The sequence below is a fragment of the Alosa sapidissima genome, chromosome 2, assembly GCF_018492685.1.
Source record: "Alosa sapidissima isolate fAloSap1 chromosome 2, fAloSap1.pri, whole genome shotgun sequence".
Taxonomy (NCBI): domain Eukaryota; kingdom Metazoa; phylum Chordata; class Actinopteri; order Clupeiformes; family Clupeidae; genus Alosa; species Alosa sapidissima.
In genome coordinates, this window is record NC_055958.1 from 18,693,456 (window position 1) to 18,765,544 (window position 72,089).

Here is a 72,089-nt window from a genome sequence, read left to right on the forward strand (position 1 = left end):
TAATTGGTCTTTTCTGTACTGGGATCACAACAGTAGTACAATTAATAATCTCATTAAAACTAAACTGTAACTTGCAAAACTAACAACAAAAAAATGTGTATGCTGATTTTCCATACTCCATTACTTCCAGCTTCACTTTGACTACAGAGCACTCTCTGCATAAAAATAAGCACCAGTATGTGGGTGGATTTTATAACAAGCTTAACAAATCGGCAATGTCAGAAGATCATTTTAGTCTCATAGTGGAAAAAGTACATCTGTTAAGCTAAATACTTACCCCCATATGGCATCAAACAAACATTGTGCTTGCATGCCAACTCCACAATTTTCACTACATCGTTGTGGCAATCTGTGAGAGCAAATGGCAATGAATCAAACATTTTTTTTTTTCTCAAATAGCACGTATTATGAAAATGATGACAGATGCATTTAGAGTTTCTCTCATAATTTATGAGTAAATTATCATAAATTAGTCCAATCACAATAATTTGGGCATTTGAGTGGCAAAAAGTGAAGTTCTGTCGGAGGGGTCTGAGGAGGGTGCCGGCCGGCAGCCAAGCAGCCACTAGAGGACAGGGAGAGGGCAGTGGGCGCTACAGAGACTCCAGGACTCACCGACCCGCCAGTTTACACACAAACACAAAGCCCTGCCACTGCCCCCTCCCCGATCAGGAGGAGGAGGAAACACCACCCACCCCGAGAGAATGCACCAATGGGAGAGGACTCCACCCTCTCCATCCTAACACTGCATAGGTGGAAATGAGGGGGGTGGGAGGTGCAAATGAGATGTAAGATCAGACATATACATCTTCCAATGGAGCTTCTCTATCTGACCATGCAGCAAGTTACGTAAAGCCATTTGTATATTCATATTAATAGTATGCAACCCATTTATTAACAAAAAAGGCTAGAAAGCGAATGTCACCAACATATGACAGCCCATCTAATGTATTTGGGACATGGCCAGGCAGAGAGAGAGCAGGTGATATTTTACATTTTGCATGAGACCAAGGCACTGGAGAAGGTTAAAGGAGAGGAGTTTTTCCAATTTGGTGCTCTATAATGGAAGCGCAGTGATTTGCTGCCCATTTGGGAGCCTGCTAATCAACTCTGAGCCATCAGTCAACACTCATTTGCATGATAAAATAGTGCCGGCCGTAATGCACAGCAAACCAATCTCCTGCGCCGTAATTCACACAAGCAGGCATCCTCCACCTCTGCACCACCACTGCGGCTACGCAGGGCCACACTGCGCGCGACTGGATGGCAGGCCTCGCTCTCTCTGATGCTTATTATTAAGCCACTACTCATACATATTAATACCTCCTCAACTCACAGCTATCCAACCTATTTAGAGAGACAGACACACACACACAGACACGCGCACACACACACACACACACACACACACACACACACAGATGCTACTCTGCAGAGATTAAGCCTGGTTTCCTCACAGTGCATGGCATTACATAAATGTCAATTCCACACCACTGCATGGTGGATAAGCATCGCTCACAGAGGGTCTATGCAGAAGTGTTGAGTGAACCGGCTAATGGATGAAATCTCCACTTTCCGTTGAAGCGGCACCAACCCAGCCACACACACACACACACACACACACACACACTTACTTGGCCATACCACCATGTCAGGGCATCGTCCGAAGCGCCCCTCACGGAGAGCGAAGATTTCATGTAAGCAATGACCTGCACAGAGGAAAACAGAGAGTCTTCAATGATGTGCTATACGGCCATCACACAGACCTGAACCAAACTTGAGCTCATTATATTTAAAAGAAATCAAAACTGCAATGCTCATGTCTGACCGTGTAAACAATAAACCGTGTTAAAGCATAGAGGAGACAGTGGAGCATGTGTGCGTTGGGACTGGGCCTCACCATGGGCGCGGAACACCCGGTCCTCCGTGTCGTGAGAGAAGGGGATGCCCGTGGCCTTCAGCTCCTCCACAAAGCTCTCGCTCAGGTTGGGGGGATGGACAGCGCTGGCGTTGATGGCGGGCTGTGGAGAACCACAGAAACACAGTGAGTCGGGGGGGCCGCACGGACACGGCTGTTTGGACACTGACCGAGGGAGACGCTGAGGGAGAGACCTACCGTGGCAGGGCTTTTATGCTGCAGGTTGGCTCCGAAGGTGCCCTCAAACCAGTCCTTCAGGCTAGGCAGGATCAAGCCACTTAACCGATACCTGGACACAGATGAAATGACATATCAGTACCTCTCTATCTGGTAAGAATGATGCGAAACTTGTTGACATTAGCTGCTTTTAGACCTAGGTGTAAGTCCGTATGTTCTGCGGATGTCAAGCAGTTGGGCCGTATATCTGAACATCATTAGCGGACATTTGGAACTCCGAACTTAGCCGGCTCTTACACTACTCCCCTCCTAGTATTTCTGACAGACATCATGTAAATGAGCTTGTGTCTGAATGAAACGAAGAACATGCGGAGATTCTCTTCATGTGCGTGTTCAACCTGTTCAACCACACAGAGATTCTGTTCATGTGCGTCGGTGTCGTTCACACATAATGTCCGCATGTAAGCATCATATCTGAATCACCCGAAGGGTCAGACATCCGTTTGACAAAGAACCGCATATACTGCAGAGGACGTGTCTGAAAGCAGCTATTAATGAACAAGGCTTTGATAAAAGTTCTTGCAGTAATAGGGACAATATGTGCTACAACACTTGAAAAAGAGCTGGCAGTGGCAAACGCCCATGACCTCCGTATGGCCTGCGGTGTGTGGAGTTCACCGGGGGCCTGTAGTGGCTGAGACGGCTGTGCTGTCGCCCTCAGCCTCTGGATCCCTCTGCTTCAGGGACAGAGGGCACGGAGGAGGGGAAGGAGTGGGCAGGGGAGAGGGGCTGCAGAATGCCTTTGTCCAGCTGAGCATGAAGCACACGCTCCTCCATAATGCGGCCTCTGTCCCGGCCCGCCGAGAGGAGGGAAGAGGAGGAGAGATCGCTACACTCTCATTTATTCAGCTCCCTCTCCTGCTTGCGCTGTGTGTGAGTGTGTGTGTGTGTGTGCAGTTGAACCACTAACAATGAGTCACTGGGCATGACAGCAGATGGTATTTCACGCATGTGGTCCATAACAACACTTATGCTTGTGTATGTGTGTGTGTGTGTGTGTACTGAAGGGTCTGGAGGCGCTCTGCCTGTTACATGGATGCGGTGCCCGCCGACACAGGAGAGGTCCGCCGGCTTTAGCCTGGCGCAGTTTGGGCCATACATCACCATTATGCGCACAACAAGGCCCATCTCTGTCTCGCGGCACCTTCACCGTGCGCGACAGAGATAAAGGTGCGCGAGTGGAAGTGGAGGGGTGCCAAAAAAAAGAGCCATCAATTATGGTGCCAGCGCACATTCAGCCAGCGCTTTGTCACCACTGAGCCACAAACACTGGGCACCCATCTTACTCAGAGGAAGATTTAAGACAATGGGTGGCTCTCTTCTCCTTTGGACTTATCCATTGCTTTCTTTCTTTCCTTCTTTCTTTTTTAAAAGAAAAAGTTTAATTACACAGCCTGTAACACATATTTTAGTGTGGAGGCAAAAGGATTTTATATTGAATAAAACAATAAAAAAAAAAACATCTACTTGTTTTGTATGAGTGGACAAATACCTATGGCATTGATGCTTAACAAAAACGAGCTAAATGAATTGCTAGCTTCTCACATCCTTTCATATCAGCAATACACGTCTCCACCTACTAAGTTCGCTTCTCCCACTCCTCTCCTTGCCAGACCAACTACAAATGCCAACCACTAGATGGCAGTAGCGCCCCATGCAGCAGCAGTGAGCAGCAGGCCTGCGTGTGCTGGAGACTCGAGGTTGCCGAGGGTGGACGGGAGCTTGAAGGATTTCCCTCATAAACCATCTCGATGAGATGCTGAGAAGAGTCCAAAGGCATCGCGGTCTGCAACACCGCAATCACCATTTGTGTCACAGATGCTTGGCTTCTCTGCTTAATCTAAATGGGAGGTCAAGGGGTTAAATCTGGACTATGACAGTTTAGTAATAAAGTGAGAGGTATGGTTGAGTAATGTGGGATTTAGGGTTACTTTAGAAGATCTTCATATGGTGGCACAGATATTAAAGCTGCACTGACTAGAGAAACTGAAATGCAGATGTTTGGAGATCATCTCAATGCATATGGGAGCTATCTGGATGGTGACGATGGGTGGGTGATGGATGCTTACCTCTTGCCTGTGAATTCTGCTTGTCCTTTTTTGTTAAAGAGGAATCTGGAGTCGCTGTAGCCCCAACCATTCCATTTCATGATCTCCTGCCTGTGCATGGGATAGAACAAATGAAGAGTATTACATTATTAAACATAACTCTAAACACCCCAAACCCATCATTTATAGAGCACTAGGCCTATTTATGCTATAGTATGCATAAGGATCCCTGATACGAAACTCTGAGAGGGCATGAGTATCAGCAGATGACCGCTCATGTTTTCTTGTCTTATGTCAGAGGTATTCAGTGAGTGAGTGTGTTAGAACTGTGCTGGTCAGTAATCAGTTAGGTTAGGTTCCTCTTGGTCTAGAGGTCTGTAGATATTGTCAAAGAGGGAAGTGGTGTTTGCAGCGAGAGAGAGAGGGGGGGGGGGGGGGGTATTCCCCAGGTGTAGTTTCCACATACAACCACCCCGCCACGTTGTCAGGGCAACATGGACACAACAAACCCATTCTCCTTGCCAAACAACTTCAATTAAAACAAGCAAACTGGCAGTTCGTCATGTGCACACTGCTGTTTCGCTGCAATCAGGCTAGTCACAAGGGAGTTCACAAGGAATCATGTGGTCTACAGGCCAGGCCTCCCGCCGCTCAGTGACCTCCCCAGGACGGGACCAGGGGGTTGGCATCAGAAGAGGGAAATTGATTGGACCACTAAATTCAGAAGACAGCTTAAGATCGTTGGGAAGTGCTAATGCAGCCTGCCATTACATTTTATGAATCAAGCACTGAATGACAAGCCCCCATGTTAAATCATAGAGCAAGAGAGGGAGAATGCATGAGGAGTGTGAGTGAGAGATAGAGAGAGAGAACAGAGGATATCCGCATGTTTCTGAAAAAGTGAGATAAAGAATGGCATTGTGCCTATGGTATGTGTATTTGACAGAGGCTTGTGTATAGTGAATGCAACAGGAAATGTAAGGTGAGTTTAACACATGCACTTCACATGAGTAATTATGAATTCCACCCACAGACAGTAGCTGACAAACAATCCCTACAAAGCTCATAAATCACAAAACACGTTTCACTTCCAGGGCCATTATGATTACACTATATAGCATCTTATGGGCACTGCTGCAGAGCCACCATATCCAGCCAGAAGCCAGACGGAGGAAGCAGAGGAAAAGCTCTCCACACATTCCCTGTATTATCCTCTCTAATCCTCCGTCAGACACACTCTCCACCTAGCATCCAGTGACACACCCCGACTGCACAGCACATACGCCACCATGTGGGTGGAGCACGTCTGTCGGGCCGGTAATGAGGTTCTTGTGTAAATTATACCGCCAGCTCCAGAGTTCTGTCTCCAAAAGCATCTACTCTGGTGAGAGGGAGGGCCAACACCTCCTCACTGGGGAGTAATACAGCACAAGCACTAAACCACAAACTCACTTCTAGGAGGGGCATGCAAACTACACTGCCGGGCACAACTAGGCACAGGTGAATAGAAAAGGATGGGGATTTTGGGTAGAGGGGGGTCAGCTTGGGATGTTACCTTTAAAAGTGGTATTGAGGAGAGTCTTTCTCCTTTAGAATAGCATCTTAACAAAATTAGGCAACATCGTAATTAGTGTGCATTTCTTGCATTCACTAGCAAACCAATAAGCATCACCGGTCTTTCACATTGTATGCCAGCCTTGGTCAAGTCAAGTTTATTTCATCCATAGAGATGGAAATTGCAGTGCACATACCCGCCTTAATGCCCATAAAAACAGTTTAGCGTAAATATACATATAGCCTTTATAAGAGGGTACAAATAAATTATCATAATAAATACAGTACAAAAAAAGAGCATAAATACAGTACAAAAATGATAAAAATGTAGGTTTAAAGAGCTTGTTGTGTTGTCTGATAGCCTGAGGTATAAAAGAGAGAGCATACCGCTTAGTTTGTGTCACAGGAGGCTTTAGCCTACCACTACGTTCCATAACCCTACCAGTCAAATTACCATGGGTCCAGGGTCCTTTGTTATTTTCTGTGCCATTTTTGCCAGGTGGTCATCATATACTTTCTCCACTGCATTTAACTCTCCCACCATTTTTCAGCCCTTTTTAGTCCTTCTAGTCACTCTGTTAATCCTGGCTTTCTCAGTTGCCCCAGCATTTCCACCCCAACCCACCACACAGTAACTCCAAACATAAAAGACAGCAACTTCCTATATAATTTTACAATACAATTTTATATAACAATATAAACGTGGACTTAAGTTAACATGATCAGACCATGTTAGCCTGTCATTAAAAACAATACCCAAATACTTGTATGCGTTCACCTTTTCTACTACTGAACCTTTGATTTCCACTGCCTCAGTTGCCCTCTTATTTCTCCTGTAATCAATTACTAATTCTTTAGTTTTATTAATGAGTTCTAGGAAATGAGTGACGCAATGTTCAACAAAAGCTTATCTTTATCTCAAGCATATAAAGATGGGGGTAGCGTGGTCTGCCACAGGAGCAGCGACCGGAAAGGGCAACGATCAAAGTGGCAGAGATGCTTTTTAGATCACATTGAGAAGAATACTGTGGGCTTGTGTATGTTATTCCCTTCGCCGTTACATGGCCACAGCTGAATGAATCATGTCTTTATAGATTCATGGGGAGAACATGGCGTAGTTTCCAAGAGTGCATTTGTCTCAATGGATCTGCTGGAACAAGCATGGAAACGCAGTGCTTAGTTACATCACATTAGAAGACTGCAACCATTAGGCCCTATTACAAAATGTCTCAACTGATACACAGCATCTGCTTTGAGAGGCTACTGTTGGATAGGGCAAATAGTACAAGATCCTATATAAGTATAGATCAGTCACAGTATAGATCAGTCAATGAGACATGCCAGTGCATTACAGGAGAGAAAACACTCATCATTCTGGTAATCAACGAGTCTGTGCATCAGTCGTTCAAAAATGTCATGTACAACACAGAGCAGGAAGGACTCCAAAACCCCGTAGTCTCCCACATTCTAGAACAGGTTGCTCATTTCCTGGGTTTACAGAACAACATAAATATAGACTAGCTTTCCACACAGTTATGAAAACAACACTTCTAAAAGCATGATTACACTACAAAAACATCTTGCAAGTGGAAATGGAAGTAACCTACCAACTGAAATAAGATCAACACAGTTCTTCAATTCAACACCATGTTTGTTCCTTGTGGATTAGCCTCAACAAACATCCTCCTCCATCTCAATTGCTAAAGAGTAAATGGGTCAATTCCAGCTTTAATAGAAGAGATAACGGGGAAACAATTTGAAGACCCCAGACCAAAAGTAATATAATTAAGCTAACCAAATCATCAAGTACAGAATGGGAAGGCCACCGCCTGGGCGATCTTTCAAAAGAAAAAAATGTAACAATAACGACACTTGTGACTGGTATAATAACAATAATAATAATAATAATAATAATAATAATAATACATTTTATTTAGTCTTTCAAGACATCCAAGGTTGCTTCACAAAAGATTTACAAACACAAAATAGCCAAGATGCCAGATGGAGCGGCGTACTCGCACAGCGTCCCCGTAGGCCCAGACATCAAGACATAAGTAATATTGACCACTTTATCAGCGGTAATATTCCTAAATAATGAATCACTCTGTAAAAAAATGGTCAAAGCAGTAATACCAATAACAATAATACCAAATACAAAGAACTTCATCAACTAAGTGACTTTTTAATTTCCATGGGACATTTCAATGGAAAATAGAAAAGAGAGGACTTTAACTTGAACTGTTTGAGAACACGGTGGTTCATATCATGGCTGCTGTCAAAAAAAGGAGAAAGGAAGGCATCCGTCAAACTTCAAACCGGTCTCTCAAGACCAGGATCCCTCATCATCCTGCTCCTTCACCATACTGGACAGGCCACATACCTGGACATCTGGGCTCCATTTCTGGTTTCTTTGTCCCTTCAACAAATCTGCAAATCTATGCGAAGGCCTCACTCTCACCCCATATGCTCATTTTAAGTTATAAAGGCAAGCTCCCGATGAAGGAAACCACATTTCCTGAAGGTGAGAGGAGAGTTAACAGAATGCTTTATCTAGGTCTCTATGACCATACTAAGATAAAGGAGATATTCAGTACACATGCTTTCAATAGCTTACACAAACTCAACCACAGCACCACCCAAAACTCATATAGCCTACTGTATGAGCAGGATAGAGAACTTATCAGTGGTTGGTGACAGGTTTTCACTGTTGGCTTACATTACCAAGGCTACAGCGGAGTGCTCTAGAGTCTGTGGTGGATATAGCCTATGAAAGATACCTTATATTTCCAGAAAAATGTGATGCTTAAAGTGGCCAGAATAACAGGGTGAATAATATGGCAGATCCTGGTTTTTAATTGCAATGCTTTGAATGAAATATGTCTAACACTAGATGTCACTACTGCTTGATAAGAAGGGCAGGAAGCTGGCCTTGCCTCATAAGGAGTCCACAGTCAGGCCACCGTTGGTTTTGGCCAATCAGAGGACGCCTTTACGTCCGAAGTTTTACCTGAGAAACTCAAGTTATCTAGTGTGATTTCTCGTTCATAATCTCATACAACAAACAACTAGGCTATTTTTTCTAATCCAGAAGGTATAAAAAACAAAAGAACCGCGCACTATACTCAGATGAATGATCAAAGTTTACACCAACTTCTGGGCTACAATGGCCAAAAGTTTAACATCCTGAATGAAATCTATAGTTGTATCAGCGTTATAAGAATTCAACTAGTCAACCGAGAAATGGCAGGTGCGTAACCTCTCCAGCCCCGTGGCGAAACACTTATAATAGGCTACAGCTATTTTTGAATATTATAGACAGCGACTCACAGAGGAAATCTGCTTTTATTCATGACAATTTCAGGAATGGGGAACGACAACAGAACACCCCTGACTGTGAACACTGTAGCCTAGATTGATGACATACTGGTTACATTGATTGGTCAGATAACTTTCCCGCACGAACAGGTGGACAATAGCGTACACAATGCCCGACTTCTACAGTCTCCGATCATCTTGAAATCTTGCACGAACTACCGCACCCACTTCTTGGACTAAACACTTTGTTAGTGGACTACGGAATGACGCTTCGGTCTAGCTAACGTTAGTTTGGCAGATCATACCTTTTTATACCAGTATGAACGATCAGTTTGTATAGCAATTGTCAATATTCTTATGCCTGCAAGTAGGCTACAGAACAGCTGTTTGAAACAACAATGCCTTTAGATAGCCAAGTGGAAGGCGGCTAACTACAGTAGCTTTAGTGCAGAGCTCATTTCATTTGAGTATAACAATCATAGCCATATCTTTACCTCTTTCTAGGCATCGAGTTTGGCGTTGCGGCATTACTATTCGACTCAGCTTTGCATTCTTGAGCCGCGATGTCTCTGTGATCTAATTCTTCTTGTTTTCTTAAATGACCGGCGATGATTCTCAATCTTTGCTGTGCAATTCTTTGCCGCTCAGAGCTCTTGCCGTTTGACGCCATGCTGCTTCCGTGTTTGTGCAGGGAAAGGCTGAGCTGTCAGAGGTCAGCGCAGTGATAGTAGGATATGAGGTAGTTATATCCCGAGTCCCGTCATGCACTGCATTCGATCTATTTCCCCGCCCCGAAGGCTCTTATAAAATATTACAATGTTTCTTATGATTGCGATATGGATGTTGTAACAACCTTGTCATACTTACAGTAATACTCTGAGCGTTCCAAAGAATGAATCAACCACACTAAACAGGCTGTAGAGTAGTATAACTGCCCCATTTGAGTTGTGCAATGGATATTGTAAACATGCTTTTTACTGATGTAATAATAAAAAAAAAAACAAGTTAAATGCCCTAGTTGTTGTCAGTGAACTACCACTTGGGTGAACACCAAATGTTGCACAGAAAAACGTGTCATAGGCTACAATACAAATTAATCAGGCAAGGAATTATCTAAAGGTAGACGTTTAACACATTTCTAATTTGCATGCTTTGCAATCAAATGCAAGAACATAATGAATCATAAACGTCTTTTGAAATTAACACTTGACCTGAAACTCTCTACAGAACCCATCCATTCTCCAATATCGTGGACGATATCTTTAAAAGGCAGAGTAATGCTTTGACAGGAGCCCTGCAGTGTAGGCCTCAAGTCATGTGAAGGGAGCACACCTCTGCCACAATTATCACACAATTAGGCCAGAGGAAAGGTAATGACATAGCCCTCAGAGACATATAGAGGCATTCTTTGACATGTTCATATTTTGTAACGAACCAGATCCATTACATTTTAGCCTATGTGTCTCTCTGAGACTTTATTTCATGATCCTGACTGTATTGTCAGAAAAATTATATAGTGACAATATGGAGACACTGAAGAGCAAGCATTGCCAGCAACAGCTTTATTTTTGTGAGACCGGGGGGGAACAACAGTGAAGTCTGAGAGCCCTTGGTGGCTTGTTTGGCATCATTACCCCCTCCCTCCAGATGTAATGTTTGTTTCCTTCAGGCCAGAACATCAACTCTCAAAACAAAGTTCTGTAATGCACTGACTGCAAGTGATTAGAGTCTAAGTGTATCACAGAACTCTACTTGGAAAGCCACAGTAGCCTGGTAATCTTCCTCAATGGACTTTTCATCGAATAGCCTATAACTGGCTTAAGCATGAAAGAGGGGAGAGAAAAAGTCAGTTTGCATATCTGGATGCTGTTGTAAATGTGAGTACAACTCTGAAGCACATTTAGCCCATCATCTTGAAAAGTTTTCCTCTGACTAAACATAGGATTCAAAAGGAATGCTCTTATACATAGCCACAATTATGTGTAATTATTGCACATTCTGACATGAATAAAGAGGTTCTGACATAAGATCTCAATTACAAATTCAGATTCAGATTGGCAAAGGAGGCCATGACCACACTAAGCCTGGGCTGTTAAAAGAATCTTAAAAAATGGAAAAGATGCCTACACAGTTGGAAACTTCAGTTGTTTGCCCATTCTACCCCCACCCCCACCCCATCCCTAACATATGCCTAGACACAGAGATGTATGCATGCAAACACAAACACGTTTTTAAATGTGGACAACATGTAGGCATATTCATACCAGCTCATAAGCAGTCACACAGTAATGAATTTAAACAGAGAAGCAGATATCTGTGAGACATTTTATGTTTACTTTTCAGTTCAACCTTGTCTCTCTTCAGGGTTGTTAAGTTAACAATTAGGGCATTTGATAGGTGGAACAGCTGACGTGTCTAAATTTTCCAAATGAAGCCTATGCCGTTAAATAACCTATATAGCTTAATAGTGGAAAGTGACACAAAATTAAAGAAAATGTACTTTTCATTTTTAACGAACTTCATTTAACCTGTTGAATTTGAGACAGAATTGTAAAAGGATGAATATGAAAAACATCATGCATATGTTTGAAGATGACTTAATCGGTGCAGGTAAAAGGCATCTTACTTTTTTGCATACAGCACATATTCGGCATATTGAACACTGTTCAGCTCAAAAGATTTAAACTTTGATTTTTGCGTAAGTTTAAGGTCGCAGTAGCTTTAGGCTATATGCCAACAAACCCCAACATTAAATGTGCATAAATGTCAGGTTTGACGACCAATTCTAGAGCTACTTTTCAGAAGTACCGAAAGAATGTTACAGTAGACTACATACCTGGTTGATCTGAGAGAAGCTATTCAGCACTACAGCACGAGGCGACAACCTTAAAAAGCAAAAGCAACGTTTGAAAACGAGGCTGTAGTCATTATCTAAGCCTCTTCGCTGTGTAACAATTACATTTTGCAGTTGACGTCCCTCTATAAACCTCCACAAACTGCTGATGGTCTGCTTTCACGCCGCTCTACTCTCGTTTCTCTCTACCCTGTATAGAGCAGTCTGCAGCTGGAAGAATGTCGACGTGGAGCTGCCAATCGTGAACGTGTACACGGGAGCGCGCTTCGCATGAGAAGGGAACAAATCCTCAAATATAATTGAGATGGTGAGGTGCATAGTAGTAGGTCTTGAGCTAAGGTGAGGTTCTTAACAACAAGTTGTAGAGCTCGGGGTGTAAAGATCACTTCATTAGCAGGACACAAACAACCTGATTGCAAGTTTCATGCAGCTAGGCCTACTACCCAAGTGTCAGCATATTTAGGATAGTGAGGTGTCTACTGTTTCTGTGTCCCATGTGAAGATCAAACTAATGATGTTCAAATAAAATTATGTAGCACTCATAGATAGGTATTCTCCTTATTTAGCAAGAATTGTCTTGCAACTCTATCACAAATAATAATGTAGTCATTGTCAACATATAGAGTAATCTTATTTTCCAAATAACTGTCATTCTGCAAAGGTGTGTGTGTTAGTGGTATGGCTTCCTATGAAACCAGTAGAGGTCGCCAGGTGATAGAGAGTATTGATGACTGTTGACATAAGGCCCTGTAGCACTGTAGGAACCTTTTGCAGTTCCTACCCCCTTTTTTCGGACTGCATGGACATGGGAATTAAATAGTTCCTCTGACCGCAGTTCCTATAACTATTTAAGCTCCTGCTTTGGGGTTGGGTCTTTTCTCTGATTATAGGAACCATGACTGATGTGCATGCCAAGGCAGCAGAAGCACCATTTTTAAAAATCTTTGTAAAAAATAATTCAGCTTTCTTTTTTTAATGCTTTCTGAGCTTTTAGTTTGTCGATAACATCTGTAGCTAGAAACTAGATGCAATACTGTCCATTTAAGTACTTTATGTTCATGTAATAGTTGGGCTACTAATGTGTATTAAGTCATCTCAGAGTTCCTACCGTGTGCAAATGCAAACAGAAAAAAGCCCTAGGAACTGTAGTTCTATGGGTAACCTCCAGTTAGTAGTTAGTATAACTGAGTTCCTACAGTAGAACTGTTGTGGCCGAATGCACCTATAGGCTACAGTCTTGCCAAATGTGTTGGTTCCCTTTTAGATCATTGAAAGAATGCTTCATTTCTTCCATAAAAGTGAAGAAATGCACACTCATGTTCTCATGTATCACTGCATGTCTTTGCCTAAGAGAGTTATAAAAGAGATCATTTGTTGTTTATTTTACAAATATATTATAAAATGGCCCAGACAGATTTGTTAGTACTCCTTAAAAAGACGATAAATTATTGAATCATATAGAGGCATCTTTGGCATTAGTTTCAAACTAACTGTTTTACTCTAATTAGTATTACAGATGCATTTTAACATGTACTCAGTCATTCAGCCAATTTAACTGGACTCTGCAGTTTGGTGAAGTCCAGATTTCCCTGAGGAGATCAAAAAGAAAATTATGGATAAAATTATGGGGCAGCCGTGGCCCACTGGTTAGCACTCTAGGGTTGCCGGTTCGAGCCCTGACCAGTGGGCCGCGGCTGAAGTGCCCTTGAGCAAGGCACCTAACCCCTCACTGCTCCCCGAGCGCCGCCGTTGTAGCAGGCAGCTCACTGCGCTGGGATTAGTGTGTGCTTCACCTCACTGTGTGCTGTTTGTGTTTCACTAATTCACCGATTGGGTTAAATGCAGAGACTAAATTTCCCTCACGGGATCAAAAAAGTATATATAGGGCCTACTTATACTTATATACTTAAAGGTAAAGCAACTTGATATTCTGGTGACCACAGTTGCACATATTATTAACAAGTTTAAGGTGCATGGGACTGTAGCCAATTTTGCTGGATGTGGGTGCAAGAGGAAAATTGACCCAGACTGAAGAAAAGGATTGTGCCAATTGGAAGACAAAGAGCCAAAGAAAACTTCCATCGTGAACTCCGAGGTCAAGGTCAAGGTATACCATCTGAACATGCTATCGGTCACTTTTTGGACAACAGTGGACTTCTTGAAGAACTCCACTGTTGAAAGAAGAGCATAATGCCTGGAATTGGCTTAAATGCACATTGTCAAGTCACAATCCTTCTGGGGAAAATGTCATTTGGACGAATTAGACAAAAGATCAGCTCTTTGTTTATAGACAGGAAAAATTAACGTGTCCATATGAACATTTGAGGAGGCTCAGTTATGCTTTTGTGCTGCTTTGCCTAGTCTAGCTCAGGGTGCCTTGAATTTGTGCATGGCACAATAAAAATGTATGACAAGAAAGCATTGTGGAGCGAAACATAAAGCCAAGTATCAGAAAGCTCAGACTGAGTCGCAGGTCAGGGGTTCTCCAACAGGATAATGATTCAACAAACAGCTAAAAGCACCAAAGAAAAAATAGCTTACTATTCCTTCTGTGGCTTCCAACCTGAACCTGACCATCCTGGGAAAGACCTGTAATAGTAGTCTACGAGAGATACCCTTCAAACCTGTGACAGCTGGAGCAGTTTGCTCAGAAAGAGTGGACAAAACTACCTGCAAAAGTCTCATTCCCAGCTACAGAAATGTGATGCCTCTAAAGGCTGATCAACAAACTGCAGGTATCCCGGTAATAATGTATCCAAACCTGGACATGGAAGAATTCGAAGACATCAGAAACTGATGCAATTACCGTGCAATTGACTTGTTGTGTTGAATGCATTTCAAATTTGATCCATCCATTTGCCCACTCTATTACGCAGCACCACATTCCATCTATTACCTAAAACTTATGGAATGTATAAAGTGTTGTAAAATACTTCCCTGTTCAGTTTTACCGACTGTACCATGGATGCTGAAGACTGAGGGGGACGATCCCGTCGCTGCGCTTAGAAAGGTCTTGACTGGCTGATGCAGTGAGTGGGCGGGGCCGACTGCTGGGGTTTTCCGTAAATTTTCATAAGACTTCAGGCTGTATTCTTCATATCTACAGCGTCTGGGCAAGGGGTGGTGACAGCGTGCTACATCCCAGTGTTTTCGGTCTCAAAGAAGGAATACAAAACATACGTGCTTTATTGGGAGATTCAACACTAAGGAGGCATTGTATCTCGCCAAAATGATGGAGATTGAATTGCCCAAATTAAACTCAAGTCAACAGGTAAATGAACGTGTTAACTTAACGTTACATGTTGGCTGTAACATCTCTTGTTCACCTTTCCTGGAGGAGTCGTTGCCTTAAAGTGGGGACGACTTAACTTTGTAAAGACATTCAGCAACAGTTATCGTATATTGTGTGGTTGAATTCAAAATGAAGTAAGCTCGTATTTTGGGTTTCCATATGTTTTTTGCGTAACTTATGTGATCGATAACGACAGCGGACAAGTTTAGCCAGCTCGCCGTGTCATGCAGCCTTTTGGAATATAAATCAATGGTCTATATCCATGTGTTTCATTTGAAGTAGCTTGTCGGTCGACCTTTGAAAATTTGTAGTAGGTTGGTTGTCTGTTTGTCTCATTAAAGGAACACGTTATATGAACTAATAGTTTAATCAATTAAAATACACAATATGGTTAGGGAGGCGTTTCCAACGCTTCCGAGCCTGCGCCTCTTACGCACTCCGAAAATTCTGCAAAGTCATTGAAGACGGGTTGTCCTATCCAAAAACAACTAAGCAGATAATCATGTAAATGTAAAAATACGGACAATTTTTTGGAAGTATTGGTCGTCTGTGTTGTGTATGGTGTTAGGGAGAACTGAAAGTCGAAAATGTCAAGAAACGAATACATTTTTGCTCATTGCGCTCTGCTTGCTGTTGGCCGTCTAGAGTCCCCTGTAATGCACCGGGAGCCCTAGCGTGTGATGCTTCGTGAAGATGGCATCAGTAGCCTACCTTTGCTCTATACAGTTGATTGCACAATCGTCGCCCCATCCAGGAATGTTTTTTTCTTTACGACGAGATTGTGTTGTGAAGAGTGCGACCATACAGATATTAAATTGGTCTCTTCAAAAGTGGCGTATTTGTGTCCACGTGTGGTCACATTGAGGTTATGTAAGAATTCAGTACCAACTATAGCCCTAGGCTAACGGTAGGCCTATACAACAGCTGTAACTGAGAGGCTTAGTTATGGTACATTGTTGTGAAGAATGTATAGATGCAAACTGGTCATGTATTCATCAGTGAAGATATAAAGTTCAATTCAAGAGAAATGCCTGAGATGAAGATACAGGCAGTTCCAATAAATTGATGAACCTGCTAAGTGCTTATATCATATAACACAATGTTGAATATGCTACATAAAGTGCTGCCATCACATAGTAATTGTAAACCAACTGGCCTCTTCCCTGATCCTCCACACTCGCCCCCATGCCATGAGAGACAATGGAAAGACAATGAAGAGGCTTGATAGACTGGTTTTTGCACGTGCCAGTGCCATGTTCAACTTTTTATCTAGAAAGTAGATTTAATATAAAGGCTCATGTGCCTCTCTGTTATACCGACACCCAAACACATGCACACAACGTTTACTGTCAATACACTTGACTGAAAGTATTTTTTGTCACAATAAAGGAAACAAGGCTGTCAGTAAATGGCATTCTGGCATATGCATACTGGCATTGTCCTCTCTTCAAGGAAATCAGGGCTTTATTTGTATTAGCTTGTTTCCTCATTTGTCCAGAGCCTACACTGACGTCTTTTGAACAAAGGACAGGTAGTCTGTCTTTAAGACCCTAGTTTTTGTAGGTTAACTTTTTGTAGGTTAACATTGTGTACATTATAATATTCACATAATTAATGTCAAAACACAAACAATGAAATACAGCATAATGATATTTAAGGATGTGACCTGAAATATGGAAGGAAAATTCTGAGATGGGTTTATTTTATTGACATGGATAATTTTGTGAAAAGTGCCTATAGGCCAATTGATGAACACACTTTTAGAAGTCAGTTTTTCTTAAAAGACTACATCTGGTCAGTCTTACATCATATTCCCCTAAAAAAATGGCCTCCATACTGTTTGTGGGGGACCCTTAGGGTGGGTTTCCTACAGCACCCTGGGCAGCTCAACATTGGCATCAGCTAAATCTTCAACGACATTTGCCAGTAGTGGTTGTAATGACACATTAAACACAGTCATATACATATTTATGTAGTCACAAGACAACAAAGACGTTTAGAAACTTTTAACAGTTTAAAGCCAGTAGAAGAGCGTGGCATATAGTAATGGAAGAGGACTTAGGCCAGTGATATGTGTCAGTATAGTAGTATATTATGCATCATATATTTTAACTGGTGCAGACCAATTAAAATTCCTGACTAAAAATCCTGATTTAGCATTTAGTGTAATGTTGTTTTTGTGAAATGTATCCATTTATACTAATTTGGGTATTTCCACAGCCCAAGTTATAATGTTCTATTCACAAGGTTAAAAAGTTGTGTAAAGTGGTTGAATATACAGAAACCTAGGTGACCTGTTGAAAAACACTAGGCAGGCATATCGTGCAAGACTTCAATTTGTTGAAGTTGTTGTTTAGACGTTTCATCATCCCTCCCACACCTCTAATCTAGGGCTGGAAAAGGGACCTGACTCACCCAAGATTAATGATCAGTCAAGTGGGCCGGTGTAAACTAACAACGTTATACACTCTTGCTTTCAAAAGCTAACACTGACTAAATAAGTCTGTACAAAAGTCGCATGATGTCATTAATAGATAGTAATATCTATATTGGCCCAATGTTTAATAGTTGAACTATACTGCTCAAAAAAATGTAGGGAACACTTCAATCATACACTGGATCGGTACTCTGACACTGTTTGGTTCTGAGCACAAGTAAAACTTTTGAAGCGAGTGTTTTATTTTGCAAGAACTGTCAGACATTCTGTGAAAGTAGTTTGAGAATGGAGAAAAGGGTGGAAGGTTTCAAAAAATGTGTTTTAACAATTGTGGAAAACTGTAAGTGTCCCCTTAATTTTTTTAACAGTATATTATGTTCAATAGTTGAACTATAAAACTATACGTTTTATGGACGTAAACAACCAGCTATTAGGGACCACATGTCTAGGAAACAAACTGTTGGAAATATCAGAGCAGTTGATAATTAGGCTACTAATTGATTTCCTGCTTAAATGAATAATATGGACATACCCTGCAAAAGTTAATGTTGAGTCGTTGTTTTTGGGCAGAAGTTAAACCACAACTTCCCGTACCACCATTGGCACACTTCTGCTTTGTAAACTATCCCTTCCTGTCTGCATTTCTACATTTCATCATGTGATTTGTGGCCTGCAAGCAAAGGCAGCCTTTTATTGGTCAGATCAAGTTGTGGAAAAAAAATCACATGATAGGATGTTTCCTTTTGACCCAGTATACTGGCTTTATGCAACACTTTGAGACTCTTACGCAAAAAAATCCCCCCACTGTAAATAATCTCAGTGAAATGGATGTTGGTGGCTCAGGGGAAAGACTAACTGTTTATCTCTTGACATTCTTCTTTTAATAGGCCGCTAATAGCAGTTGGCACGAAGTCAAAGGGGTGGGGAGTTGGGTTTTATAACCACCCAAGATTTTAACTTTCAATAATTTTAATGCAGTTTATGATAGACCAGAGACAAAAGCTTGACAGAGCGCCAACTGTTCCACAGTCAAGGTCGCCCAAGTCCACAAGTTTTTGACCACAGTAGTAGTAAAGATATGTTATCTCTACGTAGCTATTTATCAAACCTGCTGAGCAGGTTATAATATTGTTGGCAGGGCTCAAATCTTTTTCGTTTCAGTGCAGTGGCGTGGGGAGTTTTTAAAACCTCGTCCAACCGGCCATTCATTAAATATTAACATTACTTGAGTGTTTGGCGAGCACACTGTAAGGAGAAATACAGAGCCTCCTTCCATTACTGACTGATAATTAATACTGTGTACTAAAGGTGGTTTAAACCTTTGAAGCTTGCCCTATAAAATACACAAATCTTAACACAGATCTCTAGGGATCGAGCTCTCTAGTGATTGAGCGGAGTAGAACTACGACTATAGTGTTTACTTTGTACAGTCATTACTAGGTTCAAACATAGTTATTAATTGATTATGAAACTTGATATTACACATAGGTTATTACTTGATTACGATGATTTCTGATGGTTTTGTGTTAGTGCTATGTCAATGTCAGTGACATTTCAGAAAGGCAACTAAAACTGAAAAGCATATATTGACAAAAAGTAGCAATATTTCCGACGCATACACAATGTCTTTTTTTGGCCTTTTTACCCTCATCTCTGTGTTAAGAGAGATAGCTCAAGATTTTCAATAATACTTCTTTAAAAAAATAACACACCCTCAGTCTGTGGGTGGGGACTTGACACATGGGACAAAAAGGAGAAGTGCATCAATTATTCATGGAGTCGTCTTCATTACATCCCAGATTACATTGTGTTGGGTTTGGAGAAGCCAGGGCAGCAGTCCCCTGGGACAGGGTGTGGCAGCACTGGGGTCCAGTAGCCTGGAACCTCAGAGCCTCCTGCCTGAGTCCCACAAAACACACACACACACACACACACACACACACACACACACACACACACACACAGACACAGTCCCACTGATCTCCTCTCTCTCTCCCCCCCTCCTCCAGGACATGGACATGATCGACATCCTGTGGAAGCAGGACATAGATCTGGGGGCGGGCCGCGAGGTCTTCGACGTCAGCTACCGGCAGAAGGAGCACGAGCTGCAGAAGCAGCGCGCGCTGGAGGAGGAGAAGCGGCAGCAGATGCTCCTGGAGCAGGAGAAAGCCCTGCTGGCCCAGCTGCAGCTCGACGAGGAGACGGGCGAGTTCGTCCCCCGCGCCGTGCCCAGCAGACAGCCACAGCCTGCCACAGACACGCCCTCAGAGGTCAGTCTAGTTCACACACATACACACACAAACACACTCAGGGCCTCGGAGCTCCTCCCTCTTCTCACCAGGTAGCTAGGTAACCATCATGCAGCAATTAAGAGGCCACAGGTGGCTCGGTGGGCTGATGGGGTTTAGTTGCAGCTCGACAGATCATTGAGACATGAGCAAACACATTCTCTCTTTAGAGCTGCTAGCTATACACTGACTGTCTTTTGATCTCCCTGATAATCTATCTGAAAGCTGGAAAGTTAAACACGAGCGTGTGCAGTCAGTGCAGTGTTTGAAATGGCGTTTTGTCTTGCTTGTTTGTAGAATGTTGGCTTCACTGTGGATGGAGAGGCCATGTCCTTCGATGAGTGCATGGAACTGTTAGCACAGACATTCCCGCTGGTCGAGGCAAGTGAGGTGAGAGTAAATCACCAGCGACAGAGCTCACTTTGTGTTAAAGTCAAACATGGATTCAACTTCTCCTTAAATCTTGTTATTTCCTCATGGACCTCAAAATACTAAAACTATTTTCTATGATTTTACAGACTGCCTCCCCTTGCTTGGGCACCTCCACACCACCCACAGACAACAGTCAACTCCTGATGGCTCCAGAGCAGCCACCTCTTGTCCAGACTCCACTGCTGCCCCCCACACAGAAAACATGGCCGGATCTAGACCAGGCCTGGATGGAGCTGCTCTCCATCCCTGAACTAGAGGTAGAGAGGGTGGGAGTTGGACTTATCCCACCAAACTGGTTTAGGGTTACAAAAGCAATAGCATATTTCTCAGAACAAGTCTTCATATTATTCTTAGTATTAAATTCAAACTGTAATGATATTGTTACATGTAGTGATGTCTTACTTTGGTTGTATTGATTACAAGATGAATGTTACAGAGTCTAACCTCTGTTTTTCACTCCTTGCAGCAATGCCTGAACATGCAAATGCAGGAGCCTAGTAATTACTTGAGCACAAATCCAGTTCCCGAGGCGCAGGACCCGAGCTATGGCCTCTTCATGCCAGGGCTCCCAGATGCCGTGGTCACCCAGCCCAAGTGCCCGCCTGAGTTCATGGGCAACTTTGAGGTCAGCTTCCCTGGCGCCGCCACCGGCCCGGCCAACCTCCTGAGTCAGATGTCACTCAAAGCCCCCGACACCGCGGTCAGTGCCAGCCCAGATGAGTTCTGTGATATATATTACCCCGACCTGCTGAGCACATCCAAAGCTACAGAGACCCCCGAGCCCTGCAGCACAGTGGGCGGAGTCTGCCAGGTCATAGAAACCCCAAGCAGCTCACCTCTCGAACCTTTAGACGTGCGGGAATTCTCAGCTGGAGATCCCATCATGAGCAAGAGTGAGATGATCATGGAATTCCCAGATTCCGACTCTGGCTTGTCCCTGGATGCCAGCCCCAACATAAGCTCTCCGGAGAAGTCTATGTTTGGGGACGGCTCGCTGGGCTTCAGCGACTCAGACATGGACGACTCGGACAGCGGCCCAGGAAGTGAGTCCGACTACTCGGAGATGTTCTCCTTGCCCTTTAGCACCACCAGTCCCTCAGGCACCACCACCACCACCAATACCCCGATGAGCCAGCGAAAGAACCGGAACCCCAAGCATGCCAAAACCCACCTGGCGGAAGCAAGCGTCCACGGCAAGCCGCCCTTCACCAAGGACAAAGCCAAGAGGCGCTCGGAGTCTCGGCTGTCCCGCGACGAGCAGCGGGCCAAGGCCCTCCAGATCCCCTTCACCGTGGACATGATCATCAACCTGCCCGTGGACGACTTCAACGAGATGATGTCCAAGCACCAGCTCAACGAGCCCCAGCTGGCCCTGGTCCGCGACATCCGCCGCCGCGGCAAGAACAAGGTGGCGGCGCAGAACTGCCGCAAGCGCAAGATGCAGAACATCGTGGGGCTGGAGTGCGACCTGGACTCGCTGAAGGAGGAGCGGGAGCGGCTGCTGCGCGAGAAGACGGAGAACAACAGCAGCCTGCGGCAGATGAAGCAGCAGCTCAACGCCCTCTACCTGGAGGTGTTCAGCCTGCTGCAGGACGAGCAGGGCAGGCCCTACTCCCCTGCCGACTACTCGCTGCAGCAGACCTCCGACGGGAACGTCTTCCTGGTCCCCAGGGTCAAAAAGACACTCATCAAGAGTGATGGCTAGCACTTACTTGCCCTCCTTCCCCCTCCACCAAATCTCTTCTTTTCCCTTTCTTGCGGTACTGCATTACTCTAGCTATGTACTATGCAAAGATAACTTTATAGTTGAAATTTTGCTTACGCGTAAAAATACCAAACAGAAAAAAAATAGCAGAACTATTATATAGTTTTTGCTTATTCTACTCTTAATATTTTTAATATCTATTGTTGTTTTTTACTTCTTTATATTTCTCCCCTTAAGATTCTTTTATCTGTATGGTTTGTAAATACATTTATACTTTGTTTGCTATTGGAATATGACTCTGTACTGTATATACCACATTTTAGTATGCTAATAATTTTGTTGCAATCACTGGCACTTAAGTCTGTTTTATATCTTAATTTACAGTTCTATGGCAATTTTATCTCTGTGCTTTATAAAAAATAAACTATTCAGTTAATCAGGCTACATTTTTGTCAATGCTGTTATAAGTGAATGTGAATTTGATCAAGGGCCATTGGAAAGCTTGCCTGAAATACCCTATTGAACACACACACACACACACACACACACCATAGTTCAGACCATTTATGTCTTGAATACAGTGACACCAGGCTTTGACACTGATTAGTGTTCTGTAGGAGCAGTTCAGGTTTAGTTGGTCAGTAATGCTTTTGAAACAGTTGAATTGTGCTCATGGACTGACTTAAAACATGTTTAAAAAAAATATGTTAATACTTCAGTGTAAGCTGTTTTTTTTCATGTGTGATGGCTTAGACTGCTCTAAATCTATGAGGTATTTCTGAAATGAAGCTTGACATGGCATTACGCAACAGCAGTTCATTGTTTGGACGCACCTCGTGTGAAACATGCATGACGACTTCGCAAAGCTCCACTGACAAAACACTTTAGAAAAGCAAAAGACCTGCACATTGTAGTGTTTGCACGCTCACCCACAAACATTACCTTTGAACACCCAGCCCATTTTCCCTTTCACAATGCCTGCCCTCTACACAGATATACAGAGTACAGAGGCAAGCAGTGCAGTTAAGGTAGCTCAAATGCTTTCTTCTTCTCCTGTACCTTTCCAGTGCTATGAATCACTGCTTTTACGAACAGGGCGGACAAGTTAAGCCACAAACTTCATTTGGAATAATTTTAGAGATGCTAATCACAAAAGAAGGCTGTTACATGACAAAAGCAAACAAACTGGCATTAAACAAGTTCTACCACTCATACTGTCATATGTTACAAAAACATGATGTGGTCGGACACGTAGAATGAGAGTATTATTTAAATAACATTGTGGTTTAGGCTTTCACAAATCTAATCACTCGGTGTGTGGGATATGAGGCACGCACTGCCTCGTGACCCCTATGGAAATTGTTACCCAATGACCTTCGACCCTGTAGGGAGGCATGTTTCAAGATACTATAGAGCATAACAAAAACAACCACGACGTATGGGACTGCACATCCCATGTAGGTGCTCACAGCAAGAAACCACTCTATTGTTGGAAGAATACTTTATTAATAAATAGGCAGTCTATAAAAGGAACAAAAAAACACTTTGTAAAACTGTGAACGCTGTAGGCTAATACTATTAAAAGGACTTACAGTAGAACATCCTGAAATAGGGCCACTACTCATTTAAGTCAGCAGACATGCACTCATTTATGTTTTCCTGCTCTAATATTCTTGCAAAGCCATATAAGCCAAGGAGCAGTAGTATGTGCTATTTACTGTACATATAAACCAATGAAAACCATACCTTCATATCTCATCCCAGCATTAGCTGCCTTTTTTAAGTCCTAGTATTGTTTAACAAATGTGTATGTGCATTTACATTTTCTGACATGATGATCTTTGATACATACTTGTTAACCATTCTGTATTGGTTTAAAAGCCAGTAAAATCCATCTGGCCAGCCTCATTGTGCCAAACATGTTATACATTACCATCTTTCTTCCCCAGTTGAAGTGTCTGAAATAGATTAGTGTATAACAGGGTAATTCATGACCGCACATACACTGTGAAAAACACTCATCCTTACCCAGTCAGTACCTTCTGATGTAAGGGGTTGAAATGCTTCCTTTTCCCCAAATCTGAAAATCAAGCAAAGTAGTTACTCTTACCTTGTTCTTAGACATTGCTCCATCTTCTTTTAATCTGCACTGTTACTGACAGTGTGAACCCTCAGTCATTGCACTCCCATCACTGGCTCTCCATCTAGGCCTACAACACTGACACACTACTTGAGTCTCAGAAAAATCCAGGGACTTACTAGCTTCTCCTCCAGCGGCTGTCTCTTGAAGGTACCACTAGCTCTCGAAAGAAGATGCTGGCTATTGGAACACTGCACAGCTTCTTCAGAAGGTGTAGTTGTGGACGCTGGGCGTATTTCTGCCTCCTCTGTTCTGTAAGAACTCGCTGACTGGACCACTGCTCTGGGCTGGACAATGTCATCCCTCAACACACTGTTTTATGCTTGCCTATAGTCAGTATGATGCCACTTGGGGGATGGGGAGAGGTCTCTTCTTGCCGACTGGAATATCAACATTTTAATACGTCTTCGACCTACCATTGGACTAACGAAAGGTCCTGTTCCATAGGTTTCAGAACTTTGAGCATACTGTATATACACACACACAACAATAACTCTACACTTGCATTGGAGAAAAGAAAATACCCATTTTATGTCCATCTGCCTCAGACCCAATGACGCACTACACTACATAATAGCATTTACTACACAACTTTATTCATCTGGTGTTCCACTTTCCAAAATATGTTAACAATCTAGAATTCTGTTGTGTACAAGTTGTGTAAAAACACATGCCCTCCAGTTTGTGGTGGTCTAAACTGCATACACTATCTCTTCATACAACGAGGGATAGACAACATACTGTACACTTATAATACAAAAACACACTTGACACTGACAAGCAAAATCACCAGTGGTTAAAACTCAACACAAAGTCTTTAAAATAATATAAAATAAAGTTAAAACTGACACTCCCTAGCCTTTACTTCATCAGTCATTTTAAATAACAAAGGAAAGGCCACAGAATGGTTTTGTCTACAGGAAACAATTTCAACACTATTTCAAAAGCTGACGGCACATTTACTCAAAACAGTTTTGTATTTTTTTTTTCTTGTTTCAATTCCTTAAACCACTAGCACAAATCACACGGGATTTAATCAGTTGCACAAAGGAAAAAATGTATATTCATTCCGTGGGTGGGGGAATCTAGCATCAAAGATGATGAAAGGAATGTTGACACTGTTTCTGTTGTCACTAGCTACACTCTTGCACTGTAGCTAGGGTGTAAGGGTCTTGTCAAAAGGTGTCTCCAATTAACGCTGCAGTAACTTTTTTTTTTTTCCTTTTCTGACTATGGATCCTGGCTCCTCCAGTGTCCTTTTACTGCGCTCAGATGACTGTCTCAATGTAACCTGCCGCTTTCCTGACAACTCCTTTGCTCATCTGCTCCCCTGCTAAGAACTGAAGCCTGTTGAATGGATACAGGATAGAATATATTGTTATTCTACAATTGCACATCTTCAGTCTGCACAACTGGTTGCAGATGAACTGAACTTACCACTGATTAGTGAGAGTTAATATCGCCGAGAGCCATAGCCACCACTGCCGCCGCCACCGCCACCATAGCCACCTAAAAAGGAACCAAAGACATTACTACATGGGGACCAAAAGACCTTTGTGTTTTGTAAGTGCTGTATTGTCAGAAGAGATTCTTTACCAGCATAGGGTCCACCCGAATTTCTTCCACCAAAGTTATTTCCCTTCATGGGTCCATAGTTGGACTGCTGGCCACCATAGTTCCCAAAGTCATTATAATTTCCACCTCCTCCACCACCAAAGTTCCCTACAAAACAAGGAGACCAGCAAAAATAGATATTTACCTAGGCTCAATACATAATTTATAATCCATAATTTATTCCCTAAACCCTCGCCTTATCTCTTGAAACGGAGTAGAAATCTTGAAGAACCTGCTCGTCTTATCACACAAACAGATGCTGCAGGTTTTGCCAGACATTTGCTTAGATAGCTTTGCTACTGGCTTATTTTTCAACTTTCATCCAAAATAACTGGAGCCTACTCACTCATGCGTATTTTTTTCTTAAAAGCATGTTGCAACAAATTCAACTGCATACTGCTTGGCATTTACATTAGAATAAAGTAATCTAACAGATTGCGACGTATCCTCATTAGCCTCCATTAGTTTACCACTTCACCCAACACCTTTATTTGAAAACCAATCAGGACACCCCTACCATCAAAATGAGAACATGTAAAGTGGAAGGATAGGGCGAAGAGGAGAAATGGGATTCACGCTCACATTAATATTGACAAGAAAAAATGATGTGTCAACTTGCAGCAACAATACCTCCAAAGTTTCCTCCATCATTGTAGTTATCATATCCTCCAAATCCTCCTCCATGGTTGCCATAGCCTGGACTGCCGCCATATCCCCCCCGACCCCCTCCATAGCCTGGGCCGCCACCACCATAGTTTGGACCTGTGGGACAAAATTATTAACATTACACAAAAGGGATACTGAAGAAAACATCTGAAAGATGGCTCCTTTCGCAAACATACCATCTCCTCCAAACCCATTGTAGCCATCACCTCCATAGCCTCCTCGGCCGCCACCACCACCACCGTAACCTCCTGCAAGTTAAAATGTTGATATTTGAAGGTGAAAATATCAATAAACACAATGACAACTGCCCCCCCCCCCCCACACACACACACAAACTGAATTCACTGAGAGTAATACCTACCTCGGCCAAAGTTACCCCCTCCAAAGTTACCTCCACGGCCCATGAAGTTACCACCACCACCACCACCTCTGTCTAGCAAAACAAGTTGAATAGTAATGAGCCCAATCCCATACACCTACTTTGTAGTACTATATAGAATAATAGCATTTTGGAGTACAACATAGCTTAAGGAATATTTTACTTACTTCTTTGGTTATTGGATGCTTGCATTTCCTGTTTGGGCAGTGCTTTCCTGACCTCACAGTTGTGGCTGTTTATTGTGTGATATTTTTGTGCTGAAAATCAAAATAGAATATTTAGCATCAAGTGGTTAACAAACAAAACAACTTTGTGCTGCTGTTCCATTGCAAATGACCTTACCGACAATTTTGTCCACAGTGTCGTGGTCATCGAAAGTAACAAAACAAAATCCTCTCTTCTTGCCAGTTGGACGGTCTTCCATGACATCTATGCTCTCAATCTTCCCATAGCGCTCAAAGTATTCCCTTATGTGATACTCCTCTGTGTCTTCTTTGATCCCACCAACAAAAATCTTTTTCACGGTGAGATGAGCTCCTGGTTTTGAAGAGTCCTGAAGCAAGAATATGAAGTTTAATAAAAAACCTGACAACATTTAACTTCTGACATACATTAACTTGACAGAAGTGCAAAGGATAATACCTCTCTAGACACAGCTCTTTTGGGTTCCACCACACGCCCATCCACCTTGTGAGGTCGTGCCCCCATTGCAGCATCCACCTCTGAAACACAGGAGTACGTGACAAACCCAAAGCCTCTGGAGCGCTTATTGGCTGGGTCTCGCATGACCTGAAAGGCACAAGTGGTAAAAAAAAAAAAGACCAGCTAGGTTGTTGAAAGATTCATTTGTGTTTGAATGACAGACTAGACTCACATCATCATTACAAATTATTTAGTCTCATTTCAACCACGTTCAAAATCAGTGAAAAAAGTGATTGAGACCACAAAATCAATCCCTCAGAGTTCTCAACCCTTGCATTTAACTGTATGATTGCCTACAATGATACTATGATACTGCCATACATTTTAAAATATGGTTTAATAATATTGAGTGGGCCTATAAACTGTCTATCATACACATACAGTTATATTATTAGAGATTACTTTTTACCATGCCCTTAGATTGCGGAGGAATCTAAGCACATACCACACAATCTGTAAGCTTCCCCCATTGCTCAAAATGTGCTCTCAGGCTGTCTTCTGTCGTTTCAAAACTGAGGCCTCCGATGAATAGCTTTCTGAGCTGCTCAGGCTCCTTGCTGTCGTGACCCTGTTAAAATCAGCCCAGTAACACAAAGATCAGATAAAACCATAATAAATAAATAAATAGACATTCAAATGCACATTTTGCATTTCAAATGAACATTTTGAATATTGCCGTTAGGCATAAAAAACCTGAAGAACCAGTGTCTCTGTCAATTCCTACCGGTTCGCCCAACTACATTGTAAGCGCATAAATATGTGCTGGTCTGAATGGCGTATCCGTATGTGGGGGTAAGCTGTCATTTCCCCTGAATATAATACCAGAGAATGTCTAATAAGACGGGCTCTGGTAATACTAAATGAGACAAGTGTTGCAACTATGTATGTACCAACACAGTACTGTACAGATTCTACGAATTATTTACCTGGCCACATGTTATACAAAAAAAAAAAAAAACATGACAGCTCACATTAAAGACCTTGACATGCCGTATCGAGAACATTCTGTCGAGCTAATGTCTATGGCTATTCCCGCTGCGCCATTTTAGGTCTTTCCTTCGACTCCATATTGTTATAGTTGAATAACATTTATAAGTAGTTAGCATGAGTGATGTTCTACGCAAACATAAGAACGATAGAAATGAAAAAAATTATTTCAACAAGCTTCTCGCAGCGGATCCATAATTAAAAAACACTGATGCAGCACGCACAAAATGCTCTTGGCTCTAGTGCTAATCACATTCAGCTCGCGCCTATTGCATTCGCTTGCTAGGTTGACATTGTAGTCATGAACTAGCTTTACTAGAAGTACTAGTTTACTAGGAGACTCAACGTGACATGTTCTAGGAGCAATTAGAACTACAACTACCAACAAGAAGCATGAAGGTAGGTTAGTAATCTCCTACCAACGAATGTCTATCTAACGGTAGTAATATAGCTAGGAAGCTAGCACTAATAGCATGCCTGGAATGAAAATGCTGTGCACAGCTAGCTCATACTACTGAACCGATAAGTATTAAATTGAACACTGAGAGGTATGTCTAATTGGTCCAGACCAAATATGACCGTTGAATATCGCTAGTCTGCACAGTTGTTCTTGAACACAGCATCAATAAATGCACTTCACCTCCATATCACCACACCGGTAACTCTTCTCGCCGCTATGTCAGAAACAAGGCAGGAATCGATGATGGAAGATAAAAAAGGGAAAGATTCTGCTTTCCAGACTCGACTAGTCAAACGAAGAACGACTATAATCATGACATTGCCTGGACTCTAAATCGTGCATGTGTGAATTGTATACGTTTTGCATTATGTATTTCGTTGTGGGACTATGTGGATTTCTATTTAAATATGTACATTTAATGTAGACAAAGAACTGAAATGGATAGAAATGCCCGGAACCGGTATCAGACGCTCACATTGAACAGGAGAATGGCCTCAGTCACTATAGGTGGAAAGTAACGAATTACATTTACTCACGTTACTGTATTGAGCAGTTTTTTTTTGTATTTTTTAAGTAGTTTTTAAAATTTGTAATTTTATTTTTACTTGATTACGTTTTGAGTGAAGTATTGTACTTAAGTAGGCTACGTAAGTTAAGACTAACGAAAACCTTGTGGAAGGGGAAAAATCCAGCCAGGAACTACAGTGACAATGATCAGCATGTGGCCTACCATTGGACATGAATCGCCAAGTCTTTCTAAAAGATATGGAGGCGGATCACGAGATAGGGTAGGCTACCCAGAGAATGTCTAATAAGGGGATTACTGTTCACTGCAAAGCGAGCAATGATGAGCATGATTTTTCACATAGATCTCCGTTTCCCGAGGTCACCGACATCGAGTAGGCTGCTGTGGTACAAAAAATCCCCGACAACAATCAGTTTTACCTAGCTCGAGTATCTGCAGCAAGCCGTTAAGTCAGCCAGGCAGCTACAGCGCTACACCCTGGGGCCATGAACTTGGGGGCTCACGAACATGCCCCCAGAGTGTAGCGCTGCAGCTGCCTAGCTGCTTTAGCTCCTGGCTGCAGCAACTTGAGCTAGGTAAAACGGATTGTTTCGGGGGATTTTTCGTACCAAGTAACTAAGTAAGTTTTACTTAAAGTACATTTCAAATGAACTACTTTTCTTTTACTTGAGTACTTTTTCAGATTGGTAATTTAACTTGTAGCCTACTTGAGTAATACATATTGGTACTTTTACTTGAGTACAATATTTTAGTACTTTTTCCACCTCTGGTCACTAGTCTGGCTTTCACCAGACTAAACTCCATCAGGGCGGAATAGAAACCGCCGTCAGATCAGGCTGGGTTCATCCAGCCTACTGTCACGGATCTGAGGGAGCAAAATGCAAAAAAAAAAAAAAGGCAATTAGTCCTTGAGCCAGAGGAGTTGGTTGGTAGTCATAGTGATTTTTGGCAAAGTAGGCCAATAAGTGATAGCATTACATTGATAGTAGGCCTAGCTTTTTGTGTGTTACCATTTTGTAACTTCTATTAGCCTTATGATTGCAGGGATATAGGCTACAGGTGAATAGGCTAAAAATAGTAACTAATTAAATTCAGTTAGGAGACACAAACATTGCGATATAGGCTATGATTGAACATGTGAACGCCTCCAGAAGGGGAGGGGACATCAATAACATTCGTCTGAGAAGAGGCTTTTTAAAAAAAAAAAGTTTTTACTAGGGTCTAAATCTAGGTTTCGACCTCAACCCTTTCTGGTAGGTGTAGCTTTAGTAGTTCCTTTCTTTTGTTTCTTGTTTGTTTTTTGTTTGTCTGTGTGTTTGTTTGATTTTAGAAGGTGTATGTCTTTATTTCTGTGTGAATGACGTCTTGGCTCTGTGAATGTTTTGGTTTCTGTCTGATGGGCTTGTATGTAGTGTTTGTAGTGGTTTGATGGGAGCTGTTAGACATTCTCTGGAGCTGTTCAATTTCTCAATTAAGCTTCTGATTGGAGCAGGCTGATGTCCAATCATGCAAAACAGTAACCTGTTGTCTTGCTTTGTGGTTTGATCGTACAATGACTGACCAATGATCGAAACACGAAACATTGCCTAATACATTTTATGGGAGCATTGAACCTACACATGGGATACAAAACATATGCCTTAGTCTACACTTCAGGCTATATCCTTAATAGGCCTATTAAATGAAAAGAAAAGTCAGTCGATGAAAAGGTTTTGAACGACAACCATAAGTATAATTTGGCTTATAATGGTACCACCAGGTAATGTCATAGTTTAGCCTACTTAAAAAAAGAAAAGAAAAAGAAATCTGACCCACACTGTGAAAATGTAGACTAGCCTGTTTATTAAGATTTTTTAAACAATTATTATTAGCCTTCTTATTCAGAGGTAGGCTAATGATTGGTCATCTGTGGAATCAAATGTCATTCATTTAAATGATGGGTTCAAGTTCTCTGAACCTTCTTTGCCCATATTAGGAGATCCGGTATCTTGAGATTTTTCCTCAAGAGTTTAACAGGTGCGATAATTCAAAATACCCATGTTATTTTCCCATAGGAAAAATCGCCAGATACTGGATCTCAGAAGATGGCAGCTTTTTTTATAGTCGAACTTCAGAGGTCTATTGGCCAAATAGAAATGACTGGATTGAATGGTGAAATTCTGCCATCTGCAGGTGATTTGACAAGCATGGGATGTAATTATGCTAAAGCTGTTTTTAATTCCTTTTTGTAGTCATTATGGGGGTTGAGATATATAGATCTAGAGCTAAAAGAGTAGTTGTCCACAGGTAGCTCTGGTGTTATAATCATTTAAATCATTATAATCATTCACTTTTTGTTTATATTTTTATCAAGAACTGTTGTATTTTGAGTTGTACATAAAATGCATAGGATGGTCAAAAGAAATTATCTATATCTCTCTATATATTTGTATACATGCACTTTTAAAACAGTCACTGGTGTATTACAGTGCAGCATTAGATTATGCTGTTGGCATTAGGGTGTCTTATTGAAAATCAGAGATGCATGGATTTTGTTCAATTTATGACTGCTTTATGGGCTGAAATAATGTCTGTCATTATCATTACAGTGTGTGTGAAAAAATACAGCCTTAATAAAAATAACACTATTTCATTTCCATTAAATGATGACTTTCATTTATTAGCCATAGTTGAAAGGAAAGAGGTTATCACGATTTGAGATTTAACTTGAATGAAATATCTTCCCTGTTCAAATACAAATGGGTACTAGTATTAACTATAGATCATTAATTAAATAATTATCAGTAGCGACCAGGGATGTAGTGGAGGCTAAATGCAAGTAGTTTGCAACAGTTTATCCACCTCTGAAATTTCAGAAATAGAGTTCACCTCTTATTAGAGTTTATCCACTTCTCAAAAGAGTTTATTCACCAATTGCAACTTTAAACATTCAAAAATCACATTGTATTATCCACATTCACAATATGTACACTCCAGGAAGCATTTAGTACCACTGCTATTCTTATAAACATTGGACAATAACCTCCACCATCAACAAACATGTTCTGAATGCCTTTTTTAAAAATCAAATACCACATGGTGCAGTCCACCTCACCATGATCACAGAAATCATAGTTTACCCACCTCTTATTTTACCACTACATCCCTGGTAGCGACATTTTTTATTTACAAAGGTACGGTATTTCATGTTTAGTTTGCTAGATAGTGCATGAGAATTGTTCTAATACATCAATTATTTCTCCTTCGCCTACATAAACTGACCATTTTCTCCTTTCCTCCTGTCTCTCTCACATACGCAAACAAATAAACACTATTTGATAGTGAAAACACAAATTGAAAACACAGATTGAAACACAAATCTAATGACATCATGATAAATCCATTGAAATGTATTCTATATTTCACTGTGGATTACGTGGCATGAAATCACCACCTATGCTTGTTCCACTACATTTATTTCCTAATTAAACTGATAATGAGATTGAGACCTGGTAACATAATTTTCCGCTTCACTGCTTGGCCTTAATTAAGGAAACAATGCTAAGTTCAATGCTCTAGGATGCTCTGTTTGTGACACAAAGAAGTTATCGAGTAGGGGCTAGGACCACAACACTGGCAGTGTCATTTCAGTCATAGTTCCAAATCATAGACTTGTTTTCTAAACAAATGGGGTCTTTACCTCTTGATGAACGCAGCTGTCATCACATTTCAAAGTTACCTGCATTTGTTTTAAGTGCTTTGTTAACATGTGTCAGGGGCTTTAAAACTCTGTATCTTCTGATCATGAAATACAGATGGGAAAAAACGGCACAACTGTTTTTTTATGTAACTGTATTTTTTTATGGCACTTCAGTATATAGCTGGGTTGGAGCTCTCTGAACAAATCTAAATGCTCTCTCTGTCCAGACTAATTTTATAGAACTGCTAAAATATCAATACAGAACTGATGAATGAAAAATGTCTGGGCAATGCATTTCTTAAAGAAAAAGAGTAATCTTGTCTGTGATGTCCATTCAGAGAAGAGTTCATTTGTTTGGCCTTCACTGCGCAAATTCTTGGCATGCCAAGACTGGGGCTCCCTAACTGAGATCATGATTGGCTGCACCTTGTAAGCCATCCTCACAGTATGTAATGTCTTCCACCTTTTTTCCTATGAGATGAGCTTGTGCATTTAAACAAATCGGTTTTAACTGAATTAGGTCGTTGCTACAGTGTTTTTTCACTTAGGAGATGTGACGATTTTCCAGAGCATTAAGTGAAAGAGGATGGACTGATTGTGGAGGACTCAAGCTAGCCCGTATCTGACCCTCACAGATGGATGTTGATGGATGGGTGTGTCGTATTGATGCTGCCTCTGTGCGTCTCCTCAGTGGAACCCACGGATGGTGCTGTTTGTTTGGCTGTTCATCACACCTCCTTACTCTTTTGAGAACAGCTGTGCTGACAACCAGATACATCATGGTGTGCTCCTCCTGCACTCCTCCAGTGCTACTGTACACTTCAGGCAGCAGTCTGGAGCTCGATGTGTCCTCACAGGCCACACTGTCCTTTCATAGTTTGTCACACTCATCATATTCATATAATGCTCTTTTTTTTTTGTTTGCTGTGAGCTGTAGGTTTTCCATAGTGACTCATAAAAGAATGAGTAAGTTTGACTTTGCTCAGCTTGGTCATGTTGAATCAGAATTTTCACTCTGATTTGAGCTGTACAGCTGTGAGTGATTCTTTATAATACTGATGTGGCCAATAAATTGCTTTGATTTACTGACCACTCGCTTGGTCCAAGAAATTCAGCTCAGGAACACGTATTTGGCAGATAAATGTATGAGGTAATCAGATCTGGAAATAGTAGGCACTAAGACGATGTAGTTTTAAAGACAGCACTTAAGACAATAATTAATCCAAGTTTTATATCCTTTTAAAATTCCAAATTATGTTTTACCATTTATATATGACAGTAGCCCCTGTCAGCAAAAGGTGTGTATAAATCTTTGTAAAGGAGGGCCCACAGGCTGCAAATTGCCTCGTTATTCAGGGCATGTATGTTCATTATGTGCCAGTTTCTTTATTCCTGTTGAAACCCCTGGGACAGATTTTTCTAGTTAGGCTATCAGGAATATTAGTACACTATTAATAGGTTTAATATTTCAAATTATTTACAATAGGCTAGATTGGATACTTTGCCTTACACGAAGGAATACACTTTTGGATGATCTAAATGTTCTTTAATAATAGACTTGAAGAAAACTGATTATATGGTTAAGGCTGCACTTGAACTCTTTCATGCAGGCCTCTTTCAAGTAGAAAGCCACCAGTAGATGGCGCAGTGCCATTTTGGTAATATTCTACCATATATTCTATATATATAATATTCTACCCCTGGGGATCAATAAAGTATCTATCTATCTATCTACTGTATCTATCTATCTATCTATCTATCTATCTATCTATCTAAAACAAAGTGTAAGTAGGAGATGGGTCAGTTACATGGATTGAATTTAATCTTTAAAATAATTAAAATGTTTGTTCATCTGTTACTCACAATTATTTGTTATTGCTTTTGGGGAAAAATACCCTTCCCATTTTTAAGTTTCACCCCTGCATTGTTCATTCCTTGAAATGCAGTTGAGTTTGTGAACTCACTTTGGTAAAACACTTTTTTTCTGCACTAAATGTGATACAAAATTCATTTTTTATCAGGTCAACATAACATTTGAAATGAATTGTAGGCTACTGACAACCCGTTTTGCTATAGGTTATGGTTATGATTATTGCATTTGGCTGACACTTTTGTCCAAAGTGACTTAAAAATAAAAAATATATATAGTATTTACAATTAATAATGAATATTGGTAAGACTACATTAAGGAGTTTAGCAATAATAAACAATAATTTCAATGCAATATCAATAGCCTAATGAAAATGAACATACTATAATATACAAGCTCACTAGATAACTCATAAGAACCGCCTTATTAATTAGGTGTATGCTGAGTATGTCCTGAATGTCCTTTGTTGTTTTCAAAATATCCTCTAGATGGGGCTGTAATCCGTGGAACCATCAAACTATGCCATTACTTTATCAGAGATGAGGTGGACTACTATAGGCTAAATATTAAGATTTTCCGATGCTCTCGCAGTAGTAGGCTAGCATGCATATCCAACGTTTAAAGCTATTTTATTTTTCATATGATACACAGCCTGCATATTATATAGGCCTATAGCCTGTATAAACCTATATGCAATTTTAGGAGCATCCCTTTATTTTCGACGAATAGGTAGGCCTAAGCCTACCAAACAGCCTTAACAACTCAAGATAAAGAAAACACAGAAAATAATCATTGTGGCCTTACAATCGTTTCCACGAGGCCATCTTATAGTGTCAGGCCACTGTCGAATCAAATAGACAGGCTAAGGTCCCCATATCCTCAACAAACAGGCCTATTTAGTTGTCATCACGTGTTCTATTGAGTGAAATTCGGTCATAACGCCGCAATAGCAAGCCAAGATAAACTCGTCCAGCCCAGCACGACTTCACCTGGAGCGACGCAGACCTAGCTGCAGAAGGTGAACGTTGACCTTGCCCTGGGAAAACACTGCACTGCGGAGGTTCCGCCACCAAAGGGAGGCCCACCATAAAGCACTGGCCAGCATGGTTTCCCCCCAGACGGACATACGCAAGTGGAAACAGAGAGGAAATGGAGAATCAGAGCGGGGGAACCAAAGTCAATTTAGTCACCGTTACACGCAAGTACAAAGACAAGGGCGCTCATCAGTGCTGGTCAGATCTTCTCTCTCAGGAATTTCGAAAAATGACAATTCCCAGCATCTGTTTCCTGCTCTGTTAAGTAGAGGAAACTCGCTGTAAATCACACCCAATTTTTTTTTAAAAATAGACTAGAGGTGTTATACAGACCAAATCCAAGATTGTAAAGGCTGTGGTTGCCTGCCTGTGCTCATATCTTGAGTTGATTGGTGTTAGGCTACTGTATTTTAGGAATAGCCTGATTTATCCTCCAACGTTCACCAATCACTTAACATTTATCATTAAACAGATTAAATTTATTTACCCACTCTCAAAAAATAATGGTTCTTGTTGCTATGACAGTGTAAAAGACTAAAAAGACTGCTTCTGAAAGATGATGCGGAGGCTAAACGATCTATAATATGGCCAAGATAACACTTAAATGTTATGGTTATCGCAAAAAGCCATACAAACACATTCAGGAAAATACTTTTTAAAAGACATAAGTACTGTGAAATCAGCAGGCTTTGGAAGTTTATGGAAACTCAAATTACTGCATATTCCTTCTTCATGGGCCCCATAAACAGCTCTGCATGATCCCGACTGCAAGGCCAAACACCAAAGCAGTGCAGTCATATCAATTATTTTACCAGAGCGATTGTGCTCCCAAGAATGATGCATGTTTATTGCCTTTCGTAATGGTATGCAAGGGGGATAGCTCGCCTCCTGGCTGATGCCCATGACTCCTGCTACGCTAAGAAATGGCTTCCACTCTCCACGTCCAATTTCACTACGACACTGTTTATTCATTATATCCTCCGTACTTTTCCACATTTGAGAAAGGGATTATCCAGTGACCTGCCAAAAAGTTGTTTAATCTTAAATCATTTCCCCTTTAAACAAAGTGTACAGTTGCAGGCCTACTGCTGACCTACTAAATTGATCAGAATAACTCAGTCAATGGAAAATTAAACATTATACTCCACTGTGATGCAAAGTCCACTCTCTCTTCGAATCCCATAATTTACACCATCATTTACCCTGGGTAAAAGATGCTGGTGATTTAAGAAAATAACGCAGCCAGGGCCACCCGTTAGCTCTTCATAAAAATAAGGATCCACTGCGTGCACTGTCAGAGAGAATAAACCACTTTGCAATATCTCGGCTCAGCATTGATCCGGGTCGATTTTGATTTACCATATTGAATTATCCATGCAGATTGATACATGGCACCCATCCTGCCATTTATTGATACAGTGAACCAAAGCATGGCAGAGTCTCTCTCTCTCTCTCTCTCTCTCTCTCTCTCACTCTCTCTTTCTCTCTCTCTCTCTCTCTCTCTCTCTCTAATGAGCTACAGGCCACAGCTGGCTCCTTACTAAAAATAGAGAGATAAAGGCTGCCTTCTTCAAAGAGCTCTGGGAGCAATAAAGCAGTGTAGGCCATTCGCCTCAGTTTGTCTGCGACACACGTAATAATTCTTCTGCCGAGCAGAGAAGCAAAGGTTACATCCAAAGCGTTCACCCTAAAACGTTAAAGAAAATGCCTGGCCTCTAATTAAACTTATCTGGGAGTCTTGGGTTTTTGAGCTCAAACCTTGCTCTCAATGTGTCGATTTTAAAGGTTTCAGCTTATGCAGGCGGAAGGTAAGGGAGATATGGAGCTTAAGGAATGGTGTTGTGAATTGACGTATTGATGTGTGTGAGAGGGCAGGGATGCGTGCTGTAATAAACCTTTATTTACTGTCTCTGCATGGGCTGTGGCGCTTCCCTCCGCTGCTAATCGCCAGCTTACGGCCGGAGAAGGAAGAGGATGCAGCACGAAGGAGGGAGAGAGCAGGAGGAAGAGGATGCAGCACGAAGGAGGGAGAGAGCAGGAGGAAGAGGGTGGAAACAACAGCCCCCATCTCACACTTCTATCAGGTGAACTACACTGAATTGTAATTATTATCCAAAGTAATCTAGTAATGAATTGTTTAATGAAGCTGAGCTTATTCTTTTAAAAGCTTAGTGGGGGGCAGCATTAAGCCCTGCTGGATGCTGGGTGGGAAGTGAGTGTTTATAGTAAACTCATCCATCCCGTAGACTGAGCTGCGCTCATCTCTCAGCCTGGGTATATTTGTGTGGGGTCCTGGCAGTTCGCCTGTGCGGTGGCGTCTTCAGGTGGTGGGGTGGATGACAAAGAAAAGGCGCCCACTCTTTGCGGACCCTAATTTCTGTTTATAGTCACCAAACGAGTGCAAAAATGCTGCTTTCACAGTTTGTGGGGTGCTATTGTAGAGCCGAGCACCACCGCAGACAAAGGGCTGCGGGCTGGTGAAAGCCTGAGGAGTGTGGAGGGCAGGTGTTTTCCTGCGTCTCCAGGGAGACGGTGACTACACCTGCCCCACAGCCGCTGGGCATGATGGATCGATGGAGGCACAACTGACTCAGCACTTCAACCAGCCTGCCCGGGACCCGGGCGCAGAGGACCCGATTGAAGCCCACTGTTATCTCACAAACAATAACAAGCATTCATCCTCCTGGGCCTCCGCTGCACTCCACGGCTGGGGCCACACTGAAAAATGATGGGGCTGCTGTTGACATGGAGAGAGCACACACTCTTGAAATGAGGCTTCTTGTGATAGTGTTGATGTGTGAATGGATCCCCAGGAAACACCAAATGAATTTTCAACACTATTTTACATATACAAAAACGCTGTATATGCTCAAATGCAGGAGGTGACTGAAATAAATAATGAAAATACATTTAAAAATCAGATCACATCTAAAAGACATAAATAAATACATATACCTTCCAAAGGCCATTGTGTTTTTTGCTCCTGTGCAAAATGTCAAATATAACCTATGTAGTAATACCGGCTTTGTGAAATAATAATCATTATGAGCTAATAGTCTAATGCTTAATACCGGTACATTCATTTCTGTTTGGTATAGTTATCATGTTTCCAAATGTTCCACAAGTCATTTATAAACAAGAGTTTAGTATTAATTTGCTTTAATACACTTTGTTCTTCAGTGGAACTCAAATGTTTGTAAGAGCCACTAAATAGCAGTCTCGGACTGAATCATAAACAATTCCAGCCAATCAACATACTGTACTTCACTAAAGGGAAGTCAAGTCAAGTCAAGTTTAATTATATAGCGCATGTCAAACACAGAGGTCATTCAATGTGCTTTACATAAACAAAACCAAACAATAATAACAAATAAAAGCATAGAAGGGCAATATAGTCAAAGAATAGTTAAAAGGTAAAGATCATAATAAAAAGAAAACATAAAACACAAGGTAAAATCATTTAAAAATAAAGAATAATTAATAAGCAAAAACAAAGGCAAAAGTAGTACAAAAATAATAAAGTAATAAAAGACCAGGTAGAATAATTATCTAGGCAGATTCAGAATTTGTAACTCGGTGCAGTTAGCAGAAAGCATCTGAGAACAGTTTGGTCTTAAGTCTAGATTTAAAACTGGCTACAGTTGGGGCCTTTTTGATGTAATCCGAAAGTTGGTTCCAGAGCTGAGCCTCAAAGCAGCTAAAAGCTGCTTCATCATGTTTAGTTCTAACAGTAGGTTTTACTAACAGTTTTTTCACCTGGGACCTGAGAGGACGAGAAGGTGTGTACTGCTGAAGCATGTCATTTAGGTCCTGCTCCATTTACTGATTTATAAACAAGCAATAGTGCTTTAAAGTCGATTCTGTGACTTACTGGAAGCCAGTGCAAGGAGTTCTTTTAGTTTTTGTTAGAATCCTAGCTGCTGCATTTTGTATCACCTGAAGCTGTTTAATAGTCTTTTTTGGAAGGCCTGTGAACAGTCCATTGCAGTAATCAACCCTGCTGGAGATAAATGCATGTTTTTAACAAAATCATGTTTTGACATCAGCCCTCTGAGTTTGGCAATATTTTGAGGTGGTAAAAAGCTGATTTAGTTATCGCTTTCATGTGGCTGTTGAAATTTAGATCACTGTCAATTAATACACCAAGATTTTTAACAGTGTCCTTTGCCTTCAACCCTTTTGTGTCAAGGAGAGTGGCAACCCTAAGTCTTTCCTCCTTTTTACCAAATATAATTACTTCAGTTTTTTCTTTGTTCAGCTGAAGAAAATTTTGAGACATCCAGGTGTTGATTTGTTCTATACACTGACACATAGATTCAAGAGGACCATAGTCGTTTGGTGACAGAGCTAAGTAAATTTGTGTGTCATCTGCATAGCTATGATATGAAATCAAATTATTTTGGATGATTTGTCCAAGTGGGAGCATATAGAGGTTGAAAAATAGTGGCCCCAAGATCGACCCCCTGGGGAACACCACAGGTCAAGGACGTTGGTGTTGAGGTACAGTTTTCGATGGCAACAAAGAAGCTCCTTTCTTGTAGATATGATTTTATCCAGCTGATAACTATGCCTGTAAATCCAACCCAGTGTTCTAGTCTGTGTAGTAAAATATTGTGATCAACAGTGTCAAATGCTGCACTAAGGTCCAGTAGCACTAGGACTGATGTTGTGATACCTGAATCTGTATGTCATTGGAAACTTTAATGAGAGCTGTTTCAGTGCTGTGCCCGAAAACCAGACTGAATGTAATCAAAATACCCATTTGATTTTAGGAAGGGAAGAGGAGAGATAGACTTCTCTGCATAGTCTGTCTGCCTCTCCACCCTCTCCATGTTTGAGTACTGACTGCCCACTACTGCTTTACTACTGTTTTACTACTGTCCACAGCCTAATGTTTTTACTACTGTTTTACTGTTACACTGTTTTTCATGCTATATTAGCACACATGACCAATGGCTTCTGCTACAATACTGAATGGCTGTAACCCTATTACCTCAACCTATTCTTGCACTGACATAGTTTTTTATATTACCTTGTCTACATTATACTTTACTCTCTTATTTGTCCATATTATTTATGCTGGTCTCTAGACCTTATTCTTGCACTGTTGTACTGTTGGACTACTTTTTGCACCTTCACCATGACACTCACTCTCTTGAGCACCTCACCATGCACACAGAACTACAGGCCAGTCCCGGCCCTGTCACTGCAAGCGTCTCATGCTTGATCACCCTCAAGCACACTGTGGATTTTTTTATTTAATTTATATAGTATATTTAGTATTTAGTTTTGTTAGTTTTTCTTATCTTCTACTGTCTCTATTGTACAGTGGAGTTTGGTTATATGTTTATACTTATATTTACCATTTCTGCTGTAAGTGCATGTTGTGTGTGATGTCTGTATGCTACTGAGACCTTGAATTTCCCTATCTATCTATCTATCTATCTATCTATCTATCTATCTATCTATCTATCTATCTATCTATCTATCTATCTAATTTGATTGACGTGCTCAAATGCCAACAGTCTTTTTCCAGAATCACAGACTCTACTTTTAATATGCTATATTTTGACTTCATTTGAAACTAAATCCATTAATTCCCAGATCAACACCTATCGCAATGCTTTTTCACTTTAAGAAATTCTACCATGAGTATTAGTGGCTTGTGAGTGGTGAAGCAGTTCACAGTCATGACTGAAGAGGGAGCTTTGTTCATAGAGGTGTCTTTATCAACATCAAACATAACATGGCCATCATTTCAAAATGTGACAGATGAAGTGTCCAATACATCAAACAACATAAAGAATTCCCTCAGGCAAAAATCTCCAGAAAAAAGCAAACCAGGAGACAACAGAAAACACAAAACAACAAAGCGTGAAAAAACCCTAATCTTAACCAACAATACCACCCTTAGCAAATATGATTAAAAGGTGCTTTGTGTGGGGTGGGGTGGCTTCTACACAGGAGTGCAATAAATCTTGTTATGGGAAATAATTGTTTACAGTTAAAATGAATGTAACACTCATTCCTCAGCAGCTAATAAATTAAGGGTCCTTCTCATTAGCATCTGAATTGATCCATCGTAATTCTAACGCTCAGCACACAGCGTGGAGCTGGAGGAGTTTCAGCTCACTGCATCAACATCCTCAACACACAGCTACTAAAGTAGACTTGGACACAACTGCACAAGACTGCAGTCAGCCTGTTCAATATTATGTTTAATCATATAAACGTTTCATATGTTTCATCGTATAAACGTTTCATATGTTTCATCGTATAAATATTCTGGGCTATTTTTCTTTGTAATTTCATCACAGTTGCTGATATATTTTGCTCCTTTAAAAAAGAGATTTAGCATTTTCTTTCTTTCTCTGAAAAGCGTTTCAGAGCATCTCAGAGTGAGTTGTCTTTGCCTGCAGCTGATTAGGCTGAAGCTGTGCGGTTTTCTGATGATGATGCTGGGCCAGCCAACCAGGAGTAGAGAGGCCAACAACCCCACTGGAAAGAATTGGAGAAAGATAGGGCATTTCTTCTTCTTTTTCTCCTTAGTGTCAGTTTCTCTCTCCTCGTTCTGGCGTAGCGTGTGGTGCTCTCTCTCTCTTGTTTTCTGATATGCTATGGTTACTCTGTTTCACTCTCTCTCTCTCTCTCTCTCTCCCTCTCTCTCTCTCTGTTTCTCTTGCTCTGTTTCTCTCTCTGTGTTTCTCTCTCTTGCTCTGTTTCTCACTCTCTCTCTCTCTCTTATCTTGTCCACAGCTGCTTATCTGTTCAGTGTTTAGCCGCAGCTGGGTAATGAGCACAAAGCACACACCTCTGACCATGTGCTGGCCATTCAGTCCCACACAGACCCTCGGCTGAGTGTGTGTGTATGTGTGTGTGTCTGTATGTGTGTCGGTGGGATGGTGTATGTGTGTCTGTGTGTGTATATGTATGTGGGTGGGTGGGACAGTGTATGTATGTATGTATGTTTATGTGTGTGTGTGTGTGTGTGTGTGTGTATGTGTGTTGGTGGCTGGGATGGTGTGTGTGTGTCTGTGGCTGGGTGGCTGGGTGAAAGGCTGCTTAACCGCTCCCACATGTGCCCCCTTGCTTGGCGCAGGGTGGCGAAGCAGGACGCCGAGGAGCAGGAGTGGAGCGGCGCGTGGGACCAGGGCCGGGCGGGCGCTGACAGATTTAGGGGATGTGTGCGGAGAGCCGCCGGACAGGAGCTCTGGCCCCGCGGCGGATACGCGTGACACGTCGGGTCCCGCGGTGGCGCGGAGTGATGACATCCTCTGTTTAATGAGCAGAGACAACATCCTGCGTGGCCAGCCGAGCGCCATGCCGACGCAGTAAATCTGCCTGCCGGCGCGGGCTCCCATGTAGCAGGGGAAGTATTATCTAATGACTTCAACTGCGAGGACTAATTTTTTGGTTGAATTGGTTAACCCCCCCCCCCTACCACCCATCTTACCACCGCCACACTGCTCACCCACCTTGAACCCCCACCGCTGCCTTCCTCCCACCCACCCAACATGTGGGAGGACTCAGACCGATAGAGCTGGAGATGGAGAGGGCCTGTGTGTGTGTGTGCTCTGTGGATGAACATGCCCATGAGTGGGTGGAAGCGTGTGTCAAAGTGCAAGTGTGTGTTTGTGTGTATGTGTGTGTGTGTGTGTGTGTGTGTGTGTGTGTGTGTGGGACTGAGTGACGGAGTGACTGTCTGACTGTTGCTTCTGTGATGTTCCTTTATATCTCATTAGTAGAGGTCTGTTGGCTCAAAGAGAAAAAAAAACATGACCAGACCCTGCATGAGTAGCAGACATGCAGTGGACTCTGTAGACAAACCCCAGACGTCCTCCATGCCCCAGTGCCCCCTCTCTCTCTCCCTCTCTGCTCCACTGCTAGGACAAGGGAGATGGAAAGGAATAGTGTGTTAGCCTCCACTCCCTCCCCAACACACCCCCCCACCCTCCCCATACCCATCCAGCCTGCCTCTGTGGGCTGATTTGTTAAGTGCTGAAGTCAAAGGGGATCGCTTTGTAGATGCTCCACTCTGCTCGTCATACCTGCTCTCTCTCTCCTGCCTTGCGTGTCCATCTGAGCAGTCAAGCCCAGCCTGCAGCAGCCCCGGGTCTCTGGATAGTCTCACGGCCTGACACGGCTTCCAAGGGCTCCAGCCAGAGCGCTGCATCTCAACCTGGCTAACGGCTAACGGTGGCGTTCACACGGCAGTAGATAAACAACTGATACTGGAGCAGATGTGGGGTGGAGGAGGAAGCCGTTAGTGGTCTGTGGACCCAGAGGCAGCAGCCCAGCCCAGTCCAGTCCAGCTGGGTGAAATCAGCAGCGCTCATCTCCTGTTGGAGCGGTGGTGTCTGGCTTTTGCCTGTGGCTGTAATGTAATTGTGTTTTACAGCTCACCTCAAACGACCAGAGTGTAATTGCAGACTGGCCTGTTAACCTTTTAAATCAACTGGGTGGTGGGTGCAGCTGGTATAGAGATGGCTCTGATGATACGGCACTATCGCTTCTTGGATCGAACAGAAGATACTGATGATTCTTGACTGGTTGGCACTCTTTAGTCAAACTGTTATGACATAGACACATATCCACGAAGAAAAAGTCATAAATCTGTTTTACATTACATATTTTGCCATTTAAAATGGATCATGGTCATAAACCCAAGAATTGCTAGAAAGTAATGCTCATAATATAAACTCATTTCAATTTATTACGACTGCATTAATCAGACTGCTTAGCAGCCATATCTGATCATACATTTAATACTGCATACATTTACAACTTCCTTTTTCCATTCAATTACGTGGACTCTGTAATGACAAATGGAGGATGGAGGCAAAATAAATAATGAATGATCTATCTTGGGAATCCCAAATCAGTATTAGTTTTGCATTCGTTATTGTCTTGCCATTAAACACAATTCCTACCGTACTGAAACAGATTTGATTACCGTTCACACAGGCTATCAGGTGACTGTCATCATTGCTCTCCATGACATGCCTCCAGGTCTATTTAATTGCCCGGGACCGTTTTTCGAAGTGTGACACGCACAATATGTTGCCAAAACACAAGGGGCTTAGGTTAGGATGTAATCAGATCCCCAAGAACTAAATCAGATTAAATTAAATGAAAGAAGGAGGTGAAAAAGCTTAGGAGGCAATAATGGAGGGTTTACTGTGTTGTTATGCCTGTGTGTGTATTTGTGTATGTCTATGTTCATCTTGATAGCTGTAACAGTATTAAAACTGGAATAAAAGCCTGTACGATTTTATGTGTGTGTGTGTGTGTGTGTGTCTGTGTGTGTGTGAGAGAAAAAGAGAGAGACATTGTCTGGGCGATAATCTAGCAGGCTGCTTGAGTGGGAGCAAGAGCATTTACCCAGCATGCCCTGCTAATTTAGCAGTCAAACAAAGGAGGAGAGGATGGAGTCTTGTCCTCCCACTCCTCTCCCAACTCTCTCTCTCTCTGTCTCTCTCTCTCTCTCTCTCTCTATCTCTCTCTCTCTCTCTTTCTCCCTCTCTCCCCTTCTCTCCCCTCCTCCGCTTAACCTTGACAAGTCAATATGATACAGGCGCAATTTGCTTATCTTCTCCTGACATTACCACTGTTGAGTATGTGGTGGGGCCACAGGGCCTGTTCCATTAGCATGGCTTACAAACACATCACTCTTGCCCAGGGTCCACACACACACACACACAGATTTCTGCATCCACGCGCACACACACATACACACACACACACACACACACACACACACACAGCCTGCCGGCCCCACGGACAGGCCCCTAGGCCCATCTCTGGCAGGCACTCTGTGGACACACCACATTAGCGTAATGCATTGTTCCGAGGTGATCATTTCAATTGAAGAAATATTCTAGCTGGAGTCAGAAGTCTTTGGCTGCTTTGACCTTGTTGTGAAGAAGACTTGTTTGTCATCCCAGCAGGCAGCCGAGTTGAGTGAGCAGCCACCTTCCCTGGTAACGACACCGTTGTCACAGACCGACGTCACAGCTCTACCTCCTGACTGCCGTGTCAGATGTCCGCTTCCCCTCGTCTGTCTGTCTGGCCGTGGAGGGGACAGATCCACGTGGCATGAGCCCCCACCTCCTCGTCTCCCCGTCCCCAGGCCACGACCGACCCTCCACACCCCGTGTTGCCGGGGCCCTGATCTGAGATGTGCGGGGCGGCCCGAGGCCCAGGCCCATCAGTCAGCCGGCCCCCGGCACGGCTCCCTCGTCCCAACACAGACGGCAGCGTAATTGATACCGGCGACTCGGCGGTGGCGGCGATCCGCTCCCTGGGAGGCGGCAGGGGCTGAGGGTGCGGGAGCGTCTTGTTTAGTTAAGGAGGTGGTGATCGGGGGCCAGGGCTCGCTCTCTCTCTCTCTCTCTCTCACTCTCTCTCTCGCTCTCTCTCTTGCTCGCCTGTCTCCCTGCCATCACTCCACTTGAAGGTGAGATGATTTAGAGGCCTGGGAGAAAGTTAATTTCTCTTGATCACCATGTGCAACCTGGAGCCTTAATGGCGGGGATAATTAATTCTGCTGATGTTAATCACCAGGGCTGGTCCCCACAATTATCAGCCCTGTGCAGATGGGGCGCAGTGCAGACATGAAAAATTAGGAAAATGAATCTGTAATGGGGTGGCAGATCTAATCTGCGTCGGAGAAAACAAAGTTAGGAAGAGCAAGGAGCTGGAGGATTCCGGGTGAAAAGCGTCGTGGTGGCGGCCTCCGCTACGCCGCTGCAGCCACTGCCGACGAGCCGCCGTGACAGAGCTGAAAAATGTTGTCTTGTCCGAAGTGTTTGGTAATTACCAGGCCATTGGATTCCTCTATCGTTAATTTATCACCGCGGCAGAGGTGAGGTTAAACGACTCGCTATCCGCGCCTATCCGATAGCGGGGAGGGGAAGCAGCCACAGTCACGTGCGGCAGGAGTCACCGAAAGGTTAATCAGGTTCTGCTCGAGGTTGTGTGGGCTTTGCAATCAACTCCCATTCATTTCTTCTCTGGCTAGTAAAGGGAAATTACTGATAACAGAGAGAGAGAGAGAGAGGGACGGAGACACACACAGTCACTCACACACACACACACACACACAAACACAGAGGGAGTGTGAGAGCGAGAGAAAAGGACAGACAGAAAGAGTGAGAGAGGGAAAAGGAGAGAGAGAGGGCTCTGTTTGGAATGCCCACACTGGTGATTGGTGCAATCATGCTGCCACTGATGGGCAAATTACTAAAGGGTCTGTGGTCAAAGGACAGAAACTCCCAGAGGACGTCTCCACTGCAGACGTCAAACAAAATTAAGCGAAATACAACTGATAAATTGAAAATGTGGAGGAGCCATTTTTCATGGGCTCACTTCATTCACGCACTTCAGCAAGCCACCAGCTCTGTTTTGGTGGAGCTTAATTAGTCACTTACCTTTTATGTCTTTAATAAAGCATGCCACAGGCTCTGAAGAAATCCGGGGGTTAAAACGAGTCATTATTCATAATCATTGTTCCACGCAAGGCAAAAAACTTCACAATAGACTGGGCTGTAGGACGGCCACAATGTACTTAAACAGTATTATTAATGAGTTTTGTAATTACTTCTGTTATGTTTTCAACTCTCAATAGCCACTCACAGTCTGAAAATGAAAGTGGTTACTTCATCACCGAGTATGGCACTGAGGAGGAGCTTTGGACGCCTTCCACTGCATCTGTAATGAATAATCATGAAACTCTGTTAAGGCAGCATTTTCATACTGTATTTCTGGAGAAATTTGTAAAATCCCTGTCTTTTGTAATTCTCAACAAATACATCATGTAAACTCTTCCACAAATACATAATGTAAACTCTTCCTTAAATGAACACGCTCGCGCACACAGACGCACGCACGCACATGCACACACACACACACACACACACACACACACACACACACACACTTGCAAAGTAGATAAGCTATTACTCAGAAACTTCCAGCATTTGACCTGATGCTCATCACAAATTGTCAATCAATGGCAAAGCGCTGATTATTTTGCACCAAACACCAAGTTCTCCAATAGTCATCTAAGGTCAAGAGCTCGTTTTCCCTTAAATGACCCCCATGGGGCTAAGGGAATTCTAGAGGTAAGCGTCAACAAATAATAACAAATGGGCAAGCCAGCCGGCTTCATTGTTCTTCACACATTAGCCCGCCTAATCACATGACCCGCCAGCTAAGTGCTCTACTGTACCGCAGCACAGAACTGCAGGGGAGGAAAGGGTGTCATTAGGACACACACACACACACACACACACACACACACAACCACACAAACACAAACACACTCACATACACAAACACATTTGTATGTGTCCACACTTATGTGCTTCTTTCTTCCTCTCTTCCAGTGTTGTTCTCTTTCTCTCTCTCTTTCTCTTTTACATCACACACACACACACACTTGAATTCTATTTACAAAACAAAATCAATATGCTGGCATCATTTATGTGCAATATTTCCATTCCAGTGGTTAATCTACTCTCAGTGTAATGAGAACATTTTAGTGGCTCATTCTGTGTTCTGAGAGCAGAGGGTACGTGTGATTCCGTGTCACTTCCTTCTCTCTGACCATGCTCTTGTTTTTGCTTTGCTTATTTAATCATTTTGCAAGGTCTAAGATTAGCAGAAAAGCCTCATCATTTTAGGAGATTACATGCAAACCTTCTCCACTGAGGAAATTGCATGGGCTAGCCGTTATTATAGGAGGGAAGAGCCACCAGGAGCTGGTCGGGGAAACGTCCTCCACCGCATTCTCCATCACCCTTCCAGGATTAGCATTTTTATTAGAAACAGATAGAGAGAGAGAAAGAGAGAGGGAGGAGAGCAGAGGAGAGGAGAGGAGAAATAACAGCAAGGAGACCCTAAAGCCCACATCTTTGGGTCGGTTAATTGAATGTATTCAAATGTGATTCATAGGACAATTACACTCTCATCCTCCATACACACATTGCGATAGTTTTGCATCACTGGCCTCCGCCCATCTCCTCCACCTCCCCTCCCCCTCCACCTCCCCTCCCCCCCTCCACCTCCCCTCCATTCCTCTCTCGCTGCCCTCCACCCCAACACTCCTTCCAAATTAAAAATCGGACTGGCCTTTGTAGGAGGTGCAACGGAGGAATCAATCGCTGTATTAATTACTGCAATTCATTACCCAAATAAACACGGGGCTCAACCTTTTGGTCAGATACAGATATAGGAGCGCGGGGGTGGGCGGGTGGACGTGTGGGACGGACGCGGGCCTCTGGCCAGGGAGACAAAGGGGCTGGGGATCCTCAGTGGCATTAATCTGCAGATCAAAGTGTGCGGAGTGCCAGGGTCCCTCTGGGGATGGCCGGCAGGCCAGCCTTGGGATCAATCGCCCCGCACGCAGCCCGGTGACTTATTACTTCCCAACACAAAGGTGGTCACGTGACGGCCGGCCCTGCCCCCCCCCCCCCCCCCCCCCCACCCTTGGCAGCGGCAGAGCACCAGTGCTCCCCTCTCATTGGCCACTAATGGCCCAGGCTACAGCGCGCTGAAGCCACCACACCTTCCGCCCGACGCACTACCCACCATACCAGCCCTCCCTCAGTCCCACCCCCACTCCCCTGCCTGGCCATGGGACGCAGGCATGCTGAGCACCCCCCCCCCCCCCCCAAACCCTCAACCCCCCTCGACCCATCCCCCTGCAAGCGGTTGGCAGAGGACGTCTGTAAAGGACATGGCTCCCCTCTCGCTGTCATCTCCACCAAGTGTGCCTATTTGTGAGTTATATCTCCGACGGTGGCCATAATAAAACATGATAATGATGGATCGCACCAATAAATTACTGTTGAATGGATTGCGAGCAGTGTGTGTGCGGGTGTGTGTGAGAGAGCTTAGCTGTGGGATGCCACTGATCACACACTCCCCCCAAAAAAGCATAAAAACATACACAGCCGCAAGCATAGACATGACCAAACACGCATACACACACACACACACATGCACACACAAATTAAGCTGCTGGCAGCTGTAGGTGCGGTAACCTGCTGTTATCCTTGTATCTCTGTCCTCACATTATCTTTTCTGTTCAGCAGTGAATTCTCCCTCACGCCTGAGATTCTCCTCTGATTTCACACTAGCCTGGCTGCACTCTCCTCTGAAGGACAGGAGCAGTCAAAAGACTCCAATTCAGGACTGATGCTGTCTATCTGACGATACTTTAACAGACTAGTGCAAAATATTTCATAGACAGCCTTCATCTTGGAAGCACGTGCTACTTTACTGTAAGTACGGTCAACCACACCAGATCACAACAGTTTCTTAAACTGCCATTTCAATGCTACCCAACCTACAATGGTATACATTTCTGGCTTATGGTTTCTGAATGAGAGTTCAAGGTTGGTTGGTTTTAGCCTCAGGGCCTTTTTATTCTATTGCTGATTCTTTTTGCACCGTTTAGCTCCGGGGGGAGTTTCACAGTCTTCACAGGATTGCGTTTAAGCATTGTCTTTTGCCAGAAAACCCCACACAAAATTCACACCACGTTGAACCAGGTGTCCTCCATGACTGTGAACTCCATGACCTCTTGTCTAACGTGCCTCATATGCCTGGCTGGGCAGCCCCCAGACGAAGCCCCCCCCCCATCCCCACCCTGCTCCCCAGTGCCTCCTGGTCCTCGGAGGCCCTCTCCTCTCCTCGGCGGGCTCTCCTCTGTGAAAGCGCTGCACTCAGGGATCTGGACTGTGCAGCCTAGCAGGTGATTATATCCCCCCTGTGCGTGACTTTCTCTGTGGAGGGGGGGGGGGGTTGGATGAACTGGGGTGGGGGTGCTGGTCGACATCCGTCCGTGCCGAGGCCTGCTCTATTTCAGTGCGGCTCTCGCATGCATCAGATTCACGTTGGCTTTCGGAGCCGGCCGGTGGCCGGGCAGTTGCTCACGCTGCTCGTCTTAGCCACCTCTTTGGCCGCATTCTGACACAATCTCCGGTTCTCTCCCAAGTGCAAGGTCACGCAGGCGGTAATGCTGACATCAAAGATCGGATTACGTGTGTGAGAGCAACTTCTACAGTCTGTATCATGCCATTACGGCGTTTTGATGTTGTCACATTCCTTGCCTTGCACACAAGACATGCACCCCCTCGCATGCAGCCATAACCCAGCAATGTGGTTCTAATGCTTGTATTACGGGTGCACACATATCATGTTTTAGCACTCTGCTGTCTCTGGCCCAGTCTCCATGTCACAGGCTGGTGTAATGTGATGCTGTTTTGCCTGCCTCCTTTCCTGGCCTTCTATTTGGCTTCTTTGTTTGGTGAGAAACAGAAGAGCTCCTTAGAGTGGCTTCTGTTTCCTCCACACTCGTTGGGTCAGATTTATATGCCCGGTGTGAGAGTTTACTGTTGATGTTAATCTAACTTGTCCTCTTGGCTTGAATGGACAACCTAATTGCTGCCTGGGGCCTTACGGTACACTGATTTGACAAACATCCCATTACGCCTACTATAGGTTTCCTATACTTCTTCCAAGCTTACAGGCGTGTGACTCAGATTTGTGTATCTAAGGTATCGTTCCTGTGTTCTTTTCAACAGGGAATATAATGCAAAACTCCACTGTGACTTTCTACAGCACAATGTGTAATTAATTTAGATTCTGAAAAGGCTGTGTGGACCACCAACGTTTCAGTGAGATGAAAGTTTCCGTGTCGTAGACTGAAGCTGACATCAATGGTGTGTTGGGAGACTGGCTCAAGCTCCCCTGTGCTGTGAATGAAAATGAACCCCCCCCCCCCCCCCCACACACACACACACACACACACACATCCCACACCTCTTCATGGACAGCTCCCACCCTGCAACTAAAATGGTGATTAGTTATGCATAAAGGGCCATTTTAATTGGCCATGATCCAAAAGTGTTACTAATTAAAAATCAATCTGAGGGCCATTAGCACACGAAGGCATGTGCCAAGGTTGTATATTTCCGAGCAGGCTGGGTAATGAGTCTGGCTTTGAGTCTGGGGAGTGGGACAGATCAGAGATAATCTCTAAGCCCGCTTCGGCTCAACTTTACAATTGATACTATGTGTAAAGATGCTGAACTTGTACTCTTCTCTAATTGATCCACTTACCCTTTCTCCAAGAAAGCGGCGAAACAAATGCGGATGTTCATTGCGTGCGAGAGGCTCGATAGATAACTATTAATGCTGGATTTGTTGCCCTGGACCTGATGGTTATGGAAGGGTTTCTGGAGCAGGAAGGCATTTGTCTGATTTAGCGAGTGGTGTTAGATATTTATGTGATAAATGTTGGCTAACTCCGAGCTGCACCTGGGGAATAGCTACCCAAAGGCATGGACTCTGGAACTTATTAAAGTTGTAGGGGGGTATATTTCACAGCGTATCTCCAAGAAGAAGAGAGTGCAAAAAAAAAAAAAAAAAGATAGAGGGAAAAACCTGCCCAATTACAGAGGTGTAACCGGTGCTGACGCCTACCAATTGGGCCCCCAGGCTGGCGCTATCACCTAGCAGCTGGTTACTGGGACAAGCCATCCGTCCTTACACCCCATTAGAGGAGAGGTGGTGGCAGAGTCCACATGAGTCCTCCCCGTGAAAGATCTCAACTCGGCCACAGATCCGCTACCACATAAAATGACATCATGTATGTTAGCAGAATGTGTTTTGTGCCCTCCCTGCGATCCATTTATTATTCTTTATGGTTGAGCAGTGACTAATGCCGCACAGAGTGCTGCCCTCCAGATCCCCTGTGATAGTAAAAGAGGTACTTACATTAGGATTATGGGGGGTAATTGTTGGAATTACTCAGGTCAGTTTGGCTTTTCCGTAACCTTTATCGCCTCACAAGACATTAGGCACCAGGCCAAATCCTCCAAAGTTTCATCCTGTCCGTGTTTTGGTTGTGAAGAAGATTACCGAGAAGAAAGATATTCAGAGAAAATTAATTAAATATCTGTTATGTATGGAGAATTTATATCTAATGTGTTGAAGCCTGGCGGTGTCTTTCCTACTACATGTGTTAAACTGCACTATGTGTGCATGTGGGTGCGTGTATGTATGTTTGTGTATGGTGTGTTGTTGCGTTGCCTTGAGATGTGTGCTTGCCTTGGCGTGACGGAGGAATCTCAAGGAGAGCTCAATAACAGAGCTGTCAATGCATTCCCTATTTGAGTGTATTTTTAGTGCCGCCATAACGCCTCTCATGCATATTTCAATAGATCTTTTGTATATTAGGTGAGAGCGCACACACCAACTGGAGTGAGGACTAGCACAACATGACTCCAAGAAATATGGGCTTGATTCTTAGATTTGACAGAGCGTCTCAAAGCGAAAAGCCTTGTGTAGGAGGGGGTTTGACTTTCAATAGATGAGGTGGTGCAAAGGAATTTTTATTGATTTTTGTTAATTTAACAAAACACACGGTACACATGAAATTAGCACTTACATCACAAACATTTAGAATGTGCATATACAACATTACAAATAAGGTAATACAAAATCCTGTACTAAAATAGAGGTACAGACACCTGCACACAGACACACACACACACACACCTGCACACACACACTATGCTACAGGAGTGAGCGTCTGCTCTGTGTCTCTGCGGCTCTGCAGCTTGACATAAGAGATGACCCCTGGTGACCGGGCGCGAGGGCCGAGCAGAGTGAGGATGAATTCTCATCAGAGCCATCAGTGCATTGCGCCAGATACACCACGGCGCAGTCGTAGATTATCTCATATAATGGTTCAATTTCCTCCCCGTCTGATTAAATCAAAGTTTATGAAGCTGTCATCGCCGCGCTGATGATGGTGCCATAATTTTGCGGTAATGCCAGTGTTTGGTGACATCAGCTTCTCCCCTGATCGGCCCGATCAGCCGGCTCGGCCCTGGAAGGTTCCGGGTGTGCTCATCAGCCGACAGGCAGTAAAGAACGCTGTGCCACCACCTCTCTGGACACAGTGGCCGGCCGGGAGGAGAGAGAACAATGAGTCAGAGAACAATGCTGCACCCCAAAGATCCCATCTCAAACCACTGCTGGGACACAAAGACGCTGCATTACGCCCCGGATATCTTATACCTCCATCTTGATTAATTTGGTCTCTTTGAAAGAAGTCTTCACTAATTCTATTTAAAGTCTTGCGTATGAGTACAAATGTGTAATCCAGCACAGGGGTTACAGAGAGACCTGAACAGGGCCTCTATCTGCATGAGGTAAACATCAAATTAAGACTACGCTCTTCTTTTTGGGGAGGGTTTGGTGGGGGGGGGGGGGGGGTCAGAGTCCCCTATGAGAGGTGTTAGAGGTGCTCTGATGTGTGGGAGTATCAGCTCACTGCTCCTCTGTGCACTTCTGGGGCCCGCCAGGAGAGGGAGTCGAGCGGAGCTGTAGCCGGGACGAGTAATTTATCCCCCGGTGAATTCCTCGTGTCAGCCTATCATAATTCACCGCCATTGAAATGCTCGCCTTATTTCAGTGGCCACTAGCATTTCCACTGGGAACCTCGTTTTCATTCATCAGCCTTCCCCAAACACTGGGGAGCTGCTGGGCATCGACGCTGCAGTCTGGCGGGGAGTGAATTTCATTCACATTCCTCCTCATCTGCATGGGGGATGCTTAAAACTGTTGGTTTACAGCATCAAGATGAACCAAAGTAAGGATAGCTGTGCTGTGCTCCAGTGGACATCTAATGCGCCTCATAGATTGGCCTAGAACTTTCCAGGTGCTCTAACCAGAGAGGCAGGAGGAGCGGAGGCGGCGATGGCAGAGGCAGAGCATCAGATTTCCATTATTGACTGGTGCAGATATTGTTGCACTGTAGCTGTGTGTGTAAATTGGTTCCTGAGGGGTTTTCAGCTCTCTGGATGTGAGGGGCTGCACACAGCCCCCCCCCCCCCACACACCCACACACACACACACACACACACACAGACATACACACACACTCACTCTCTCTCTCTCACACACACACACACACATACACACTCTCTCTCTCTCTCTCTCTCTCTCTCTCTCTCTCTCACACACACACACACACACACACAGTCACTCTCTCACACACACACACTCATACACACACACACACAGGCTCAGTAAATGGCAGTGTTGGAATGCTGGCAGTCAACACACCTCCCCTGCCTCCCCCATCTCCTTTCCATCCTGATCAATACCTAATTCCAGCATGTGCAATCAGGCTGCAGTTGCCATGGCAACGCCGATGTCACCCAGGTTGAGCAGCGAGCTGTTACAACAAATCATTTCCGTTAAGGAAGCAGTAATTGAGTATTTCTACAGTCGGCCAACACCTGAGACTATTTACATCAAGCCTCCGACTGTGGGGCATTAGTTATGCTGCACTCTACGAAGGATAGAGCCCTGCCCGACGGTGACATTACCAAATCGCCAGGGGTGAGTTGCCATGGCAACAGAGTAGTTCTTGAGGAACAACGGTGCTTGGAATAGGAGTGGGTGGGTGGAAGGATGAGGGTATGATGTGTGTGCACATTGCTGTGTGTGTTTGCTTGTGCAAGGGTAACTGCTAGCCGTGTGTTACACGATGTCAGAGTGTGGCTCTTTTGGGGCGGGTGGAGGAGCGGTGGGCGGCGGGGTGTGGGTGGTGGGGTGGGGGTGGTGGGGTGTGGGTGGGGGTTTATCAGGAGGGAAGAGGTGGGGAGAGGGAAGTCACATCCTCTGTGCCTGTACCTGCCTCACATGCCGCTAAGAAATGCAAATAGGCCAGATGTCCTCTCTGCCTTTCAGTGGCCTGAGTGCTGAAACCTTGATGTGACTGAAATACAATCGCCATGATGTTTAATACGGGAGATTAGAAGAAATACTTTTAAATCAATTTGCTTTATTGTTCATACAGCCACCGCGGCAGTTTAATTTAAAGCATTAGCATATTAAGAGAAGCTTTTAATGACTTATTATACTTTCAGATATATGCATTACTGCTCCAAGGTTGTAATGCCCAATTGGATAATAAAATAAAACAGAAAATCTACAACTAATTTAATTGGATTGCAGCATTACTCAGTATTAAAACAAATAGAGCAACTGGGTGATTTATTATGCCACAATTACATTAGTTATCATATAAATATGTCAGCATCCTGATCTTTAGTCTATGTATCATGCACCAAAGTTAGTCCTTACTGCTGTAGCAATTATTGAAAAAGCACTGCCCCCCAAACAATTAGATCCTCTACTCGGAAGCAACAAAATCAATGACTCAAGTGGATTATAGAAAGGTAAAAAATACAGCACTCACAAAAGCCAGTACACAAATGAATAGTGAATAAAGGGCTACTCTAAAGCAGTTTGATGACTTGCACTCCAAAACAAATAATAAGAACTGTCTCAAATCACAGTGGTGTACTCAAAATGTTCTGATGGACCTTCCTCTGGGGTACCAGTTACAGCAGTCGGTTGGAATGCTGAGTAAAGTGTTGCAATGAAACATCTCAAAGAACTAGTTCTTCCTTTCAACTGACTAATCAAGGGGACAGTTCAAGACATTGAAATGTCCTTTTAACAAAATCCTCATGTTTACTCAAAACAAATTTGCACAATAATTCATGTTAAAAATATTCAAAACATTTAGAGATTTTGTCTTGATAATTTTTCTTCCTATTATTGATGACAAAGTAGGGTGCAGTTCTGAAGGACACATTCTAATTTGCCTGAACAAGTGACAGGACGGCTCCCCATATTGATACAATAGCAGTAGGAATTAATTTCTCTGGCCTATCTGCCAGGTAAACAAGACACAAGCAGCATTTATTCCTGCGGAAGTTGAAAAAGTCATTTGAAATGACCTCGAAAACATGTCACTGTAATCTATTGTCGTATGCTGATTCCCTCCAGTGTGTATGTCTCACTCCTGAAAGCAAAGTTAAAATGCAAACAATTTGCATTCATTGGTATGCATTGTATTTCCAGCAGAAGCAGAATGAAAAATGAAATGGTTGATTGTGATAATATTATTGTATCTCTTTCTCAATGATAAAGATGACTGTCAGCTTCATTAGCTTCATGATGGCAAAAAAACCCTTAATATCTTCATCAGCCAATACTATTATCGGATATGATTGTACTTTTCATTATTAAAAATGGCAAACCCAGTAGCATAATCTGACAAATCTGATCTTAAAAGCTATTATGCTGTAATGAATCAAAGGTATTGGCCATTTATCCTCACTGTAAAGAGCAGCGTTTTTTATAGGCTTATAGGAGTTTCACAGGCCCCGGTGCCTTCAGTAAATGATAATGATGTGTAAGAAACTGAGAATGATGGCCATAACTTATGAGTTTATTATATTGGGCTGCGCCTGTGAAACCAAATCTCTCATGCTCATTTCATGCAAACACTAGCCTGTGCAGACGGCACATGGTCTCCAGCGGCACATGTCTGGGGCTGCCCCGGACTTTACGGCCGCGACCTGCCTCGGCTCACTCACCAGCCCCAACTCCCCTCACGGCCGCTGCTGCGCTCCCGCTTAAAAAAATAACATAAAAAGGCCCATTCTGCCACCGCAGGGTGCCCCACTAGGCCGTACCCCATAATACGGCATACATAAAGCAGACAGGCTCCAGGAGCAGCTCCTTAAAGCCGAATGGGATATTTAACACTCGGGCTCAGCACATTTCTGTGGTTTAAAAAGAATGACTCTATTGGATTAGGGAGAGGTATGTGTTTGTGTGTGTGTGTGTGTGAGAGAGAGTGAGAAGGAGCGAGAATGTGTGTGTGTGTGTGTGTGTGTGTATAGGTGTAGAGGGCTGCCCTGCTGTTGTTTATATGGAGTAGTGTTTAGCTTGAGAGGGAGTGAAGGTAGACTCCCCCCACCTCCACACACACACACATCCCCCCTGCTCTCCCGGTCCCTTATTCAATCAGCGCGTCTGCGGCTGGTGTGTCTGCTGGCACTGATGTATCGCCGGGACTGAGCGGTGCCGTGTGCCATCACCGCGCCGATGAGGTTATGTCACCGCCGCCTCACCGGACTCCAGCCGGCCGCCAGCGGTCACCCCGTGCCGCCCCGGCCCCAGACATCCGTCTGACCTGCCAATCTCCACTTGATCAGGTTTATTGGAGGGCCTATCGAGCGCAGCTGGGGTGAAGGTCACATTATTTACAATCTTCTCTCTCTTATTTATTTACCTATTTATTTGGAGGAGCAGGGTGAAGGGGTGAAGCCACGCTGGACAGAGGTCGAGTGAGCGGACCGAGGGACAGCAGAACGAGGTGGGGAGGACAAAGCCAAGAGGACCAGTGTCCCCCTCATCAGTCAAACTCACAGTTCACATGCCTCCCCGTCCACACTGTGGCCATTGTGTGTTTAGTCCGCTGCGAGCGGGGAGGAGCCTGAGGTGGACACGTGTCGTGTTGGTTTTAGGAGATCCTGAGAGCCGGGCCCGGTGCGGACCTCATGACTTGTGCTGTTGAGTGCCGACCTTTAAGCGCCGTTTGTGATGGGTCTGGCTCCAGCAGCCCGTCTTAATTACAATTTATTCCCCGGGGCAGAGCTGTAATTTTAGACAGCACCAGGATTTATGACAGCTCATCCCACAGAGTATGAGCTCTCTGACTGGCAGCATGAAGGCAATTAAACGCTTTAATCAGGAGAGTATTCCACACCACCACAGCAAAGGAAATCTGTAAGCCACATCTAATACACTACACAACACACACACATACACACACACTCACACATACACAAATGTGCACAGTCATATACACACACACACACACACACACACACACACACACACAAATGTGCACAGTCATACACACACACACACACACACACATAAAGTGCTCTATGTTGTACTTTGAGCATGAAAAATTTGCGATACAAAATAAAACATTCTGTACTTACTTACTTACTTACTTATAAACAATAACATCAAAACAAACACTGTAGTTCAGGGTTTTGTTTTCATCCTAAAAACAAGACTTAAAACAAATAGGCCCCAATATGTGATATTGAGGTGGAGCCCATAAAAATGTCTCAGTTTCACTCCAGCTTGGTGGCGACACATGAAACCAGTCTTTTGGACCATGAAGAGCCTGACTGGAGGTGTGAGGACAGAATAGAAGTGAATGTTTGATGTGTAGGAATCTGTCCTCAGTTCACTTGTTTACCCATTTGTTTGTTTATTTGGCTAAAAATATGACATTCTTTCAGGAGCTGATTACAAGTGTTTGCTAGCACAGTGGTTTTGGCCATTTTTGGGGGAAGAGATTTTTTTGGGGAAGTGTTTTTGGAACTTGTGTGAGAAAGGAAGCCACGCCCAGCGGGACTTCGGTCCCCCCGGCGGGCAGCACAGCCGTCTCGGGCGCCTGGACACCTCGGGCAGAAATGGGCCGTGCTCTAGATGCCTCCTCATCATGTGAGTCTGGAGTCGTGAGGGGAGGAGAGAGAGACAGAGAGAAACAGAGAGAGAGAGATAGAGAGAGAGAGATAGAGAGAGAGAGACAGAGAGAAACAGAGAGAGAGAGATAGAGAGAGAGGCGCTCTGAGAGTGTTATTTTTACCCAGACACCTGGAAGTGGTTACAGACTTGCTCTGGCCTGCACATTCTCCGCTCTTTCTTCTTTCTCTCCTCCTCTCTTTCTCTCCTCCTCTCTTTCTCTCTCTTTTTTAATCCTCAGCACAATCAGGTGTCGGAGAGGGCCCATCCTCATTCCTTGCAATTAAGATTCTGCCTCGGCCTCCTCCTGACACACAATTACAGCTCGTGTGCTGTTGGCTCTAATTGCTCTTACGGAGGAGATTGGTGGGAAGCCAGTGATTTCTGATGGCTGTGGGATTATCTTGCTTCTTTTTACTCTGGGCCCTTAAAAAAATCATTTGTAAACTCCCCGGTGTAATTACCGAGCCTTATGATTAATTGTCTCATAAAATTAGCCTCGCTCTCGCTTTCATTTTTACTGCTACGAATATTAATTAATGTTAACTCTCCCTTTTTCTTTTTTTTAACCCCCCCCCCTTGCATTTTTTTCCGAGGCACATCTTTTGAATATTCAACATGGGGTTTGAAAAATGGGTCCTGACTTGTGCTTTGCATTAGCGTGCTGACGCGTGGATATCACTAAAAATACATATCTGGAATTAAAAGATGTGTTTTGGGTCATAAATAATATTTACAGGGAGGTCATCGGGGGAGGTAAGCAAGCATGTATTTAAATAATGTCTCATCGTTTTAGCCAGGAGGTGTCAGGGAATATGCAAAGGAGTGTTGTGGCTTTTGTTTCCCACCGAATGGGGTGAGGAGTTGCACTTAATTCAGCGTGTGTTGATTTAACCCCTGTGATAAATAGCGCATTGAATAGATCCCATATAATCACATTCACCATATTGTCACACAATAATGTGTGCATCTCAATGTCACCTTGAATAAAGTGCCTGCCAAAAGAATACATTTGAGTAACAATATGATAATTCACACTTAGATGTGAATCATATTAGAATATTCTGTGGACAGGCAGCAAAAACACCATTTCTGTGAGCAGCCAAAAGAGAGGGGCAATATAAATGTTTTGTTGCCTTGGGTTTGTCTAACAACAGACACAGTACTAAAAAATAAACATTCAATAATTTTCAACACCTTTATATTGGGTGCAGGACACCGTTATATAAATTCCTTAGTCAGTAATTCTTTCAAGGACAAAAGGCAGCCATGGGCAATAAACTGATGTGAGCTACGTATGGAGATATATCAGCTTTTAGCCAATCCCACCTGAAACTAACAGAGTGGCTAGCACATAGATTAGCCCACAGGGTAACATTTATTTCCTCGGAATGGAGGCGCCAGCACTCAGGGGAGCACATCATCTCTGCAGCAAACAGTGCATCCCAATGACCCTGGAGCATGGCACAAGACTGCTGGAGCTTTTTTGCAGGGCGGGTGGGGGGGGGGGGGTGGAGGGTCCTAATAAAAGCGCTGCTTGATGGGCTGAGGGGTGCAGTCACACGTGGCAGTGCTGCTCGCCCCAGGGCCCGGGGTTGGAGTGCCCGTGGCGTGGAGCGAGGAAGTGGAGGAGGAGGAGGCAGCGGTGGCGATCAGTGGAGCTTCCTGTTTTGATGGCCCACCACCCCAGAGTGGGCTCCGGCCCTAACCAGAGGAAACTCCCCTTCAGCACAGCCTTTTACCTCAGGGGGCTCACATGAGTAATTGCAAGAGATCTCAGATAATATTGATTTTTTTAGTGTTTGAAAGATAAAAAAAAACACAGATGAGGAAGAATGGCCCAGTGACATGTAAAAACCTGTGCAATTAATTTAATTACACACTATTAAACTGCCATGGCTCACACACACACTTAATTGTGTTACTTATGCCATGTTTTTTTGCACACTATTTGTTTCTATTTTTTTTTTTTACTTTTATTCACTGTATTCATCAGTTTATCATCACAAATATGTGCTGACACCCATTAGACACCTATGCCTTCCTAATTAGTTTAATTGCTTCTCTCCAAAGGCATTCCATTACAGTGTGGGACAGCACTGTAGTCAGTGTGGTGGGCAGACGCTGTGGCTGGTGTTAGGGGCTTCATCACGTAACATCTTAAAAGTGCTTTGTCATTAGGAGGCCAGCTCTTTCATCTGGGGCGGCTAGCTCACGCTGGAACTCCGTTGGACAGCTGGATTTTTTTTTTATCGTACGTCGTTCACACGAAAAGCTGCTTTGCTCCAGGGGGGAAACGACAGAGTCAAAAAAGAAAGAAGGAAAGAAAAAAAAAAGAGGCTATGCTGCACCTGTAATCTGGCTTTTAGCCCAGAGCACTGAGACACACTGAAGAGTTATGACTTAGCTTCTCACAGCACACACTGAGTCGGTCGCTCCATTGCCTTCGCTTCTCTCCCTCTCTCCACGCACGTTTTAGGGGTGCAGAACTCCTGCTGCTCTGAGGACAGTTTCCTCCACTGTCACAAGACATTTGTTAATTTACTTGTCAAAGCGTGAGACAAATGCAAAATGTAATTGCACAAAATGACTAAAAATGATTGGTGGGACTGTTGCTCTCTGCGCCGCCATTAGACCTATCGGGTCAGGGCCCCGCACCAGTCTCTTGGGCGCTCACTGCACACGAGATGCCAATATCGGTTTCCTGTTAAGCGGTGTAGTGTTTCTGTGTAACTTTATAATCAGCGCTTTATTAATGCAATGCTTTTCTTCCGCCTAATAATCCTACAGCGCAAATAAAATAAATTGTGATCAATGGAGGCAAGCAGAGACAGATGAGGAGTCTGTCACCGGGAGGATGATACCAATTCATCTCTTTAATGCATCTCCATGGGGTTCCCCCACTAAAGGATACAGATTACTGAACTTCCCTCTCCTAGGGAAATGTGCAAGGGGGGGAGCCATGTTCTAATAAGATAGAGAATCCTCCTTTGCATCCATTATAGCTGGTGCAAGTCTTAAATGAAGAGATTTCCCCTCCACAGAGGAGGCATCTTGCGTGGAGGAAAGGCCCTCTCTCATGTTTCTTTTTCTTTTTCATTACTGAGGTGTCGCTGTTGCAATATTGCAGCGTTTGAATAATTTAGTATGTAATTATTGGTGAGCAGATGCTGGGTTATATTTGACATAGATGTGCATTCTTTCTCCTGGGGTGAGCCCGGGTGAATCTCTTTGGCCTGTGTGAGTCCCTGACCTCTAGCAGCAGCCTGACCTCTAGCAGCAGCTCAGTCAGGTGGCACGGCTGAGGAGTGGTCACTCCTGGAGCTCTCGGTCTGCCTTTCTCATCACCTCCTTCTTCACCACACAAGGCTGAAGCATTGAGAACAGCTGACGCAAGGCGCGATCAGAGGAGGGCAACTGTTGTTGGTGCTGACTAAAACACGGGGCAGATCTCCAAGCCATTCCTTTTCTCACTCTTCTTACTCTGTCTCTCTCTCTCTGCTCCTCTCTCTCTCTCTCTGCTCCTCTCTGAGAAACAGGAGCAGAGTCACCTGGGTCACCAACATTCTTCAGCGGTTGTAAAATGCCAAACTTTCCAAATGCCGCAGGATTGCTTTGTAATGCAATCGGCACGAAACAGCACCCGCAGGAACACGTTCGCTAGGCCTTTCTTGCCCTCCCCTTCACCGGCCGGACCTCATTCTGGCATTCCAAGACTCCTCTGTGTGCCACGGAACGCAGGTTTTCCACTCCTGCCTCCAGCCTGCTGGTGTGACTTTTATCACCAGTTATGAGCAACGCATGTTAACGCCTGCTGAAAGTAATATCACTGTAGCCACGGATGGCTGAACCAGGACATGCTGGGCAATGCACAGCAGAAAACATATAAATGAAAATTAAACACACCAAACACACCAGCTTATTCCAGGGGGCTATGTATCAGGATTCCACACACACACACATTTTTAAGGGGGTTCCACTGAGAGCTTTTATAATAGGCTGGTGTGCTGTAGAAATTCAATGATATTTCTACATTTTATGAGATGTAATACTTTCTGCAAATCCAACTGTAGAGAAGTCCAATGGCGGTGGTAATTAATTCTTGTTTGGATGTAGCAGTAATACTCAGATGACTTTTTTACTATTTACTGTTTTTTTTCTCAGCTGTTTTCCTGTTCTAATTTGCCGTCCAAGAGTGTTCATTCATTTAGGCTTTATCTCTGATGCGTTTTCCAGGGCTCTTTTCTCCCACCTGGCACGGCTGAACCAGACGTCTGCTTCTCCTGTCAGCCAGGGCAGGCACGCATTTAATCAGACACTATCTGATGCCGAGCTTAAGAGCCTTTTCAGCCTGGTGGGATGCTGGAATTCAGATGACCCAAACAAACCCAAAGGAAGGAAGGAGAAAAAAAAAAGGCAAAACAGCCAAGCCCAGTGTCTCTGACACACAAAGCTCTTTAGTCCTGGGGCTTCTCTATTTTCAGAGTGCAATTGTCTGGCATTTCAAGAGGCACAAGGTCAAATTTAGCTTGGGTCGTAAATTGTTTTGTTTGATGGCCTGCGTTTGCCTCAATAGCGCTGGAGAAGGCCAGTCCCATAAAACCCTAAAAGACAGACCTCCAACCCTGGGCTTGGCTCTCAGCATTGTTGTCCCGGGGAGATGTTTCTCCTCGTTGAGGCTTGGCAGTGAATAGAGCATGTTATTGCCTCTTGCCATTGGACAGCAAGCAGGCTGGCCATGTGACAGCCAGTGGTGTTGTCTGCGAGCTACAATGGCCAGGCTTCAAAGCCCAGCTCGTCCCATAGTCACCAGAAAGGTGTCTAGCCTCAGCCCCTGGCTTTGTGCCGCACCCCACAAAAGACCCAAGTGCCCCCCAGCTCTCTCTCCGTCCACCAAAGCCCAGTCTGGGCAGTCCATACAGAACTGAGCTTTATCAGTCGCACTGCATTGATGTTATCTCACACAACAGCATGATGTGACTGGTTGTGTGAGTTCCACAGATACTGGACCTGCAGCCTCAGTAAAACCCAGAGGGAAAAGCTACAGTGAGCCACCGCCCATCACTTTGGCTTTCCTTAGGTGCTTTTCAGTTATTACTGGAATGTAAACAATGAACAATGACTTGGCTGTCTTTTGAGTGATGTGGGCATGAATCGACAGTGCATTTGACTTTCCATTAACTCTGTAAAGTGCTTAGGAGAGGTCATACAAGTATAGGGGGTGAAAAAACACTCTGAGGGGACCATTCCAAATCATTTCAAAAAAGTATTTGATTTACGACTTTGAGAGTTATTAGGAGTCATCAACCCTAATTAACATTTAAATTAGAGTAAATTCAGAGGTGAATTATGCGGCCATCTTTAAAAGCCTGTTTGGACATATTTTTAGTATGTGTGTTTAACATACAAAATAACAAATGGAAATGAAGAAGGTATAGGAGGGGAGCTTGGTTTCTCAGAGAGCTCTTGAACGTCCTCCACCTCTTGGCTCCAGTGACTGGCGGAGGGATCTGGTGAGGGTCTTGATGGCTCTCGCTGAGTAAGCAGCAGCCCCCTACACTCTGGATGTGCTGTGGCAGCACCATAAATCGCGGCGTGGGTCCCCGGTGAGGGCAGAGGCCAATCCCCTGGACGGGGCCTCCTCGACTGGCCACACCCAGCTCCGCCACATCCACCCCCCACCCCCCCCCCCCCCCCACACACACACACACACACACCACCCCCATCGCCACCACCACCGCATCTGCTCCTCATTAACACCCCGCTAATGAGCCTGCGCACCTGAGGGTCGGGAGGCCGCAGCCCCCACCACCGCCTCATCCCCCCCCCTCCACAGGCACCCATGCCGCAACCCCCCGCCCCCACAGTGAGGGTGCTCTGTCCCGGGCTCTGAATGCATGCTCACATGGCCACTCACATGGCCTCAGAGCCGCTGGCCTTCCTCTCCTTGTTTTGCGTGTGTGTGTGTGTGTGTGTGTGTGTGTGTGTGTGTGTGTGTGTGTGTGTGGGGTGGGTTGTGTGTGTGCAGGGGACATTAAATGTGGTCAGTGGAGGAGCTGCTGGCTACACATAAAAAAAGCCCCCAGGTCCTCCCATTCAGAAGCACGGCCACAAACCGGATAATGAGCTCCATAAACCCATCTAGCGGGAAGAATAAATGTGCATTAGATTTGTTGCCCATAATTCAGACGTGCCTCTAAGTAGCTGGAAGAATTATAAGAAATGGTTTTCTCCTGCATTGATCAGACTACTCTGCAGAAATATTAACGTGTTAAAAAGGAGGTAAATGCCCGCAGTAACTCTCGATGTGGGGGGAGAGCGCAGAGGCCCTGCCGGCTGGACATGAGCCAAGTCCTGCTCCTTCTTTATGGGCTGGAGTTAAAAATCTGTTTAAAAATTTAAGTAACACACTTTTCACAATATTCATCTTTCTTTTAGCTCTCCGGTCTTTTAAAAGACCGCCACTGTTTTTTTTATTGACCAGTAAGACACACTAGCATGGCCAGGAGTTATGATTATAATGTGCAGAATGCCAAAGGGAGATACCTACGGTAAACCATATGATCCCTGCCTATGAATTAAGCCTTTATTGTAGTTAACAATAAATAGGTTCACTAATACACACACTCACTGTGTGCATAAAATAAGTTGTGTGAAAGGGCTGAAATTATATTTGTGAAATATGCAGCAGAAGAATATAAATGACCATTCCAAATTCACAATTTCATTAGTTTAACATTATCACACATATGAAGTCCACGTCTAAGCCTAAACTCAAATCTGATTTATTTAGATTTGGGATGGACGGCACGAAAGAGAGACTCCCTGTTTTGACAAATGAACGTGACAGACGGAGGAAAATAATTTGACAGGAGACAAATGCTGAGCGATGATAACATGTGAATGATGGCTAGAAATATGACTTATTCCATTAAGGTAATTCACTGTGGATATTGAGTATGGCTTTAAGGACGATGGGGGAGAGATCTAAGACATTGCTTTATTAGTAATTAGATCTGTGTCACATTTCAGCACACTGCAGAAGCGTGACAGATTCAGTAACATTCACAGAGAATGATGAGAAACACTTTGTCACTTAGCTTTGTGAAGATCGCCTCTGTGTACATAAAATAGTGTGCTCACATCTTTTGATCATTATAAAGCAGGACTGCTCAGGAAACAGACATGCATATTCAGAATACCACAGACACAGAAATGGTACTGCTAATTAAATGGCATTTTAATAATAGTGCATTTTCTGGATCAATGAAAAATCCTTTCCAAACTTTCTAGTGATGTTAATAAGACTGCACGCATGTGAACTGCCAGCTCGGCCTGTTTCCATGAGTCCACTGTGACATGATTTTATTAATAATGTAATCGTCCTAATCTCTTCAGCATGTTTAAATTGGCATGGCGAAGTCATCCACTTTTGCTCTGTGTATGTTTCTCCGCTTGGTTGCAAAGGAATGTTGTTCTCCCGTACTTTAATCATAAGAATGCATGTTTGTGTCTGTCTGTGTGTGTGTGTGTGTGTGTGTGTGTGTGTGTGTGTGTGTGTGTGTGTGTGTGTGTGTGTGTGTGTGTGTGTGTGTGTGTGGTCATTGGGAGGCCCCCTCCAAAAGTACTAGCTGCTTATTGAGAAGTGGCCCTACACATATTTGCTTTGGACTGAAATAAAACAGTGAAACTCCTTCAAAAGATGACACACTCTACCTGTGTATAGCAACTGTAGCAAAAGCGATATGTACTGATGAATCAGATTTATAAACCACAATGATGATGAACTCAGAAAAGCTAGAAGGACAGTACATATAATAACCACTACTGACCATCTCTGTGGCGCAGTCCATCCAAAAAAGTCGGTTGAGCTGGTAAACAAGTGTGTGCAGGGGCCTGGGGAGGATGTCCACCCTCCTGCAGTCAGGATGGACTCAGCCCTCCACTGGGTCCAAAGAGCACGCCACCCTCTGCCAAGGGAAGACGCCCACTGCGCTGAAGGCCAGAGAAGAGACAGAGAGAGAGGGAGACAGAGAAAGAGAGAGAGAGACAGACCATCTCTTCCACTTCCTGAGTTTTTTTTTTCCAGCTCATGCTTGTGGGGAGGGAGGTGTTGGGGTTAATGGAGGTTCTTGACATTCTGGTGTAGCACTGTCTGCTGCAGAGGTCTGGGGCGTTTGGAAAGTGTTTTTCATTTCTTTTTTTTTGGTATCCCTCATTCACACAGCTGCTCACATTGCCATCACCCACCTTCACTCACTCACACTCTCTCATTACCTCCCTCCCTCAGGTCTTCAACAGGAACAGGAAAACATAAAGCTTCATTTGCCTGTTTCAGAGAAAGCGAGAGAGAGAGAGTATATCAATAAATATGATTTACAAAATATGGTGATTGACCTGCATTGGCATGGGAGTGCTGCCTGTTGCGTGCAATCCTGGCCCCATTTGACATACTTGACTGGTGATTTATGAATCGCTCTGCATGATTTATGTCTGATTTACAGATATCCAGGTTATGCAGGGATTTGCTTGCTTTGCTTGGAATGGGCTTCAAATTCCATAGAGCAGAAGGCTTATTGACATAGGAGTCATGACCACTTGGATTGAAGTAGAACAAGTCTGAGCTTATAGATTTCAGATTTCCCCCTGGTTTGTGTTTCTCACAGCTGCCGACCTCGATGTGTGAATTATTCCAACTTCAACAAACAGCCCACTTATGATTTAACATAAGTCCCACATTCACTTTTGGAGATGGTTCTGCTTTTTGTGGAACAATGATTGGATGCGAAGCGAAACAATAAACTTGCCGTTTCAGGACAGACAATGACAATAACCAAACAGAAAATTAGAAAAGAGGGCTAGTGATTACGCACACATGTTGGCACTGTAATTATCTTTTCTGCAGAGCTCGGTCTTCTTCCTGTTGTTGTTTTGCACATCCCTCTGATTTAGTGTTCATGCATTTATGTAACAGGAAGGGAACAAAGGCAAGCAACTCTTGGAGGCTATAACTCACCCCCCAAAACAAACGGCCTTATTTACATTAGACACCACACTCACCTGATTTCAAATTCTGCTTTATGCATCACTGAATAAATTTGTGCAAGGAGTTCACAGAGCAAAGTTTTACTGCACCGTCTTCATTGCTTGAGCAGTAATATACAATTCGGTTTGGAATATGACAGCCCCCATCCCCCTCAGTCAAAGCCGTCCACACCACGGTCATGGTAAACAGAACTCACTGCTCGCTGCACACTCTCCGAGCGCCTGGACTCACGCTGCTATATACTTCAATATTGATTTGGATTGTGCAGCAGCGCCCGTCACCCTCCCCCTCCCCCTGTAGGCGAGAAATTGAAACAGAGTGGCCAGAGTCAGTGTCCATTTAAGGAGGGATCGATTCTCACCTCTCCACATGTGGGACGCTTCCCCTGGTGTCCTTGATTCAGAGGCAGGTGCTGCTGAGACCTTACAGGCCACAAGAATCCATCACGCCATACGGTAACTATTTCAAAGCAGTTTCTTTCGAGCTTTTTTTGTTTTGTTTTTTTTGTTGTTTTGTTTTTGTTTTTCCTTCTTCTTGCGCTTACAGAAGTGCCATTCTTCCCAGAGAAATGCTGATTGTAATTACACCAGGATGTGTGGGGCTTAGCCAGTAAAATGGTATTCAGGGAATTCAAAGGTGCCAATAGAGCTAATTTTTCCATCAGCCCATAAAAGCAGTCAGTCTGCAATCCTCTGCAGTCTTTCTGACCCCTCACTGTCCCATTGTTTCCAACAATCCCACGGAGGTCTCACCACCAAACACGAAACATCAACACAAGAGAAATGAAAGAGAAATGAGGCAAAGATTTGATGTCAACGCACGCCAAAGTTCCTTGTATCTTTGGAGATACTTTGCAGCACTTAATGGATAAACGTCAGATCTTGTCCTCCGAGTGTTATCTTTATGGCTGATATTGGCTGGCAGCCGTAGCTTTCATTAGGCTAAATCTTTATTATTAATGCATCGCTGGGGACAGAAGGTTTCCAGGGTAAGATGCTCATTCTGTAAATGGTTCTATGCTGCTGCAGCCACAGGCCAAAGCTAATGGCTGCTGCTGATTCCCATCATTCTAAATGGACTTGGAATGAAAGCCTGGGAATAAATCAACATTAAGAATATAAAAGTTTGCTCAAACGGCAGTGATATTCCCCGGAGGATTCACTTGGCACGTGTTTACTAAACCTAAGACATGCCTGCATACCTGGAGTGGCTTCACCCTGATCAAAAAAAAAAAAGAGACAGCCCGTTTCAATTCTGCTGATATTATGGAGGATTCCTGTGATATCCTCAGCTTTTACTGAAGACTAGGCTATTATTTCTTAATGTAATTGCTGCACTTTTAGAAAATCCAAAATAAAACAAATTCTTTTAAAAATGTATTGTTTTGCATTATCATGTCTCCATATAAAGAGCAAAAATCTGTTACATTGTCCCACAATGCCTTTGAGAGGCACCATTCTCTTGTGTGCCATTTTGTGGGTCGATACCATTCTGTTGTGTGCCATTTTGTGGTGTTGTTTTTCTTGTTGTCTGTGGTGTTGAGCTAAGTGAGGAGCTGTCCGGCGAGTTATGGAATCCCGGGGCCAGATGCGCTCGGCGCCTCCTGCCCTCTGCCGCCACGCTCCCTGGCCGAGGCGCCCAGGCTCTGCTGCCCATTTATTTGGTGTAATTGCCATCAGGGCGATGTGCACCTTGGGGTCCTCTAACTCCCCCTTTATTTCAGCCACCATGAGGAGCACCATCTGTCCTCCCCCCTCCAACCCCACACCCCGACACAGGTCACCTGTGTCAAGGCACGCACACACACACACACACACACACCAAAATCTTCTTTGTCTAATGTCCAGTGTATTCTCCACCACATCTCAGTCAATGGGAAGACTGAAAACACATTTGAGCCATGCATGTAGATGAACACTGATTAGATTCAGACCTTCACGCTGTCACTGCACAGCCAGCAGCATTTCCCCTCTCTGCCCCCACAGCCAAACTCATTATTTGAGGAAAATCAAATAGCGTGTCCTTAAATGTGCACCACTGTTAACAACGTCTGGGTAAATACATGATGGCAGCAGAGAGCCCCCGTCGCACTCGTTGTTTTATATGAGGAGCCTCTCCCTCCAAACTCGTAGTGTTACATCCAGGAGAACACGAGCAACAATATGGCCTTCAGTCATCACGGTGAGGGAGCAGCTTATTTATTGGGGTATTAAATTACGGGCAAGATGATAGCTGCCGAGAGCAGCCATATTGTTTATGTTTCCAGCACACTGGACAGGTTCCTCCCCTTGTTGCCAAGGTGTCGTTGGCCAGAGGTTTGGCTCCGGGGTCGCTGCAGGAGGAGGAAGAGGGGGACGGGTGGTGGGTGGGTAGCTTGGTGGCTCTCTGCCTTTAAGAGCTGGGTTTTAATGTGGCTATTTTCTGCTGCGTTTCCACAGGGCTGGGCCTCCCGGGAACCCTCAGTCAAGCTGTCGCCTGCAGCCCCACCACTGCTGCTGGTGCTCCCTCTATCTCTCCCTGCCTCCTTGTTTCTTGCTCCCTCTCTCCATCTAGCCCTTTGTCTTCTCCCTCTCTCTGTGTCGGCTTCTCTCCAGAGGTGGCCGTGTGTTGTGGGGTGAACTGCAGCTTTGTTCCGGAGCGTCTCCATCAGACGGGGCAGCGACCTCGCTGCCTCCACCAGGACCAGGTGCTGTGCAGGTGCACATGTTTTCCTCAGCTTTGCACTTGGCCGACTTCCAGCACCTACCCGGCCTCTCTCTCTCTCTCTCTCCCCCTCTACATGCTTGGGGACACAAACAACCACACCCAGACATGCTCCCCCTCCCCACATACACACTCACATCGGCACACATGCTCCCTCTCACACAGAAACACACACGCTCACAGGAAATCTCACACGTATACATGTGGTGCATACTAACACAGACACGCTCACACTTGTACAAACACACCCCCACACTTACAAACCCATGCTTCCTTTTAACCACAAACAGCTTAAACAACATCAGTAAGGAAACACCAGTAAGTAAAATGTCTGCTGTTTAATCACACTGTGATTATTGACTAGGCTATTCCTTTCGCTTGCCGCATATCGCTGCCTCATTGTGGCGAGCTTTTTTAAAGTGGGCTTCTAGCTGGTGGCTGGGCAGATTTAAATACCTGCCCATCTCATTAGAATGCAGCGATAGAGCAGCGAGAGCCAATTACATTCATCTTGTCATGTGGCGGAGCCTTGGAGAGCCGTTAATGTTTCATGGCAACACAGTCTGGGTCAGGTCAGCACTGTGGTGGAGAGTATTATTATTATTAATTTTTTTTCAATGCATGCAATTAGCTTTACAACTCAGAGCCAATATCCACAAAACAAATGCAGCAGGAGCAAAACACATTAACCGAGAATCATTTGCGCTCCTTTCCACTGAGTCAGAGCTTCCACACTGGGTGAGCAGACCTGGCACTGGCCAGAGAGAGCAGCTTCC

At 43.9% G+C, this 72,089-nt stretch overlaps 3 protein-coding genes across 7 annotated transcripts in view; 1 reads left to right on the forward strand and 2 right to left on the reverse strand.

The window, feature by feature from the left end:
- agps (alkylglycerone phosphate synthase) overlaps positions 1-9,805 on the reverse strand; it is a 34,767-nt gene extending 24,962 nt beyond the window's left edge. The window contains exons 1-6 of the mRNA XM_042068975.1: positions 9,567-9,805; positions 4,225-4,314; positions 2,117-2,207; positions 1,901-2,021; positions 1,635-1,709; positions 278-349 (exon numbers count right to left, since the gene is read on the reverse strand). Coding sequence (XP_041924909.1) covers positions 278-349; positions 1,635-1,709; positions 1,901-2,021; positions 2,117-2,207; positions 4,225-4,314; positions 9,567-9,742 — 625 coding nt within the window. The 5' untranslated portion in view covers positions 9,743-9,805. The remainder of the gene's footprint in view (positions 1-277; positions 350-1,634; positions 1,710-1,900; positions 2,022-2,116; positions 2,208-4,224; positions 4,315-9,566) is intronic.
- A 5,205-nt stretch (positions 9,806-15,010) lies between these two features.
- nfe2l2a (nuclear factor, erythroid 2-like 2a) lies at positions 15,011-22,524 on the forward strand. 3 transcript variants are annotated; one of them, XM_042068977.1, is made up of 5 exons: positions 15,011-15,197; positions 19,665-19,925; positions 20,241-20,333; positions 20,462-20,632; positions 20,845-22,524. In XM_042068977.1, the coding sequence occupies exons 1-5, from the start codon at positions 15,156-15,158 to the stop codon at positions 22,078-22,080; spliced, it is 1,803 nt and encodes a 600-aa protein (XP_041924911.1). In that variant the 5' UTR covers positions 15,011-15,155; the 3' UTR covers positions 22,081-22,524. The 3 variants fall into 3 exon arrangements, with proteins under 3 accessions (XP_041924911.1, XP_041924912.1, XP_041924910.1); XM_042068978.1 differs by having other exon boundaries at positions 20,241-20,324; positions 20,842-22,524; XM_042068976.1 differs by having other exon boundaries at positions 15,012-15,197; positions 20,842-22,524.
- A 2,270-nt stretch (positions 22,525-24,794) lies between these two features.
- hnrnpa3 (heterogeneous nuclear ribonucleoprotein A3) lies at positions 24,795-29,283 on the reverse strand. Of its 3 annotated transcripts, none has more exons than XM_042084153.1 (11): positions 29,209-29,283; positions 28,027-28,149; positions 27,522-27,668; positions 27,222-27,432; positions 27,047-27,136; positions 26,862-26,933; positions 26,677-26,748; positions 26,465-26,596; positions 25,817-25,942; positions 25,658-25,729; positions 24,795-25,567 (listed from the first exon to the last, which is right to left on the reverse strand). In XM_042084153.1, the coding sequence occupies exons 1-10, from the start codon at positions 29,212-29,214 to the stop codon at positions 25,674-25,676; spliced, it is 1,035 nt and encodes a 344-aa protein (XP_041940087.1). In that variant the 5' UTR covers positions 29,215-29,283; the 3' UTR covers positions 24,795-25,567; positions 25,658-25,673. The 3 variants fall into 3 exon arrangements, with proteins under 3 accessions (XP_041940087.1, XP_041940086.1, XP_041940085.1); XM_042084152.1 differs by lacking the exon at positions 29,209-29,283 and adding an exon at positions 29,138-29,206; XM_042084151.1 differs by lacking the exon at positions 29,209-29,283 and adding an exon at positions 28,508-28,684.
- Positions 29,284-72,089: the final 42,806 nt, after the last annotated feature.

Coding starts and splice junctions, on each gene's coding strand:
- hnrnpa3 (XM_042084151.1), bottom strand. CDS start 28,585: ATGTTCTCGATACGGCATGTCAAGGTCTTTAATGTGAGCTGTCATGTT. Junction 27,137..27,221: donor CACTGTGGACAAAATTGTCG/GTAAGGTCATTT, acceptor TTTGATTTTCAG/CACAAAAATATCACACAATA. Junction 25,943..26,464: donor TGATGGAGGAAACTTTGGAG/GTATTGTTGCTG, acceptor CTTGTTTTGTAG/GGAACTTTGGTGGTGGAGGA.
- nfe2l2a (XM_042068976.1), top strand. CDS start 15,156: ATGATGGAGATTGAATTGCCCAAATTAAACTCAAGTCAACAG. Junction 19,926..20,240: donor CCACAGACACGCCCTCAGAG/GTCAGTCTAGTT, acceptor GCTTGTTTGTAG/AATGTTGGCTTCACTGTGGA. Junction 20,633..20,841: donor TCTCCATCCCTGAACTAGAG/GTAGAGAGGGTG, acceptor CACTCCTTGCAG/CAATGCCTGAACATGCAAAT.